The sequence below is a fragment of the Lycium barbarum genome, chromosome 7, assembly GCF_019175385.1.
Source record: "Lycium barbarum isolate Lr01 chromosome 7, ASM1917538v2, whole genome shotgun sequence".
In the NCBI taxonomy this organism is placed as follows: Eukaryota; Viridiplantae; Streptophyta; class Magnoliopsida; order Solanales; family Solanaceae; genus Lycium; species Lycium barbarum.
Window position 1 is genome coordinate 68,784,689 of NC_083343.1, and position 72,089 is coordinate 68,856,777.

The 72,089-nt window shown below is 39.1% G+C and overlaps 1 long non-coding RNA gene across 1 annotated transcript; it reads left to right on the top strand.

The window, feature by feature from the left end:
• Positions 1-36,602: 36,602 nt before the first annotated feature.
• Positions 36,603-44,640, top strand: LOC132602291 (uncharacterized). Its single transcript, XR_009567715.1, has 3 exons — positions 36,603-37,194; positions 42,945-42,995; positions 44,356-44,640. It is a non-coding gene; the product is annotated as an uncharacterized LOC132602291 (long non-coding RNA).
• The last annotated feature ends 27,449 nt before the right edge of the window (positions 44,641-72,089 follow it).

Sequence of the window (72,089 nt, forward strand, 5' to 3'; positions counted from 1 at the left end):
AACTTACGAATAAAACTTGAAAGTAATGAATGTAATTGTCTGGAAATCTTCAAAAGAAATAACAACTCAAAAGTAATTACTACAAGTCTAAAAACTCTAGATGTCTGAAAAATAAAACCTAAACAGGTATTTATACAAGTCAAAACTCGGAATAATCAATCCTAGTCCTGTTCCATCTTGGCTTGCACTACGACGGGTCGTCTTTGCACTTCGACGATCGTCGACATGCTCGACGACCAACTCGACAATCTGAGTATACTTTTATCACTCTGCAGGAACTCCACCGTCGAAGCACTTCGACGGACCGTCGATCATGTCGACGGTGCAAGTCGACGATCTGATGATGATATGATGAATTGTCACTTCGCAGGAACTTATCGACGAGGCAACTCGATGGGCCATCGAGCATGTTGACAATCCGTCCTTATGCTTATCAGAATAGATTGTTTCTTTTCCTCGTTTTTTCGGTTTCCGAGTATTCTAACTTCAAAATACCTTCACAACACACAAAACACATCAAACTAACACAAACATTCTTGAAAACAAGTAAAACTTAGAGTTAAAAAGCATTAGATGTGCCAAAATTCCCAGCACAACAACTGTCTCCTTAGTTTTTCTTGCCTTTGGCCGGTATCTCCACAAAATACTTCTTGGAGTATTTTAATGTTGAAAGAGAAGTCCTGGGATGTGAGAAACATATTTTTGTCTTGTGTCCCAAGTGAATTCCACCAGCCTCTGAGAATTCCGGAGAACCTTGAAGTAAATTCTGACAGGATCATGTACTTTTCACGTTCAACAAGATTCTTTGTCACCATCCAAGTGAAGAAATCTTGGATCCTTTGGGGACATTTTGATACTTTGATATCATCCAGACTGAAAGTATGGAATCCAGTCCCCACGAATTTTGCGGTTGTTGGTTCTGGCCTTCTTTCTGGAATTGGCTCATTTGTCATCCCGTCACGATCATCATCTACTTCAGAGATTTGTAGTTCTCTGGGTTGATTCATGAAAATTGGTGGGTTATCTTCTTCTGAAGATTCAATTGAGGAATCTTCGCTTGTCTCAACACTCTGTTCCGTAGGATCAGTGTCATATGAATCTTGGTCACTGGATCCCAGGGTATCATCCTCTTCTATATCATTTGTGGGTTAGGCCACATAGAGGTTAGGAATCTTTTGGGCCGAGATCATCAAGTCTTCCAGCTCAGGTTCGTTTGAACCTTCCCCAAGTTCTTTCTTTCGTTTGGATTGTTTTTGGGCCGCCATAGAGTCTTTCCTTTCCCAGACCATTTTTGTAATGTCAAACTCAGGTTCATCATTTTTTTTGGGGTAAAAGACATAGGGTCTCATTTTGTGGATGGGAACATAGAGAAAACATGGTCTAGCTTTGGTGGTGAGTATGTTTGTGAGGACATGGGGAAAAAGGTGGGTTTTGATGAGAAGCTTTGTGTCCTTTTCGGTTAAAGGTCACCATATCTGACTTGTTGTATTTGCTCTTTAAGGCAGCCGTTTCCTTTTGTTGTTGGTTAAAGAAGTGGAAAAGGGAAGTGCATGGTGGGAAAATCTCATACTGCATGTTTGTCATTCCCAATTCCAGGGTTTTGATCAGACCAGCATGCTTAGAAGATTCTTGTTCCACTTTTTTCTCAATTGTCTCCACCCTGCTCATCATCTTGTTTTGTGTGTGAGCAACATTTCTAATGGAAGTGCTAATATTAGTTAACACTTTGTTTTGGCAAATGGCATTTTCGGGTTTCCAATTGATTGTTTCTTGCACCATCTTCTTCAAAAGGTTGTTGTGAAGGAAATTCAGGGGTGTGACTGGAGCTTGATGGGTTCATCATGAGAATTTTTGGCTTTGGGATATTTGGATTAGAAGGTTTGTGATATAAATTTTGGTCAGGGAGAGGTGGCAAGTTTTGAGGTTTGTACGAAACAAGGAATTCATATTTTCCTGAATGGCTCAGTGAACCGATAGATTTATCTCCTTCTTCATACCTTGTTCAGTACTCTCTCTCAGAGTTTCTCCCATTTTTCTTTGATTTGGCTCTTCTTGTATGATGTTCATCCCATTCAATTTCATCGTCAAGACATTCTTGACAGTCATATTGGATATCCCATGGGCAGTGTCCCGTGAAAGGACATTTGAACCACCTTACATCATGACCTTCATTATCGAACTCCTTTATCCAGTAATGTTCACTCATGATACTTGGGAGATGGTAACAAAATGTTTCAGGGTCATCTTGGTGTGCTTGGTTGTAAGTGGGTTGCTATATCGAGAAAGAGAAGGTTGTTATGTTGGGTTTTTTAATGTGAGAGTGGTCAAAGCTTAGAGGGCGGGGAAACAGCAAGCATGACGGCCAGACTGCAAGCACAATAGTTTTCTTACATAGTAGGACTGGGCTTCAACATCCCGAAGAACGGCTTGCCACAAACCTGACTTCAACAACCCGAAGGATGGCTTGTCAAGTTAGTCGGACAGTTTGAAAGATCATAGATATGAAGGTTTTTCCTACAAAATGGGCTGGCTTCCTAGCCAAGCCACTCAACTCAGAAAAACTTTCACACTACTACAGGCATACTGTCAAAGCTTCGGAAAACTACTGTACTTGTAGCAAGCTTAACTTGCTAAATATTTCCTAACCCTATACTAACTTAGGATCAGCCTTTCCATACCTCTCAAAGAGAAGAACAAGAGAAACTTAGAAAGCAAACATTTTATTCATATCGGAAAATTTACAGGGAGATTGTTTCATTTCTAACTATTACATAGCCTCCTATTTATAGGAGTTGGATGCTTCCACAAGACTTATCTTACATGACACACGGGCCCCGCTAGGCATGTGAAGGGCCTAATAAAACATGCCTAATAAAATGAGCCTAAGAAGACAGCCTAACAAAACAAGCCTAATAAGACAGCCTAATAAAACACGCCTAATAAAACAAGCCTAATAAAACGAGGGGAACATCATCCAAAGCGTGACAACCATGTGCAAGCATGTGACCATGGGGTCCGCTTTTTTCTTTCTTGTAAGCACGTCAGTATGCCTTATCCGACGGAGCGGTACTTGATGGAGTCGATGACGGAGTTGTGTATCCTTCCTCTATCCTCCATTCTGGTCCATGTTTTTTCTTGAATTTTTCTTTATTTTCCAGGCTTCTTTTTCACAACCTTCTATAGTAGCATTTCCTGTAGGATGGCCCTGTCATATCTGGATCTATTTTTGTTGAATCTTGAAATGGAAAATTCAACCTTATCTTTGTGATAGCATGAGTGACTTCATTTATGATTATTTCATACGGCGCTCGGAACTTCCTTGCTGCTTCTCAAACTCTTTCCCAATAGGGATGGTCATTAGTATAATTCCATCGAGCCCATTCTTTCGGCCATATCTCCATTGGGATGCACTTGGAAAATAATTCTTTTTGCTTCACTGTATTCATCTTCTAAGGACAAGAAAGATACAGGGAATTCCCACCATAGTGAAATATCTGGTTGAGCATAGACCTTCCCACCAATAATCTTTATCGGTCGATGTAACATGAACACTTTTGCTGCATAGGAGTCTTGGAAACATTGAACCCAATATCTTCGTGGTTTGAACCATTGCAGAAACGTTTTTAGAATAGGTTCAATCCTATCAAAACATCGGAACATGTCGCACTTGAATTCCATAAAAATATAATACTTGTGAGATAAGTACCAGAAAACCCATAGTAGCTCCTGTGGAAAATAATTGTGCATTGCTATGAATATGTGACAGAATAGGGTATTCTGGATTGACTCTGAATGTCTTAAAGATAGATCCTCCATATTTTCTGAAAACTAGAAGGTCATAGAAAGTCCTTCTTTCTGTAAGGATAGATGGATCAAACGGGTCCACAAACTTGCTGAAGAATTCCGGCGGATGATCTGCTATTCTGGATGAACTAGCTCCTGGTGAGCTTGCAAGCATGAAAATTTGGCTAGTTATCCTTTTCTGCAGTTAGGTTTGAAATCTCTTTGAAAACTCTTCTGTCTTGGATAGGAATTCCTCTAGAATATTATCCTTCCCTTTGAAGTGCTTTACATGGAATTTGTAAGGGGAGAACCATTGTGCCCATCTGAGAATCTGCGGATTTGGGATAACCTTTGGATTTATCTGGATCATCTTCGGGAAAGCCTTCATATCCATCTCGATAAGAAACTCTATGTGAATTAAAAAGAAATTGAACTTTTTAATCCCATTCTTTACGGCAAGAATTTCTTTGAATGCAGAATGATAGTGTTGTTCAGCATCTTTGAACTTTCCACTGGCATATCCGCATATTTTTCGTTGGCCATCTTTTTCTTCAAAATGTACCGCACTCCAATATTCGTTGCCGGTATTTGTCTGCAATATCTTTTTCCCGTCTGATGGAATATGGAGGGCTTTGACCTCTTTTGAGATTTCTTTTATTCTCTGAACAGCTCCATCTTGTTTTTTTCCCTAACCTGGGGCATTCTTCTTAAAGGGGAGTTTAATGAAAAACTCTTCATTTAGTCATAAAGGCTTTTTGCATTTTCCCATAAACTCCTTGTGAGAATCCGCACATGAATGCTCCACCAACTGTTTTTCTATCTTCTTGATCTGTTCAGCATCAGTTATTTGGAATAATCATAAAACATATGTATATGGCTTTAATTGTTTCTTGAAAGTTATTCCATGGGCTTTGATCTGGAGCTAATCTTTAAGTTGTCTGAAGATTTCAAATCCGACAATGAGATCTTTTCCTGGGACATCTGATCCAATCAGCTTTGTTCGAAACTTCAACCCTGGGAAGAATTCATTTGTGATTGGATGCTTTGTGATGACTGTGGTGATTAGGATTCCCGTCCCAGCAGTGTTGAAATCTTTGAAATGTGGAATCCATTGATCGTCAGGAAGGACGGCTGGGTTCATCAATGAACATGTTGATCCAGTGTCCATAAAAGCAATAACCTAGATTGGTTTATCCCATTTAGATGGATAGAATTTAAGCTGGACCTGTGGGATCACCGTGATGCTGTTGATATCTTCTTGAGCCTTTCCCTCTGGTTCTGAAATCTGATAATAGTCATCTTCATATTCTTCGTACACATCTATGGAAAAAAGGGACTTCTCTGTGGGTTCGTCCTCTAATGAGAGAACAGATTCAAAATCGTCATCTTCATCTAGATGGATACCAGTGTAGTCCTCTATTTCAGTAAGAAGCTTGATCGACCTTCGGGATTAGGGACAATTTTTTGCATAATGCCCAATCTTGTTACAAATGAAGCATCTATCATGTTTCCGGGACTTGCCTAGGCTCCTTCTCCTGAAATATTTTGTGAGACTCCTGAACTGCGATCTTTCTCCTGAAGGCCTTGGCCATTTGAATCACTTGAATCTTCCTTTTCGTATGGGGGCATGGCACGAACAGCTTGACCTAGTAATTAGGTCAGACTTTTCGCAAGCTTTATCAAGGGCTGGATTGTTTTCTATGATCTGCTTCAAAATAGATCTATTTGTGCAGATATCATCCAACACTAGAAATATTGCTTGCCTGATGTAGCCTACCGGTGGGATCGTTATTGATTGAAACTTCTCGTCAATGATTATCATGGTCTGGCTTGCTAACATCCTTGGAAGGATGAAACAAAGGCTTTCATATCGGAAAATTTACAGGGAGATTGTTTCATTTCTAACTATTACATAGCCTCCTATTTATAGGAGTTGGATGCTTCCACAAGACTTATCTTACATGACACACGGGCCCCGCTAGGCATGTGAAGGGCCTAATAAAACATGCCTAATAAAACGAGCCTAAGAAGACAGCCTAACAAAACAAGCCTAATAAGACAGCCTAATAAAACACGCCTAATAAAACAAGCCTAATAAAACGAGGGGAACATCATCCAAAGCATGACAACCATGTGCAAGCATGTGACCATGGGGTCCGCTTTTTTCTTTCTTGTAAGCACGTCAGTATGCCTTATCCGACGGAGCGGTACTTGATGGAGTCGATGACGGAGTTGTGTATCCTTCCTCTATCCGCCATTCTGGTCCATGTTTTTTCTTGAATGTTTCTTTATTTTCCAGGCTTCTTTTCCACAACCTTCTATAGTAGCATTTCCTGTAGGATGGCCCTGTCATATCTGGATCTATTTTTGTTGAATCTTGAAATGGAAAATTCAACCTTATCTTTGTGATAGCATGAGTGACTTCATTTCTGATTATTTCATACGGCGCTCGGAACTTCCTTGCTGCTTCTCGAACTCTTTCCCAATAAGGATGGTCATTAGTATAATTCCATCGAGCCCATTCTTTCGGCCATATCTCTAGTAGGATGCACTTGGAAAATAATTCTTTTTGCTTCACTGTATTCATCTTCTAAGGACAAGAAAGATACAGGGAATTCCCACCATAGTGAAATATCTGGTTGAGCATAGACCTTCCCATCAATAATCTTTATCGGTCGATGTAACATGAACACTTTTGCTGCATAGGAGTCTTGGAAACATTGTACCCAATATCTTCGTGGTTTGAACCATTGCAGAAACGTTTTTAGAACAGGTTCAATCCTATCAAAACATCGGAACATGTCGCACTTGAATTCCATAAAAATATAATACTTGTGAGATAAGTACCAGAAAACCCATAGTAGCTCATGTGGAAAATAATTGTGCATTGCTATGAATATGTGACAGAATAGGGTATTCTGGATTGACTCTGAATGTCTTAATGATAGATCCTCCATATTTTCTGCAAACTAGAAGGTCATAGAAAGTCCTTCTTTCTGTAAGGATAGATGGATCAAACGGGTCCACAAACTTGCTGAAGAATTCCGGGGAATGATCTGCTATTCTGGATGAACTAGCTCCTGGTGAGCTTGCAAGCATGAAAATTTGGCTAGTTATCCTTTTCTGCAGTTAGGTTTGAAATCTCTTTGAAAACTCTTCTGTCTTGGATAGGAATTCCTCTAGAATATTATCCTTCCCTTTGAAGTGCTTTACATGGAATTTGTAAGGGGAGAACCATTGTGCCCATCTGAGAATCTGCGGATTTGGGATAACCTTTGGATTTATCTGGATCATCTTCGGGAAAGCCTTCATATCCATCTCGATAAGAAACTCTATGTGAATTAAAAAGAAATTGAACTTTTTAATCCCATTCTTTACGGCAAGAATTTCTTTGAATGCAGAATGATAGTGTTGTTCAGCATCTTTGAACTTTCCACTGGCATATCCGCATATTTTTCGTTGGCCATCTTTTTCTTCAAAATGTACCGCACTCCAATATTCGTTGCCGGTATTTGTCTGCAATATCTTTTTCCCGTCTGATGGAATATGGAGGGCTTTGACCTCTTTCGAGATTTCTTTTATTCTCTGAACTGCTCCATCTTGTTCTTTTCCCTAACCTGGGGCATTCTTCTTAAAGGGGAGTTTAATGAAAAACTCTTCATTTAGTCATAAAGGCTTTTTGCATTTTCCCATAAACTCCTTGTGAGAATCCGCACATGAATGCTCCACCAACTGTTTTTCTATCTTCTTGATCTATTCAGCATCAGTTATTTGGAATAATCATAAAACATCTGTATATGGCTTTAATTGTTTCTTGAAAGTTATTCCATGGGCTTTGATCTGGAGCTAATCTTTAAGTTGTCTGAAGATTTCAAATCCGACAATGAGATCTTTTCCTGGGACATCTGATCCAATCAGCTTTGTTTGAAACTTCAACCCTGGGAAGAATTCATTTGTGATTGGATGCTTTGTGATGATTGTGGTGATTAGGATTCCCGTCCCAGCAGTGTTGAAATCTTTGAAATGTGGAATCCATTGATCGTCAGGAAGGACGGCTGGGTTCATCAATGAACATGTTGATCCAGTGTCCATAAAAGCAATAACCTGGATTGGTTTATCCCATTTAGATGGATAGAATTTAAGCTGGACCTGTGGGATCACCGTGATGCTGTTGATATCTTCTTGAGCCTTTCCCTCTGGTTCTGAAATCTGATAATAGTCATCTTCATATTCTTCGTACACATCTATGGAAAAAAGGGACTTCTCTGTGGGTTCGTCCTCTAATGAGAGAACAGATTCGAGATCGTCATCTTCATCTAGATGGATACCAGTGTAGTCCTCTATTTCAGTAAGAAGCTTGATCGACCTTCGGGATTAGGGACAATTTTTTGCATAATGCCCAATCTTGTTACAAATGAAGCATCTATCATGTTTCCGGGACTTGCCTAGGCTCCTTCTCCTGAAATATTTTGTGAGACTCCTGAACTGCGATCTTTCTCCTGAAGGCCTTGGCCATTTGAATCACTTGAATCTTCCTTTTCGTATGGGGGCATGGCACGAACAGCTTGACCTAGTAATTAGGTCAGACTTTTCGCAAGCTTTATCAAGGGCTGGATTGTTTTCTATGATCTGCTTCAAAATAGATCTCTTTGTGCAGATATCATCCAACACTAGAAATATTGCTTGCCTGATGTAGCCTACCGGTGGGATCGTTATTGATTGAAACTTCTCGTCAATGATTATCATGGTCTGGCTTGCTAACATCCTTGGAAGGATGAAACAAAGGCTTCCATAAGACTGGCCTCTCCGACTAACTCAAAGAACATTTTAGCCATCTTCTGAAAATAGATATCGATGACATCTCTGTCAAATGCAACGCATTTCATTTCGAAGAACTGTCTCCTTAGATTTTCTTGCCTTTGGCCGGTATCTCCACAAAATACTTCTTGGAGTGTTTTGATGTCAAAAGCAAAGTCTTGGGATGTGAGGAACATGTTTTTGTCCTGTGTCCAAAGTGAATTCCACCAGTCTTTGAGAATTCCGGAGAACCTTGAAGTGAATTCTGATAGGATTGTGTACTTTTCTTGTTCGGCAAGATTCTTTGTCACCATCCATGTGAAGAAATCTTGGATCCTTTGGGGCTGTTTTGATACTTTGATATCATTCGGACTGAAAGTATGGAATCCAGTCCCAACGAATTTTGCTGTTGTTGGTTCTCACCTTTTTTCTGGAATTGGCTCATCTGTCATCCCATCACGATCATCATCTACATCAGAGATTTCTGGTTCTCTGGGTTGATTCATGAATATTGATAGGTTTTCTTCTAATAAAGAATTAATTGAGGAATCTTCGCTTGTCTCTACGCCTTCTTCCGTAGGATCAGTGTCATATGAATCTGGGTCACTGGATCATAGGGTAACACCCTCCTCTATATCAGTTGTGGGTTGGGCCACGTAGAGGTTTGGAATCTTTTTTTCCGAGATCAACATGTTTTCCAGCTCGGGTTCTGTGGAACCTTCCTCGAGTTCTTTCTTTCGTTTGGAATGCTTTTGGGCCACCATAGAGTCTTTCCTTTCAAGACCATTTTTGCAATGTGAAACTCAGGTTCATCGTTTCGTTTTTGGGTAAAAGACAAAGGGTCTCATTTTTTGGATGGAAACATAGTGAAAGAATGGTCAAGCTTTGGTAGTGAGTATGTTTGTGAGGACATGGGGGAAAAGGTGGGTTTTGATGGGCAGCTTTGTGTTTTTGCGGTTCAAGGTGACCATATCTCAGTTATTGTATTTGTTCTTTAAGGTCCGCCATTTCCTTTTGTCGTTGGTTAAAGAAGTGGAAAAGGGAAGTGCCTGGTGGACAAATCTCATATTGCATGTTTGTCATTCGCAATTCTAGGGCTTTGATCAGTCCAGCATGCTGAGAATATGCTTGTTCAACTTTTTTCTCAATTGTCTCCACCCTACTCACTATCTTGTTTTGTGTGTGAGCAACATTTCTGATGGAAGTGCTAATATTAGTTAACACTTTATTTTGGCAAATGGCATTTTCAGATTGCCAATTGATTGTTGCTTCTACTTCACTTGTCGGTGGCTTTTCTCCCGTGGGCAGCACAACATTTTTCCTTGGAATTTTTGGGGCATGGCTTGCACCATCTTTTTCAAAAAGTTGTTGTGAAGGAAATTCGAGGGTGTGACTGGAGCTTGATAGTTTCATCATGAGTATTTTTGGCTTTGGGATATTTGGATTTGAAGGTTTGTGATATAAATTTTGGTTAGGGAGAGGTGGCTAGTTTTAAGGTTTGTACGAAACAAGGAATTCATATTTTCCTGGACGACTCAGTGAACCGATAGATGAATCACTTTCTTCATACCTTGTTCGGAACTCACTCTCTCTCTCAGAGTTTCTCCCATTTTTCATTGATTTTTCTCTTCTTGTATGATGTTCATCCCATTCAATTTCATCGTCAAGACATTCTTGACAGTCACATTAGATATCCCATGGGCAGTGTCCCGTGAAAGGACATTTGAACCACCATACATCATGACCTTCATTATCGAACTGCTGTTTCCAGTAATATTCACTCATGATACTTGGGAGATGGTAAGAGAATGTTTCAGGGTCATCTTGGTGTGCTTGGTTATAAGTGGGTTGGTACATCTGGAAAGAAAAGGTTGTTTTGTTGGGTTTTTTAAGGTGAGAGTGGTCAAAGCTTATGGCAACTATTTTATCGGGTATTTTGGAAAAAATGGGTTCAGAGGATTGGAGAGGTTCAACAGGTTCTCCTCAGCTTTTCATAATTCGTGACCCATGTATCTGGAAGGACTTTGATAAGTTCTTCCCTGGAGAGCTGTTTTGGGATTTGGGTGCACATGGTAGCTCCGTTGGTGGCATCTACTTTCAAGACCAAAGTATGTTTTCCACCTGGAAGGGAGAGATCCATAGCATGATTCTGAACTTGCCAAGCTATTTGGTAATGTAAAATAGCTTGAATAGCATCTTTAGCTTGTGGAGCACCTTGAATTTGGACTTGGAGTTTTAAAGCCTCCGTTAGATATGGATCATACAGGGACATGTTAAAATTCAGGAATATAGTGACAAAAACTGTCCCGGCATTTAGAGTGACTTCTGTGGTACCCGAATTTGTATGTTGGTACTCATTATATCTAGTATCAAAAAGGGCAAGGCGAGCCACAACTGGTTTGCCTTTTCGTCCATGATATGTTAATGCAATTCTAACAGCACCAAAATGGGTGTGGGTGAAACCATGATTTTTCCACTGTCTAGGAAAATCATCCGGAATCTGCAGAGTGATGAATTGTTCCGCTTGAGTTGCCAGAATAGGGTACTGGTCAAGTTTTGAGGCACCAACATATTCTTTAGCTCCTTTGGGCTTTGGTTAGACCAGGGAACGGATTTGTGACCATGGGGAACATGTCTTTTTAGCAAAAGCAGAATATGGGTTAATGAGGAGTAGGTCGATGGGAGATACTTTGTTTTCATCGGGTAGGATACCAACTTCATAAAGGTATTCATATTTACAATAAAGGGTTTTATACAGAGTGTGAGACATATTTATTTGTGGTAAGGACATAAAAGGGTTTGACGCAGATGGTAACGACTCAGATATATTTTTACTAAACTGTTCCTCTCTCCGAAATAGATGGACTGGACGAAAAGGCCAACCAGTGGTGGCTCGCCTTTCCCTTCTTGATACCAGATATAATGAGTACCACATGCGAATTTGGGTGCCACAGAAGTTACTCTAAATGCTGGGACAGTTTTTGTCACTATATTCCCGAATTTTAACATATCCCTGTATGATACATATCTAACAGAGGCTTTAAAACTCCAAGTCCAAATTCAAGGTGCTCCACAAGCTAAAGATGCTATTCAAGCTACTTTACATTACCAAATAGCTTGGCAAGTTCACAATCATGCTATGAGTCTCTCCCTTCCGGGTGGAGAAAATGCTTTGCTCTTGAAAGTAGATGCCACCAACGGAACTACCATGTGCACCCAAATCCCCAAATAGCTCTCCAATCCATGGGTCACGAATTATGAAAAGCTGAGGAGAACCTATTGAACCTCTCCAATCCTCTGAACCCATTTTTTCCAAAATACCCGATAAAATAGTTGCCATAAGCTTTGACCACTCTCACCTTAAAAAACCCAACAAAACAACCTTTTCTTTCCAGATGTACCAACCCACTTATAACCAAGCACACCAAGATGACCCTGAAACATTCTCTTACCATCTCCCAAGTATCATGAGTGAACATGACTGGAAATAGCAGCTCGATAATGAAGGTCATGATGTATGGTGGTTCAAATGTCCTTTCACGGGACACTGCCCATGGGATATCCAATGTGACTGTGAAGAATGTCTTGACAATGAAATTGAATGGGATGAACATCATACAATAAGAGACAAATCAAAGAAAAAAGGGAGAAACTCTGAGAGAGAGTTCTGAACATGGTATGAAGAAGGAGATTCATCTATTGGTTCATTGAGCCATCCTGGAAAATAGGAATTCCTTGTTTCGTACAAACCTCAAAACTGGCCACCTCTCCCGAAAGAAATGGACTGGCTCTGATACCATGGGGGTGTGTAGATGGCGGAAATAGCAAGAAAAGACGGCCAGACTACAAGCACAATAGTTTTCTTACATAGTAGTACTGGGCTTCAACATCCCGAAGGACGGCTTGCCACAAAGCTGACTTCAACAACCCGAAGGATGGCGTGTCAAGTTAGTCGGACAGTTTGAAAGATCATAGACATAAAAGTTTTTCCTACAAAGCTTCACAAAACTATTGTACTTGTAGCAAGCTTAACTTGCTCAATATTTTCTAACCCTATACTAACTGAGGATCAGACTTTCCATACCTCACAAAGAGAAGAACAAGAGAAACTGAGAAAGCAAACATTTTATTGATATCGAAAAATTTACCGGGAGATTGTTTGATGATTTCTAACTATTACATAGCCTCCTATTTATAGGAGTTGGAGGCTTCCACAAGACTAATCTTACATGGCACACGGGACCCGCTAGGCATATGAAGGGCCTAATAAAACAAGCCTAATAAAACGAGCCTAAGAAGAAAGCCTAATAAAACAAGCCTAGTAAAACGAGCCTAATAAGACAGCCTAATAAAATAAGCCTAATAAAATGAGGGGAACATCATCCAAAGCATGACAACCATGTGCAAGCATGTGACCGTGGGGTCCGCTTTTGTCTTTCTTGTAAGCACGTCTGTAAGCCTTATCCGACGGAGCGGTGCTTGATGGAGTCGACGGCGGAGTTGTGTATTCTTCCTCAATCTGCCATTCTGGTCCATGTTTTTTCTTGAATTTTTCTTTGTTTTCCAAGATTCTTTTCCACGACCTTATGTAGCAGCATTTCCTGTTGGATGGCCCTGTCATATCTAGATCTATTTTTGTTGAATCTTGAGATGGAAAATTCAACCTTATCTTTGTGTTAGAATGAGTGACTTCATTTCTGATTATTTCATCCGGCGCTCGGTACTCCTTTGCTGCTTCTCGAACTCTTTCCCAATGGGGATGGTCATCAGTGTAATTCCATCGAGCCCATTCTTTCGACCATATCTCCTTTGGGATGCACTTATTTTGCTGGCAAATAATTCTCTGTGTTTCACTGTATTCATCTTCTAAGGACAAGACAGAGACAGGGAATTCCCACCATAGTGAAATATCTGGTTGAACATAGACCTTCCCATCAATAATCTTTATCGGTCGATGTAACATGAACACTTTTGCTGCATAGGAGTCTTGGAAACATTGAACCCAATATCTTCGTGGTTTGAACCATTGCAGAAAGGTTTTGAGAGCCGGTTCAATCCCGTCAAAACATGAGAACATGTCGCACTTGAATTTCATGAAAATAAAATACTGGTGACATATGTACCAGAAAACCCATAATAGCTCCTGTGGCTGGTAATCTCTTTAAAAACTCATCGGGCCTGGATAGGAAAATGCACTTGAATATTATCCTTCCCTTTGAGGTCCTTTACTTGGAATTTGTAAGGGGAGAACCATTGTGCCCATCTGAAAATCTGCGAATTTGGGATAATCTTTGGATTTATCTGGATCATCTTCCGGAAAGCCTTCATATCCACCTCGATACGAAACTCTGTGTGAATTAAAAAGAAATTAAAATTTTTAATCCCATTCTTTACGGCAAGAATTTCTTTGAATGTGGAATGATAGTGTTGTTCAGCATCTTTGAACTTTCCACTGGCATATTCGCATATTTTTCGTTGGCCATCTTTTTCTACAAAAAGTACCGCACTCCAATATTCATTACTGGCATCTGTCTGCAATATATTTTTCCCGTCTGATGGAATATGGAGGGCTTTGACCTCTTTTGAGATTTATTTTATTCTCTGAACTGCTTCATCCTGTTCCTTTCCCCAACCTGGGGCATTCTTCTTGAAGGGGATTTTAATGAAAAACTCTTCATTTAGCCATAAAGGCTTTTTCAATTTTCCCATAAACTCCTTGTGAGAATCCGCACATGAATGCTCCACCAACTGCTTTTCTATCTCCTTGATCTGTTCAGCATCAGTTATTTGGAATAATCGTAAAACATGTATATATGGCTTGAATTGTTTCTTCAATCTTATTCTGTGAGCTTTGATCTGGAGCTGATCTTTAAGTTGTCTGAAGATGTCAAATCCGACAATGAGATCTTTTCCTGGGACATCTGATCCAATCAGCTTTGTTCGAAACATCAACCTTGGGAAGAATTCAATTGTGATTGGATGCTTTGTGATGACTATGGTGGTTAGCACTCCAGTCCCAGCAATGTTGAAATCTTTGAAATGTGGAATACATTAATTCTCAGGAAGGACGGCTAGGTTCATCAATGAACATGTCGCTCCAGTGTCTATAAAAGCAATAACCTGGATTGGTTTATCCCATTAGATGGATAAACGTTAAGATGGACATCTGGGATCACCATGATATTGTTGAAATCTTTTTAAGCCTTTCCCTCTGGTTCTGAAATCTGATAATAGTCATCTTCATATTCTTTGTACACATCCATGGAAAAGAGGGTCTTCTCTGTGGGTTCGTCCTCTAATGAGAGAACAGATTCGAGATCGTCATCGTCACCTAGATAGATACCAGTTTAGTCCTCTATTTCAGTAAGAAGCTTGATCGACCTTCGGGATTAGAGACAGTTTTTTGCATAATGCCCAATCTTGTTACAGATGAAGCATTTGTCATTTTTTCGGGACTTGCCTGGGCTCCTTCTCCTGAAATATTTGTGCACCTCCTGAACTGCGATCATTCTCCTGAAGGCCTTGGCCATTTGAATTGCTTGAATCTTTTTTTCGTATGGGGGCATGGCACGAACTGCTTGACCCAGTAATTAGGTCAAAATTTCCGCAAGCTTTATCAACGGCTGGATTGTTTCGTATGATCTGCTTCAAAATAGATCTCTTTGTGCAGATATCATCCAACGCTATAAATATTGCTTGCCTCATGTAGACGACAGGTGGGATCGTTATTGATTGAAACTTCTCGTCAATGATCGTCATGGTCCGGCTTGCTAACATCCTTAGAAGTGATGAAACAAAGGCTTGCTTGAGACTAGCTTCTCCGCCTAACTCAAAGAACATTTTAGCCATCTTCTGAAAATGGATATCGATGACATCTCTGTCAAATGCTACGCATTTCATTTCGAAGAACTGTCTCCTTAGTTTTTCTTGCCTTTGGCCGGTATCTCCACAAAATACTTCTTGGAGTGTTTTGACGTCGAAAGCAAAGTCTTGGGATGTGAGAAACATGTTTTTGTTCGGTGTCCAAAGTGAATTCCACTAGTCTCTGAGAATTCCGGAGAACCTTGAAGTGAATTCTGATTGGATCGTGTACTTTTCTCGTTCGACAAGATTCTTTGTCACCATCCAAGTGAAGAAATCTTGGATCCTTTGGGGCCATTTTGATACTTTGATATAATCCGGACTGAAAGTATGGAATCCAGTCCCAACGAATTTTGTTGTTGTTGGTTCTGGCCTTCTTTCTGGAATTGGCTTATCTGTCATCCCGTCACGATCATCATCTACTTCAGTGATTTCTGGTTCTCTGGGTTGATTCATGAAAATTGGTGGGTTATCTTCTTCTGAAGAGTCAACTGAGGAATCTTCACTTGTCTCAATGCCTTCTTCCGTAGGATCAGTATCATATGAATCTGGGTCACTGGATCCTAGGATATCATCCTCCTCTATATCAGTTGTGGGTTGGGCCATGTAGAGGTTAGGAATCTTTTGGGCCGAGATCATCAGGTTTTCCAGCTCGGGTTCTGTGGAACCTTCCCCGAGTTCTTTCTTTCGTCTGGACTGCTTTTGGGCCGCCATAGAGTCTTTCCTTTCCCAGACCATTTTTGCAATGTCAAACTCAGGTTCATCGTTTCGTTTTTGGGTAAAAGACATAGGGTCTCGTTTTGTGGATGGAAACATAGTGAAGGTGTTACACCCCGTATCTTCGAAGAACCACTTATCAAATTTGAAACATAAGTACGTTGACTTACGGTTAAGTAAAACCATTTTGAAATGTAAGGAGCAAGCATTACTAAGTATATTTAATGAGTGAAGGATGTATATAAGGTATACCAGAAGATTTTATAAGGAAATGAATGGATGAAATGGAGTAGTATGACTTTGGAGAAAGGATGGGCGAAGTTTTGTGTGAAAATTTTGGTCCAACTTGGGGGACTAATATCTCTTCACATATGATGTTGTTTGAAGTGAAACAAAATCCTAAAATGATGTTCGTCGTGTGTAGTTTCCAACGCAATAAACCTCTCGTCGATAAGACATCGGAGTAGAGAATTATGGACGTTACAAGTTCGGCTGACAAAGCAGAAACGCGTGCTACACTATTGCTACAGTAACCGACCTGCTGCAATGCTGCTACAGTGAACCCGACCCGAATTTGACCCTATATAAAGGGTAATAACCCCTTTTTTTCATCATATTTTCCTAGAAAATTCCAGAAATTGGAAGAGAGAAAGTGACGGAATCAAAAGTGAGCAATTTTTAAGTCGCGGAGTAGTGGTTTAGGTCCGGGTAACGCATGGTTGTGATTCTAGTATTGTTTTGCGGTGGATTTTAGCATGGATATTGAGTATATTGTTGTCTTAACAAGAAAAAAAGGATGAATCTTTCTCTTTGGGTATTATTTAAGGCTTATTTACGGAGACAAAGTCGTTCAATAATCGTGTAGTAAGTTGGTTAGTTATGGAAGTTAGAAAATAGCGTGTGGGTTGTTTTATGGTACATATTGGTGTTGGAAATGATGTTATTGATGTTGGTATTGTTGTTGTTGTTTTTGGTTGCAGAGTTGGGATTTCGGGCTAGGCTTATAAACAGGGGAAATGCTGCACGATTTTCGGCAGTATATAAAATAGTTTGACTTGAAAGCTTAGCACAAATATACTACGATGAGTCTAACGATTGTGTGAATCCTTTTAAATGTATACTTATGAGCTCGGACGAATAGGTGTAGATAATTGGAGAGTGGGCAGGCATGTTAAGGCTCATCCCTTTCTTTCAAAGGCATAATTCCTATGGTATGATTCCATAAGTGTTTCCATAACCTCCTTGATTTCAAAAGCTAGAAGTTATGACTCTTAAAGCTTCTTATGATGTTAAAAATGAGAATGTTTTTATGAGGATTACGTTGAGGATTATTTTATGCTTAAAGGTCTCAAATATGATTTCAACGATGATATGAAAATGTTAAGGTATTTCATGATTTTCTCAATTTATTTCATTGTTGTTGATCTCACCTTATAAATTGTTCCTCCAAGGTAGGATAGAGCGATAGTTTTCGTTTGAACTCCTATGCATGCCATGAGTATAATATAAGTATATGGCTACTTTGTGACATTACAGAGAGCTATATTATTTCATTTTGATTTTGCACTGCACTCATTTTCATTCTTCATGTATGTGTAAGGCACAGTTGACAGGGGGTAACGCGGTGACCTTTGTTGTGTATTACAAGGCCCAGTTGACAGGCGTGATGCTGTGGCCCTTGTTGTGATGTGTATATATATGGCACAGTTGACAGGGGGTGTGTTGTGGCCTTTGTTGTGATGTGTATATATATGGCACAGTTGACAAGGGGTGTGTTGTGGCCTTTGTTGTGATGTGTATATATATGGCACAGTTGACAAGGGGTGTGTTGTGGCCTTTGTTGTGATGTGTATATATATATTGTTATATCCCGTGTTTTCACACGTTTGGAGAAACTTGAATTATATTGGATTCTTGAGATATAAGGTCAATTTGATATTTTGTTGAACATATGAGTTATGCATGAAAGAATAGAATCATGAAAGTGTGGGACAAGGCTAAGGGTAATTTTGGAATTTTGGAAATTAGTTTCGGGAATTACAAAATGTGATTTATAAGTTATTGGGCTCAAAAATTTAATTGGAGTTGAGGCCCAAAATAGGGGTCATGGCCGGCCATACAAGGCCTTGATCTAAGCCCAATTTTAGTTGGTCATGTGCTTGGTCATGTGACCAAGCACTTCAATTACATATATCATAGAAGACTTAAGGAATTAGAAGATAAGAACAACAAAGAAAAAAAAAAAAAAGAGCAAGAGGTTTCGGGTTTGCCTTGGAAATTTAGGTACCAAAAATATTGTTCTAAAAATTCAATTCTTGTTGTTTTCCTACTAAGTCAAGGTTCCTTTGCATCTTGGTATAGTTGATTTGGAGTGGGAAGCATTAGATTCCTCAAAGTGAACACAAGTTCAAGTGAAGAAGACTTGAAGAAAAGGTAAGAATTTCTACCTTTTTATTGTGTTATGAAGTTTTGATTGTGTTGTAGTTTATAGAAATGTGTTGATTGTATGGAAAAATGGAAGTTTGCAATGTGGGTTTGGTATATGGCTTGTAGCCGTGTGTATATATATGTTGTATAGCCAAGTTGTGTTGAATTTATGTTATATTCTAGTTGTAATTGTGATGAAATGTATATGGGAATTGAAAGTTGGATGAATTTAGTTGATATGGAAAAATAAGCATATGGTCGTGTGGTATATGTGGCTTGGGAATGAAATGGATCAAGTTTGTTTAGTGTATTGGAGTGTTGTTGTAATGCTTGGCATGGAAATGAAGTTAGAATGATATAAGTTTGTATTGAATTGGAATGTAAACACTTATGTCATTTTAGTATGATTTTTCGACATTAAGGAAATGAAGTTGTTTGGTTGTGAATTAAGATGATCATTGATGAATTTGGAAGTTGGAAACTTGTTATGAAGTTGTATGCCAAAGATTTGGTGTTTTGCATAAGTTATGATTTTGGCGGAAAGTTGTATATTATGAATATCGAGTGTATATCTTAAGGAAAATGATATGAAATGTCTCTAAATCTATATTGTGATGATCTTGAGTGATAATGGATGTGAAATCATGATGTTAGTTCGAAAGTTTGGGTTGAATTGAAGATTATGTCAACTTGTGAGAAAAATGACTAGTTGAAGGATAATTGTGTTTTTAATGTTTATTGTTGATATTGATGTTGTCGTTTGGGTTGTTGTTGATGAATTATAGCCGAGTTGAATTCTCGGGGTGCTATATGTATAGGGGAAGTGCTGCCGAAATTTTGGTAGCCAAATATGCATTAAGTTGGAACTTTGGTATTCATAGCTTACAATTGGTAAACTTGACCAATTGCAGTTTTTCGACGAAACGGGAAGTGAGTTTGGAAAGGCTTAAGGAGCGTGAAAGGTATGTAAAGCAAACCCAATTCTTCCCTTGGCATGCCCCTAGTGTATTAGGGTCGGATCCGGGCCTCGAAGGACCTCTTGGCCCTCGGAATCCGCAAGACAAAATTTCAGTTTTTCCTTCAGTAGAATTGAACCATTTTGATACGCTTTTTTCTGAAATTATGCAATTTTGCTCTAAATTATTCGGAAAGCCATAGAATGTCTGTATAACCTTTTTAGGTGATACTATATGCTTAGAGGGCACAATTTGAGCCCGCCGCCTTGTTTGTCCCAAGGCGGGCCCGCTATTTACGGTTTTGCCCCTAATATGCTAAAGCTTCCTTTTTAAGCGATTTTTGAAAGAAATATTTTAATTACCCTACTAATCACTTAACGAATATTATTTTAAATATTCTGTTAAATATTATAAATTACTTTGACACTCGGAATGACTTCGGGAAAGTTATACTTCTGTAATTTATTATGATATCCGGAATACATTTAATATGATTCCGTCCGACTCCATTTGATTTGTTTGTCTTTGCTACGCTTCATCGAGTCTTTGAAAACACTTATGACATTTTTAAATTTCATTAGTCTCGCACTACTCCATTCGTGGATGTCCCAATATTTCCCACACTGAGCCCGGGCCAGGATATGTTGTCAAGCGTAATTCTCTGCATTGTTCTCCGCGTCCCGAAGTGAGGGGGCAGGTATACGCGTACATGGGTCTGTGGAGTATGATGTGCCATGTCCGCCTATTCTGATCTGATCTGTTATGGCCATTTTGATATGACATTATATGATACGGGGCCACGCCCCTTTTTCTGATTCCTCTGTATAGTGGCACCAGCGTCGGGAGGGTGGCCACATTCTGTGTGCCGAGTCCCGTGGCAGGGACCGGATATGATATGATATGACATATGTTTCTGTACGCATTCTGTCTGTTTTGGAAATATGCATTTGACACTCTGGATTCTGTACTCATTTTCTGTAACCATTATGATTTGACTTCTGTGATTCCGCTTTACATATTCAGTACATATTTCGTACTGACCCCCTTTCTTCGGGGGCTGCGTTTTCATGCCGCGCAGGTACAGACGACAGGTTTGCTGATCCACACGTTTAGGATCCCATTTCTGCTATTTTGGGGCGCTCCCTTCTTCAGAGCCCATCTTTTGGTACAGTCTGTCACTGCTATCTGGATATGTACTTTGTTCTGGGTATGACGGGGCCCTGTCCCGTCTTATGATTATGATATGTTCTGTAGAGGTCTGTGGATACATCTGTGTGGGTTCTGTACATATGTTTGGGATGTTTGGTTTTATGATAGCCTTATCGGCTTTTGTGTGCCAAGTCTGCTCTTCTGCTAAATTCTGTAGCATCCACTAATGTTATTATTATATTATTATTCTGATAATATGCTAATTTGGGTATCGGGTACGTATAGGTGCCCAGCTAGGGCACTGGTCGCGGCCCACGGGGTTGGGTCGTGACATATATGGCACAGTTGACAGGGGGCGTGTTTTGGCCTTTGTTGTGATGTGTATACATATGGCACAATTGACAGGGGTGCGCGGTGGCCTTTGTTATGATGTGTATATATATGGTACAGTTGACAGGGGGTGACGTTGTGGCCTTTGTTGTAATATTTTTATGGATATATGTGTTTCTTTGATATAGCTATACTGATGCATTTATTTTACCCATTCATTGACACGCCTCAAATGTGTTCCAGGATTTTATATATGTTGATTTCATGCCATACATACTCAGTATACTATTCGTACTGACCCCATTTCTTTGGGGGTTATGTTTCGTGCCCGCAGGTACAGGCACTCAGTTTTGTGATCCTCCGGCTTAGGACTTCTGCCCAGCCGCTTGGAGAGCTCCATTGTTCCGGAGCTTGAGTTATTTTTGTACTGATCCTTTTGACGTAGACTTTGTTATACTATTAGAGGTTTGTAGACATATGTGGGTTGTGTATATACGGTCTGGTCAGCTATATCGGTGTAGTTCATCTTAGATGTCCCCGTGTATAGTGGCAGCCTTGTCGGCTCGCATATTTGTTATTTTTTGGTTAACTGTGACTTCTCATGAGACAGGTTCTTTCTGATGTATGACATGATGAGTTCACAACATGCTTTTACAGAGTGCCATATTGTTTTCAGTTTTAGTCGGATTATATCTAGCGGGTCATATACGGGAGCCCAGCTCAGGCACTAGTCATGGCCCATCGGTTTGGGTCGTGACAGAAAGAATGGTCAAGCTTTGGTGGTGAGTATATTTGTGAGGACATGGGGAAAATGGTGGGTTTTGATGGGCAACTTTGTGTTTTTTGCGGTTCAAGGTGACCATATCTCAGTTGTTGTATTTGTTCTTTAATGTCAACCATTTCCTTTTGTTGTTGGTTAAAGAAGTAGAAAAGGGAAGTGCCTGGTGGACAAATCACATACTGCATGTTTGTCAGTCGCAATTCCAGGGCTTTGATCACTATATTCCCGAATTTTAACATGTCCCTGTATGATCTATATCTAACGGAGGCTTTAAAACTCCAAATCCAAATTCAAGGTGCTCCACAAGCGAAAGATGCTATTCAAGCTACTTTACATTACCAAATAGTTTGGCGAGTTCAGAATCATGCTATGGATCTCTCCCTTCCAGGTGGAGAAAATACTTTGGTCTTGAAAGTAGTGCCACCAACGGAACTACCATGTGCACCCAAATCCCAAAATAGCTCTCCAGGGAAGAACTTATCAAAGTCCTTCCAGATACATGGGTCATGAATTATGAAAAGCTGAGGAGAACCTGTTGAACCTCTCCAATCGTCTGAACCCACTTTTTCCAAAATACCCGATAAAATAGTTGCCATAAGCTTTGACCACTCTCACCTTAAAAAACCCAACAAAACAACCTTTTCTTTCTAGATGTACCAACCCACTTATAACCAAGCACACCAAGATGACCCTGAAACATTCTCTTACCATCTCCCAAGTATCATGAGTGAACATGACTGGAAACAGCAGTTCGATAATGAAGGTCATGATGTATGGTGGTTCAAATGTCCTTTCACGGGACACTGCCCATGGGATATCCAATGTGACTGTCAAGAATGTCTTGATGATGAAATTGAATAGGATGAACATCATATCACGAACCTTCAAATCCAAATATCCCAAAGCCTGAAATACTCATGATGAACCCATCAAGCTCCAGTCATACCCCTGAATTTTCTTCACAACAACCTTTTGAAGAAGATGGTGCAAGCCATGCCCTAAAAAATTCCAAGGCAAAATGTTGTGCTGCCCACGGGAGAAAAGCCGCTGACAAGTGAAGTAGAAGCAACAATCAATTGGCAATCTGAAAATGCCATTTGCCAAAACAAAGTGTTAACTAATATTAGCACTTCCATCAGAAATGTTGCTCACACACAAAATATGATAATGAGCAGGGTGGAGACAATTGAGAAAAAAGTGGAACAAGCATATTCTCAGAATGCTGGACTGATCAAAGCCCTAGAATTGCGAATGACAAACATGCAGTATGAGATTTGTCCACTAGGCACTTCCCTTTTCCACTTCTTTAACCAACAACAAAAGGAAATGACGGACCTTAAAGAACAAATACAACAACTGAGATATGGTCACCTTGAACCGCAAAAAACACAAAGTTGCCCATCAAAACCCACCTTTTTCCCCATGTCCTCACTAACATACTCACCACCAAAGCTTGACCATTATTTCACTATGTTTCCATCCACAAAACGAGACCCTATATCTTTTACCCAAAAACGAAACGATCAACCTGAGTTTGACATTGCAAAAATGGTCTGGGAAAGAAAAGACTCTATAGCGGCCCAAAAGCAGTCCAAACGAAAGAAAGAACTCGCGGAAGGTTCTACAGAACCCGAGCTGGAAAAGTTGATGATCTCCGCCCAAAAGATTCCTAACCTCTACGTGGACGAACCCACAACTGATATAGAGGAGGATGATACCCTAGGATCCAGTGACCCAGATTCATATGATACTGATCCTACAGAAGAAGGCGTTGAGACAAGCGAAGATTCCTCAATTGACTCTTCAAAAGAAGATAACCCACCAATATTCATGAATCAACCCAGAGAACCAGAAATCTCTGAAGTAGATGATGATCGTGATGGGATGACAGATGAACCAATTCCAGAAAAAAGGCCAGAACCAACAACAGCAAAATTCGTTAGGACTAGATTCTATACTTTCAGTCTGGATGATATCAATGTATCATAATGGCCCCAAAGGATCCACTATTTCTTCACTTAGATGGTGACAAAGAATCTTGTCGAACTGGAAAAGTACATAATCTTGTCAAAATTCACTTCAAGGTTCTCCGGAATTCTCAGAGACTGGTGGAATTCACTTGGGACAGAGGACAAAAATATGTTTCTCATATCCTAAGACTTTGCTTTCAGCATCAAAATACTCCAAGAAGTATTTTGTGGAGATGTCGGCCAAAGGCAAGAAAAACTAAGGAGACAGTTCTTCGAAATGAAATGCGTAGCATTTGACAGAGATGTCATCGATATCCATTTTCAGAAGATCGCTAAAATGTTCTTTGAGTTGGGCGGAGAAGCTAGTCTCAAGCATGCCTTTGTTTCATCACTTCCAAAGATGTTAGCAAGCCTAACCATGACGATCATTGACGAGAAGTTTCAATCAATAATGATTTTTTTTTGTTGGTAAATAAATGATTTATTAATACCAAAAGTAATTGTTACAGACCTAGACAGGGCTGACCACCTGTCTCTCAACAGTAAAGACAATGACTCACAGTTACAGAGAGCCTAATTACAATCTATTCCATTCTAGTTACCATCACGAACCAAACTATTAAGCTATCTATTACACAGCTAAAGAAGTCTAGCAGCATCATGGAATGGAGTCTAAAAGTGCCAAAGGAGCTTGCCATTTAGTGAGCTCTCTGCCTTGGATATGTATATGTACTGCAATCTCCTTGCACATCTTGTCACGTTGAAAGGTGGTTCTTTGAAATCTGATGTCGTTTCTCACATTCCAAATTGATTCCACAACCAGACCAAACACACAACTGATGATCTCACCTCTACCAGTTTTTTTTTTTTTGCCCAGCTGCACACCCATTATAATTCATCTTGCCAATTCCCTATGACTCCACATGAGCTATTATGGTTTTTCTCGTACTTATGTCACCTGTATTATATTTTTATGGAATTCAAGTGCGACATGTTCCGATGTTTTGACAGGATTGAACTTGCTCTCAAAAGGTTTCTGCAATGGTTCAAACCACGAAGATATTGGGTTCAATGTTTCCAAGATTCCTATGCAGCAAAAGTGTTCATGTTAGATCGACCGATAAAGATTATTGATGGGAAGGTCTATGCTCAACCAGATATTTCACTATAGTGCGAATTCCCCGTCTCTGTCTAGTCCTTAGAAGATGAATACAGCCAAGCACAGAGAATTATTTTCTAACAAAATAAGTGCATCCCGAACGAGATATGGCCGAAAGAATGGGCTCGATGGAATTACACTGATGACCATCCCCATTAGGAAAGAGTTCGAAAAGCAGCAAAGGAGTACCGAGCGCCGTATGAAATAATCAGAAATAAAGTCACTCATGCTATCACAAAGATAAGGTTGAAGATTCAAGATTCAACAAAAATAGATCCAGATACAACAGGGCCATCCAACAGGAAATGCTACTACACAAGGTCGCGAAAAAGAAGTCTGGAAAACAAAAAAAAATTCAAGCAAAAACATGGACCACAATGGTGGATAGAAGAAGGATACACAACTCTGCTGTCGACTCCAGCAAGTACCGCTCCATCGGATAAGGCTTACTGACGTGCTTACATGAAAGACAAAAGTGGACCCCACTGTCACATGCTTGCATATGGTTGTCATGCTTCGGATAATGTTCCCCTCGTTTTATTAGGCTTGTTTTATTAGGCATGTTTTATGAGGCTTGCTGTTTCCCCGCCCTCTACACACTGATACTATGAGGTGTGCAGAGGGCGGGGAAACAGCAAGCAAGACGGCCAGACTGCAAGCACAATAGTTTTCTTACATAGTAGGACTGTGCTTCAACATCCCGAAGGACGGCTTGCCATAAACCTTACTTCAACAACCCGAAGGATGGCTTGTCAAGTTAGTAGGTCAGTTTGAAAGATCATAGACATGAACGTTTTTCCTACAAAATGGGCTAGCTCCCTAGCCAAGCTACTCAACTCGGAAAAACTTTCACACTACTACAGACATACCGTCAAAGCTTCAGAAAACTATTGTTCTTGCAGTAAGCTTAACTTGCTCAATATTTCCTAACCCTATACTAACTTAGGATCAACCTTTCCATGCCTTTCAAAGAGAAAAACAAGAGAAATTTAGAAAGCAAACATTTTATTGATAACGGAAAATTTACAGGGAGATTGTTTGATGATTTCTAACTGTTACATAGTCTCCTATGTATAGGAGTTGGAGGCTTCCACAAGAATTATCTTACATGGCACACGGGCCCCGCTAGGCATGTGAAGGGAGTAATAAAACAAGCCTAACAAAACGAGCCTAAAAAGACAGCCTAATGAAACACGCCTAATAAAACAAGCCTCATAAGACAGCCTAATAAACCACGCCTAACAAAACAAGCCTGATAAAACGAGGGGAACATCATCCAAAGCATGAAAACCATGTGATCGTGGGATCCACTTTTGTCTTTCTTGTAAGCACATCCGTAAGCCTCATCCAACCGAGCGGTGCTTGATGGAGTCGATGGCAGAGTTGTGTATCCTTCCTCAACCCGCCATTCTGGTCCATGTTTTTTCTTGAACTTTTCTTTGTTTCCCAGGCTTTTTTTTCGCGACCTTGTGTAGTAGCATTTCCTATTGGATGGCCCTGTCATAGCTGGATCTATTTTTGTTGAATCTTGAGATGGAAAATTCAACCTTATCTTTGTAATAGCATGAGTGACTTCATTTCTGATTATTTCATCCAGCGTTCGGTACTCCTTTGCTGCTTCTCGAACTCTTTCCCAATGGGGATGGTCATCAGTGTAATTCCATCGAGCCCATTCTTTCGGCCATATCTCCTTTGGGATGCACTTATTTTGCTGGAAAATTATTCTCTGTGCTTGGCTGTATTCATCTTCTAAGGACAAGACAGAGACGGGGAATTCCCACAATAGTGAAATATCTGGTTGAGCATAGACCTTCCCATCGGTCGATGTAACATGAACACTTTTGTTACATAGGAGTCTTAGAAACATTGAACCCCATATCTTCATGGTTTGAACCATTGCAAAAACTTTTTGAGAGCAGGTTCAATCCTGGCAAAACATCGGAACATGTCGCACTTGAATTCCATGAAAATATAATACTGGTGACATAAGTACTAGAAAAACCATAATAGCTCCTGTGGAAAATCATTGTGCATTGCTATGAATATGTGACAGAATGAGTATTCTGGATTGACTCTGAATGTCTTAAGGATGGACCCTCCATATTTTCTGAATACTAGAAGCTCATAGAAAGTCCTTCTTTCTGTAAGGATGGATGGATCAAACGGGTCCACAGACTTGCTGAAGAATTCCGACGGATGCTCTGCTATTCTGGATGAACTAGCTCCTGGTGAGCTTGCAAGCATGAAAAATTGGCTAGTTAGCCTGTTCTGCAGCTAGGCTTGAAATCTCTTTGAAAACTCATCTGGCCTGGATAGGAAATCCGCTAGAATATTATCCTTCCCTTTGAGGTGCTTTACTTGGAATTTGTAAGGGGAGAACCATTGTGCCCATCTGAGAATCTGCGGATTTGTGATAATCTTTGGATTTATCTGGATCATCTTCGGGAAAGCCTTCATATCCATCTCAATAAGAAACTCTGTATGAATTAAAAAGAAATTAAACTTTTTAATCCCATTCTTTACGGCAAGAATTTCTTTGAATGTGCAATGATAGTGTTGTTCAGCATCTTTGGCCATATTTTTCTTCAAAAAGTACCGCACTCCAATATTCGTTGCTGGCATCTGTCGGCAATATCTTTTTCCTGTCTGACGAAATATGGAGGGCTTTGACCTCTTTTGATATTTCTTTTATTCTTTGAACTACTTCATCCTGTTCCTTTCCCCAACCTGGGGCATTCTTCTTGAGCATTTTTGTAAGTGGAGCAATGTATGTAGAGACATTAGGGATAAAATCTCTAACATAATTAATCACGCCTAAAAACTATTGGAGTTGCTTCGTCGTAAAATTGGTGTTTGGGAATTTGAGCAGTTCTTGACAAATATGTAGCCGTGGGATATATGATCCATGAACACAATGCATCCCCAGAAAATCAATTTCCTTTCTAGCAAGAATCATCTTTTTCTGTGTCAGCTTGATTCTATTTTTCTCTACTAGGTCATGGAACTGTTGCAACAAAATGAGGTGTTCTTCCATATTATCACAAAAGAGTAAGATTCCATCAATGTAGACTAGTGATGTATGGAGGATGGGATGAAATAATTTTATCATGGCTTTCTGGAACAATGAGGGTGCCATTTTAAACCCAAAGGGCATGACCTTCTATTGAAAGTGGTGATCGAGTATACAAAACCCTATTTTTGGTCGATCTTCTAGGTGTATTCCGAATTGCCAAAACCCCGATTTAAGGTCAAACTTGAAAAAGTATTTAGTTTTGGCTAAGTGTGAAAAAAAGGGTGAGTTTATTTGAGATATGGAATTTATTATCTTGGAGGAAATAGTTAAGAGGTTGATAGTTTATGACTAATCTGAGTTTACCTCTTGTCTGTTCCGCCCGTTTATTGACATAGAACGCCTCGCATGCCCATTGCGAATTAGAGGGATCGATAAGTCCAAACTCCAAGAGCTCTTCGCATTCCCTTTTGGCAAGCTGTAGATGATCTGGATTCATGCCAGAGTAACTTTCTTTCGTTGGATTAATGCTTTCCCTCTTCTTGAAGGGGAGTTTAATGAAATACTCTTCATTTAGCCATAAAAGGCTATTTGCATTTTCCCATAAACCCCTTGTGAGAATCTGCACATGAGTGCTCCACCAACTGCTTTTGTATCTCCTTGATCTGTTCAGCATCAGTTATTTGGAATAATCGTAAAACATCTATATATGGCTTGAATTATTTCTTGAATGTTATTCCATGGGCTTTGATCTGGAGTTGATCTTTAAGTTGTTTGAAGATGTCAAATCCGACAATGAGATCTTTTCCTGGGACATCTGATCCAACCAACTTTGTTCGAAACTTCAACCTTGGGAAGAATTCAATTGTGATAGGATGCGTTGTGATGACTGTGGTGGTTAGGATTCTAGTCCCAACAGTGTTGAAATCTTTGAAATGTGGAATCCATTGATCCTCAGGAAGGACGGCTGGGTTCATCAATGAACATGCCGCTACAGTGTCCATAAAAGCAATAACCTGGATTAGTTTATCCCACTTAGTTGGATAGACTTTAAGCTGGACCTGTGGGATCACCATGATGCTGTTCATATCTTCTTGAGCCTTTCCCTCCGGTTCTGAAATCTGATAATAGTCATGTTCATATTCTTCGTACATATCCATGGAAAAGAGGGTCTTCTCTGTGGGTGCGTCCTCTAATGAGAGAACAGATTCAAGATCGTCATCTTCACCTAGATAGATACCAGTGTAGTCCTCTATTTGAATAAGAAGCTTGATCGACCTTCTGGATTGGGGATAGTTTTTTGCATAATGCCCAATCTTGTTGCAGATGAAGCATCTATCATTTTTTGGGACTTGCCTGGGCTCCTTCTCTTGAAATATTTTCTGCGCCTTCTGAACTGCGATCTTTCTCCTGCTGGCCTTGGCCTTTTGAATCGCTTGAATCTTCCTTTTCGTCTGGGGGCATGGCACGAACAGCTTGACCCAGTAATTAGGTTAGACTTCCCGCAAGATTTATCAGGGGCTGGATTGTTTCGTATGATCTGCTTCAAAACAGATCTCTTTGTGCAGATATCATCCAATGCTAGAAATATTGCTTGCCCGATTACTGTGGAAAATAATTGTGCATTGCTATGAATATGTGATAGAATGGGTATTCTGGATTGACTCCGAATGGCTTAAGGATGGATCCTCCATATTTTCTGAAAACTAGAAGCTCATAGAAAGTCCTTCTTTCTGTAAGGATGGATGGATCAAATGGGTCCACAAACTTGCTGAAGAATTTCGGCGGATGATTTGCTATTCTGGATGAACTAGCTCCTGGTGAGCTTGCAAGCATAAAAATTTGGCTAGTTAGCCTTTTTGTTAGCTTGGCTAACATCTTTGGAAAATATTCTGGAAAATAATTGTGCATTGCTATGAATTGTCCGTAGTAGCTCCTATGGAAAATAATTGTGCATTGCTATGAATATGTGACAGAATGGGTATTCTGGATTGACTCCGACTGGCTTAAGGATGGATCTTCCATATTTTCTAAAAACTAGAAGCTCATAGAAAGTCCTTCTTTCTGTAAGGATGGATGGATCAAATGGGTCCACAAAGTTGCTTAAGAATTTCGGCGGATGATTTGCTATTCTGGATGAACTAGCTCCTAGTGAGCTTGCAAGCATAAAAATTTGGCTAGTTAGCCTTTTTGTTAGCTTGGCTTGAAATCTCTTTGAAAACTCATCTGGCCTGGATAGGAAATCCGCTAGAATATTATCCTTCCCTTTGAGGTGCTTTACTTGGAATTTGTAAGGGGAGAACCATTGTGCCTATCTAAGAATTTGTGGATTTGGGATAATCTTTGGATTTATCTGGATCATCTTCGGGAAAGCCTTCATATCAATCTTGATATGAAACTCTGTGTGAATTAAAAAGAAATTAAACTTTTTAATCCCATTCTTTACAGCAACAATTTCTTTGAAAGTGGAATGATAGTGTTGCTCAGCATCTTTGAACATTCCATTGGCATATCCGCATATTTTCTGTTGGCCATCCTTTTCTTCAAAAAGTACCGCACTCCATTATTCGTTGTTGTCATCCGTCTACAATATCTTTTTTCCGTCTAACGGAATATGGGGGCCTTTGACTTCTTTGGAGATTTCTTTTATTCTCCGAACTGCTTCATCCTGTTCCATTCCCCAACCTTGGTCATTCTTCTTCAGCATTTTTGTAAGTGGAGCAATGTATGTAGAGACATTAGGGATAAAATCTCTAACATAATTAATCACACCTAAAAACTGTTGGAGCTGCTTCGTCGTAAAATTGGTGTCTGGGAATTTGAGCAGCTCTTGAAAAATATGTGGCTCTGGGCTGTATGCTCCATGAACAAAATGCATCCCCAGAAAATCAATTTCCTTTTTTGCAAGAATCATCTTTTTCTATGAGAGCATGATCCCATTTTTCTTCACCAGGTCATGGAATTATTGGAGCAAAGTGAGGTGTTCTTCCATAGTATCACTAAAGAGTAATATGTCATCAATGTAGACTAGTGATGTATGGAGGATGGGTTGAAATAATTTTATCATGGCTTTTTAGAACATGGAGGGTGCCGTTTTCAACCCAAAGGGCATGACCTTCCATTGAAAGTGGTGGTCGAGTACACAAAACCCTGTTTTTGGTCTATGTTCTGGGTGTATTCCCAATTGCCAAAACCCCGATTTAAGGTCAAACTTGGAAAATTATTTAGCTTTTGCTAAGTGTGAAAAAAGGGTGAGTTTATTTGGGATAGGGAATTTATAATCTTGGAGGAAATCGTTTAGAGGTTGATAGTTTATGACTAATCTGAGTTTACCTCTTGTCTGTTCCGCCCGTTTATTGACATAGAACACCTCGCATGCCCATTGCGTATTAGATGGCTCGATAAGTCCAAACTCCAAGAGCTCTTCGCATTGCCTTTTGGCAAGCTGAAGATGATCTGGATTCATACCGGAGTGACTTGCCTTCGTTGGATTAATGCTTTCATTCTTCTTGAAGGGGAGTTTGATGAAAAACTCCTCATTTAGCCATAGAGGCTTTTTACATTTTCCCATAAACACCTTGTGAGAATTCGCACATGAATCCTCCACCAACGGTTTTTCTATCTCCTTGATCTGTTCAGCATCAGTTATTTGGAATAATCGTAAAATATCTGTATTTGGCTTGAATTGTTTCTTGAACGTTATTCCATGGGCTTTGATGTGGAGCTGATCTTTAAGTTGCCTGAAGATGTGAAATCCGACAATAAGATCTTTTCCTGAGACATCTGATCCAATCAGTTTTGTTCGAAACTTCAACCCTGGGAAGAATTCAATTGTGATTGGATGCTTTGTGATGACTGTGGTGGTTAGGACTCCAATCCCAGCAGTGTTGAAATCTTTGAAATGTGGAATCCATTGATCCTCAGGAAGGACAGCCGGGTTCATCAGTGAACATGCCGCTCCGGTGTCCATGAAAGCAATAACCTGGATTGGTTTATCCCATTTGGATGGATAAATTTTAAGCTGGACCTGCGTGACCACCATGATGTTGTTGATATCTTCTTGAGCCTTTCCTTCTGGTTCTGAATTCTGGTAATATTCATCGCCATATTCTTCGTAGACATCCATATAAACGAGGGTCTTCTCCTTGGGTTCGTCCTCTAATGAGAGAACAGATTCAAGATCGTCATCTTCACCTAGATAGGTACCAGTGTAGTCCTCTATTTCAGTAAGAAGGTTGATCGACCTTATGGATTGGGGACAATTTTTTTCATAATGCCCAATCTTGTTGCAGATAAAGCATTTGTCATTTTTTCGGGACTTGCTTTGGCTCCTTCTCCTGAATTATTTTTTGCTCCTACTGAATTGCGATATGTCTCCCTGCTGGCCTTAGCCATTTGAATCGCTTAAATCTTCCTTTTCCTTTGGGGGCATGGCACGAACAGCTTGACCCAGTAATTAGGTCAGACTTCCCGCAAGCTTTATCAAGGGCTGGATTGTTTCGTATGATCTGCTTCAAAACAAATCTCTATGTGCAGATATCATCCAACGCTAGATATATTGCTTGCCTGATGTAGCTGACCGGTGGGATCGTTATTGATTGAACCTTCTCCTCAATGATCGTCATGGTCCAGCGTGCTAACATCATTGGAAGTGATGAAACAAAGGATTGGTTGAGACATCTCCGCCTAACTCAAAGAACATTTTAGCCATCTTCTGAAAATGGATATAGATGATATCTCTGTCAAAGGTTATGCATTTCATTTCGAAGAACTGTCCCTTTAGTTTTTCTTGCCTTTGGCCGGTATCTCCACAAAATACTTATTGGAGTATTTTAATGTTGAAAGCCAAGTCTTGGGATGAGAGAAACATATTTTTGTCTTGTGTCCCAGTGAATTCCACAAGTCTTTGGGAATTCCGGAGAACCTTGAAGTGAATTCTGATAGGATCATGTACTTTTCCCGTTCGACAAGATTCTCTGTCACCATCTAAGTGAAGAAATCTTGGATCCTTTGGGGCCATTTTGATACTTTGATATCATCCAGACTGAAAGTATGGAATACAGTCCCCACGAATTTTGCGGTTGTTGGTTCTGGCCTTCTTTCTGGAATTGGCTGATCTGTCATCCCGTCACGATCATCATCTACTTCAGAGATTTCTAGTTCTGTGGGTTGATTCATGAAAATTGGTGGGTTATCTTCTTCTGAAGATTCAATTGAGGAATCTTCGCTTGTCTCAACGCTTTCTTCCGTAGGATTAGTGTCATACGAATCTTGGTCACTGGATCCCAGGGTATCATCCTCCTCTATTTCATTTGTGGGTTGGGCCACGTAGAGGTTAAGAATATTTTGGGCCGAGATCATCAAGTTTTCCAGCTCTGGTTCTTTTGAACCTTCCCCAGGTTCTTTCTTTAGTTTGGATTGCTTTTAGGCCGCCATAGAGTCTTTCTTTTCCCAGACCATTTTCGCAATATCAAACTCTGGTTCATCGTTTTGTTTTTGGGTAAAAGACATAGGGTCTCGTTTTGTGGATGGGAACATAGTGAAAGAATGGTCTAGCTTTGGTGGTGAGTATGTTTGTGAGGACATGGGGAAAAAGGTGGGTTTTGATGGGCAGCTTTGTGTCTTTTGCGGTTCAAGGTTACTGTATCTCAGTTGTTGTATTTGTTCTTTAAGGTCAGCCATTTCCTTTTGTTGTTGGTTAAAGAAATGGAAAAGGGAAGTGCCTGGTGAACAAATCTCATACTGCACGTTTTTCATTCGCAATTCCAGGGCTTTGATCGGACTAGCTTGCTGAGAAGATGCTTGTTCCACTTTATTCTCAATTGTCTCCACCCTGCTCATCTTCTTCTTTTGTGTGCGAGCAACATTTCTGATGGAAGTGCTAATATTAGTTAACACTTTGTTTTGGCATATGGCAATTTCGGATTGCCAATTGATTGTTGCTTCTACTTGACTTGTCGGTGGCTTTTCTCCAGTGGGCAGTACACCATTTTGCCCTGGAATTTTTAGGGCATGGCTTGCACCATCTTTTTCAAAAGGATATTGTGAAGGAAATTCAGGGGTGTGACTGAAGCTTGATGGGTTCATCATGAGTATTTCTGGCATTGTGATATTTGGATTTGAAGGCTTGTGATATAAATTTTGGTTAGGGAAAGGTGGCCAGTTTTGAGGTTTGTACGAAACAAGGAATTCATATTTTCTTGGATGGCTCAGTGAACCGATAGATGAATCTCCTTCTTCATACCTTGTTCAGAACTCTCTCTCAGAGTTTATCCCTTTTTTCTATGATTTGTCTCTTCTTAAATGATGTTCATCCCATTTAATTTAATCGTCAAGACATTCTTGACAGTCACATTGGATATCCCATGGGCAGTGTCCCGTGAAAGGACATTTGAGCCACCGCACATCATGACCTTTTTTTATCGAAATGCGTTATCCAGTCATGTTCACTCATTATACTTGGGAGATGGTAAGATAATGTTTCAGGGTCATCTTGGTGTGCTTGGTTATAAGTGGGTTGGTACATCTGGAAAGAAAAGGTTGGTTTGTTGGGTTTTTTAAAGTGAGAGTGGTCAACGCTTATGGCAACTATTTTATCGGGTTTTTTTTAGAAAAAATAGGTTCAGAGGATTGGAGAGGTTCAAAGGTTCTCTAAGCTTTTCATAATTCGTGACCCATGTATCTGGAAGGACTTTGATAAGTTCTTCCCTAGAGAGCTGTTTTGGGATTTGGGTGCACATGGTAGTTCCGTTAGTGGCATCTCCTTTCAAGAGCAAAGCATTTTCTCCACCTGGAAGGGAGAGATCCATAGCATGATTCTGAACTCGCCAAGCTATTTGGTAATGTAAAGTAGCTTGAACAACATCTTTAGCTTGTAGAGCACCTTGAATTTGGACTTGGAGTTTTAAAGCCTCCGTTAGATATGGATCATACAGGGACATATTAAAATTTGGGAATATAGTGACAAAAATTGTCCCAGCATTTAGAGTGACTTCTGTGGTACCTAAATTCGCATGTTGGTGCTCATTACGTCTGGTATCAAGAAGGGCAAGGCGAGCCACAACTGGTTGGCCTTTTCTTCCATAATATGTTAATGCAATTCTAACAGCTGTAAAATGGATATGGGTGAAACCATGATTTTTCCACTGTTTAGGAAAATCATCTGGAATCTACAGAGTGATGAATTGTTCCTCTTGAGTTGCCAGAATAGGGTGTTGGTCAAGTTTTGAGGCACCAACATATTCTTTAGATCCTTTGGGCTTTGGTTGGATCAGGGAACAGATTTCTTACCACAGGGAACATGTCTTTTTAGCAAAATTAGATTATGGGTTTATGAGGGGTAGGTCGGTGGGATACACTTTGTTTTCATCGGGTGGGATATCAGCTTCATAAAGGTAGTCATATTTGCAAAAAAGGGTTTTATACAGAATGGGAGACATATTTATTTTTGCTAAGGACTTACAAGGGTTGGACGCAGATGGTAACGACTCAGACATATTTTTACTAAAACTTCTTTCTGGAATTGGCTCATCTGTCATCCCGTCACGATCATCGTCTACTTATGTTTGCTTTCTAAATTTCTCTTGTTCTTCTCTTTGAAAGGCATCGAAAGGCTGATCTTAAGTTAGTATAGGGTTAGGAAATATTGAGCAAGTTAAGCTTGCTACAAGTACAATAGTTTTCCGAAGCTTTGAGAGTATGTCCGTAGTAGTGTGAAAGTTTTTCCGAGTTGAGTAGCTTGGCTAGGAAGCCAGCCCATTTTGTAGGAAAAACCTTCATGTCTATGATCTATCAAACTGTCCGACTAACTTGACAAGTCATCCTTCGGGTTGTTGAAGTCAGATTTGTGGCAAGCCGTCCTTCGGGATGTTGAAGCCCAGTCCTCCTATGTAAGAAAACTATTGTGCTTGCAGTCTAGCCGTCTTTCTTGCTCTTTCCGCCCTCTACACACTTCATGGATGCGTGGACGAGAAGAGTATTGACACCTGATTTTTGGCCTCCAATAATTTTATTTAATTATTTAGAGTTCTTGAGTCACAAACTGAGTGAAATATACATTTTTACAAGTTGAAAATGATTTTACAAAATTATTCTGATGACATTTTGCCATTTCATTTGGCAAAATATCATCAAGTATACTAATGTATATCATCCGGTATATTGGGTATATTTTCAAGAATTCCAAATGCATTTATCAAGAATTTAATTCAAAATAGTGAGAATTATTCAACTTATTGTTTTAAAGCTATCAATGCCAAATATGTTATTCCATTTAATCAAGAAATTCGATTAATTGAATAGATAATCAAATACGTCTCAATTTTACAATTTGCTTAGCTATAATTGCATTTTCTTTCAAATGGCTAAAATTGAAATTATTGATTTTATTTATGTGATTAATTGAGGTCATGATTTAAATGATTAATTGGTCTACACTTTTACTTGACTACAATTGAAATAGATTAGAGTTTTAATTATGGCCAGAGTTGCAAAAATGGCCAATTTCTACTCTTAATTTCATTAAAAACGTTTGGGCCATATGCCCTTTTAAAAATTAGCCAGGCCCGGTCCAAGAGGACCACACCCAGCCCAATACCCATTTCGTACTTATATACACAAATAGACCACTCAAGGTCTCATTTGTTTGAAGGGTTTCAACCTTAATTGCAGCCTCTCTCTCTCTCTCTCTCTCTCTCTCTCTCTTGCCAAAAATGGCAAAATTGCCATCCGTTTCTGCTGTCCACAGACCATGCATGGTCTTTTTGGATAAAACAATTAAAGTTTACCCTCTCTCAACCGCGTCACCAACAGAGAAAGGTAAAATGTCACCCTCTCTCTTACTTTTCTGCGAATTACGGTCAAGCAGGGATGTTTTCTTAATTATTTTTGTTTGCTTATGCTCGATTCTTATTGGTTTTCATCAAAACACAAACATTCAAGAAGAACCCTTTTTTAATTTTGATAGTCCCACATCGAATGCAAATCAGAAATTTAGGGTTTTAGGGTTCTATATAAAGAATACCACCCTTCTCATTTTGAAAAAGAGGTCAAAATTTCAATACACACACAAGTTTCGACCTAGAGCAAAAAATACTCAAATTACCTAGGGATTTAGCATTTGCTGAAACCTTTAACTATTTGAGTTTTTCCTAGTTTAAAATTTGATTACTTTGCTTTTGTGGTTGAGTCTTGGGTACTGAGGAGTGCAAGGATCTCCAATTCCAAACTCTAGACAAGTGTTGCACATAAGAAAGGTAAAATCCATTCCTTCTCTTTTATTTTAGTTCTGTTTAGTTTCGGGATATGCTCATATGTTTATGGGTTTTTTCCTGTTTTAGTTATTAGATTAATTTAGCTTAGTTATTAGTATATTTATGTGAGTTTTAAATACTGTTTAATTGTATGTTTGTTAGTTTGAGCTTATTAATAGTAGATTTTATATTCTTTGGGTGTTTTATTTTTGGTTAATTAGGTTTTAGTTTTTGCTACGATAGTTTAACTGTTGGCATGCCTACTTTGTGTAGTATGGATTAGTTTAGTTTAAGTGTTGTTTGACTAAAATATTAAGTTAAACTATGAAGAGAAGTTGTACTTTATCTATTTTGGTTAACCTGTGAACAACTGGTTTTCAAGCATGTGTATTAGCTGTTTGGTTGGCCCAAGCCTTAGTTAATTGAAATACTCATAATGTGGATGTGCTCTTGGGTGAATTAATCGATTTCAGTACACCGGATTATTTTGAATGATAGCAAATGTTATCTTTGCCTAGTTCAACATGTTTCAATTCCTGAATGATCATGTATGTGGTGTATACAAATGGGTTTGAGTGTCTTAATTGATTCTATTTAAACCATTATATAGAGCAAAGGACCTTGTTCCCGTGAGTTGATTTCAACATGAGATAGTAATAGTTGCGCTTTTAGTATGTGCTCAAGTAGTTGGTAATCTTCTTATGCCATTGGATAGTACATTGAGATCATGTCTTTGAGACTGTTTGATAGATGGAAAATGTGACAGAAATTGGGATTGCTTAGTAAACTGGAAGGGTCCAGTTATTGCTTCAAATAACCATCTTCGATAATTAAAATTGATTGGATTTACTGCATAGTTACACCTAGTTGGTTCCAATATAGACATACAAATTGTATATGTTAGGATTTGGCTGAGAGTGATCAATGTTGGGTATTGTCCTGTTATCTGAGAGGAAATTATTATTTGAAACAGTTAGGAGTTTAAGAGGTTAATTGTTTTCCCTTGTCATGACAAAATTAAACTAGTATGGTCCACTTAAGAATAAAGATGGACTATCTAAGGTCACCTATGCAAAAGGAACTCATAAGGTTGTCACTTGTCTTGTAAGGAAGTGAGAAGTGACTTATCTAGGGCTAGGGAGGGTTTAGGAAAGGCTTTGAGTTCCCACTCTGCCTAGTACTACCTATCCCAAGCTGCTGGGGTTCCTTCCTATTGAATTACAATTCCATGAGACCCTCTAAGGTCTTAGTAAGCTTAAAAAAGGAAAAAATTATGTGTTGCATGCTAAAAACTAGAATTTGAAAATCTGAATGCAAGATTAATAAGTGTGCTTGTGTAGTTTGCCTCTTTTTAGTGCTTTGCACTGTACTCTGTCCTGAATTTTCAGAGCAAACCTAAATGCCATTGTGTCTTCCTCTTATTTCACAGTTCGTGTCATGCTCGAAAAACTCTATTGGCCTTGATATCTCAAAATCTCATTTTATTAAGTTCAAGTTTACAGATCCCCTCATATCGAACATTCCTTTTTTTTTTCTTAAGATGGGATCTTCCTGCCAAAATTTCCTTTTCCTAATACTGTCCTTATTTTCTGAGTATCTTCGACGGATTCCCAAATTTCCACCTTCAGTTCTACGCTCAATGACTCTTGTAATTTCTGAGATGCTTTATTCTATACCTTATATTTCATTACTTCTGTTCCATTTGCAATCGTACATCCACTAAATTAAATCTTTATGCACTTGGGTTATTCCTCAATACGTGGTTCTTTTATCATCCAATGATTTATCTTACGATCCTTGGCTGACCCTCCCTAGGACTTGTATAGGTTAGTCGTTTACTGTCTAAACCGATTCATCTGGTTCGTTTTCTTGTCGATCACTTGCAGCTTTACGAGTAAATGTATTTGCTATGACATTAGCTTCATTTCCTCCACCTTAGTTTAATATGATCATCTTATATGAAATGAAACATTTTTTCTTGCTCTCATTGCTATCGTCAAGCCAAAAATTATTTATTTAGACTTATCCATTCACGTATGCTTGCCACTTGACGCTTGTCTCTTTACATACCGTCACCCTTTTGCTTCTGTCTTCATCGCATCACACATATTTATCATATTCTATTGTAGCTTATACTGAACTTCATAAGAACTATTCTCGTGTATCAATTTAATCCTTTTCTACTTCCATCCTTTCCTTATTGTTCATTCCAAATCTTATCTTTAGTGTCGATTCTATTTTCTCCATTTGATGGCTTTCTTCTTTAAGCCTTTCTTGAATATTGTGCTACTCCCTTTATCATTGTTGTAGTTTCAATTAACTATCCCTCAGAGTTGTAGTTTCATGACGAAAAAACTAATTCAAATCAACTACCCTATTTGGATATCCTCATGGTCTGTCTTTAACATCGAGTGTAATTATAGTCGGGTTCTTCCTGTACTTTGGTTGTTAATGCGTCATCCTCTCCTTACTTTTCAGTCTTAAGCAATATTCTTTTGGATTAGTGTCTCCCGACTTAACTAACTACTCAAGTCGATATTCCTGTGTATAAAGTATCTAGCCACCCCTATCGTCGGTTCATTTTTCTTTCTTATCGCTTAAACTCATGTGTAACTTTAAAGTTGCTTCTAATCCTCTCTATTACTGTCACTCTATTTATTGCCGTAGGCAAGATGCATTTGAGTTGGTACTTTATCATTACATATTTCCTCCTTAGGGAAGTAGTTCCATGTTCCATTCTCAATATCTTACTTATCTTCCCATTTTCCGTGGATCTGTATTCTTAGTAGTTTACGCTTGACTTCCCTTTCTTCTGAGGCCAATCATTGGTGTTCATTTACATTAAGATTCTTATATTCTTACTGGTACTTTAGTACTCAACGAGTTTAACTTTGAGGGATCTTTATAAGTTACTTCCAGGGTCCTCCCCCTACTAATCATTTTCCTTTTTTCTACTTCTTAATTTCTCGAACAACTACAATATTAGCTAATGCAAGAGTCCTTCAACCTTCCTAGTCGGTATCTTAGCTCAAGCTCATCCTAAGTCATCTTTTGATGTCGGTGTCTCTCAGTCACATTGTTAAATTGATCTTTTTAATGGTTCTTATTAAAATAATTAGTTCACTCTTGATGAAAAACGTAGCTTTACGTTACTTCGAAGCCTCAAGCTTACTTATTTATTTCCTCCATACCTTATCGTACTCCCATACACTGACTTACGTTTCTTATTGATTTCCCCATTTTATATTTACCATTTTACTCGGTTTCATCTTAACCCTTGACAACCCTTTGTTCCCTTTCTGCTCCAGAATTAATTTCAGCAAAACATCTTCTTGTTCTTATCTTCCTTTACTTTAATCGGTTTGCCCCTTTCTGATATTGCATTATGTATTTGTTAACTCCATAGTCGTAAAACTCCCTTGAAGATATCTTCCACATCCTAGTCTTACTACCTGCCTTCAATACATTAACATATACTACAACCCATTCGTTTGGACTGGCAACTGTGCATTTGAACTTTCGTGCACATTCAACTGACATTTTCTAACTAACGCAAACATCATAAAGGGAAATTCTGGGCTGCATATCCATTGCAACATTGATAAGGGTTCATATCTCATTAACTTAATGGAACATAAGTATAGCCCTGCTTATCGTTCAAACATAAGAATTCTACCTTTACCTTCATATCGTATTCATTATTTACTTCCATTGGAATGCCTTAACTCCTCAATAACGTAATAAAATTCAAACTCTCCAATCTAGATACCAGTAGTATAGAACATGCAGTACTTTCCCACCAACTACTAAAAATGGGATCTCACAAAAATAAAGTTTATATACCTGTACTCAGAACGTAACTTCACATGGCACCGGAGCTCGACGCTCCACCCTCACTCCTATCCTAGTCTTTAAGTTTAAGCGTTGGACATGCTCGTATCTTGTGGCTCTTACTTCCAGACCAAAAACAAACACCTATTCCTACATGACATTAGCCGACATGCGGCCGACCACACTAATGACAAAGTGGCCGGGGTGGCTCCACTGTTCCTGTACTAACATGATCCTGACATACTGACTGTTATATCCCGTATTTTTGAACGTCGGATTATTTGTAAGCTGAGGTGGGGCCCACACATCAAGATGTTTTTTTGGAACATGTGACAAGCTATATGAATCACATATGTAAAGTTAAACACAACTCATAAAGGACCCTTGGGCCAAATCAAAGTGGAAGCCCTCCAAACGAATATTTTTAAGAAAACATTTCCGGGTGACCTGACTTGGAGGGGCACAAACGGTATTATAAGTTTGGAATTTGGAAAATTACCAAGAGATATAGGTTATAGATAATTGAATTAGCTTTCCAACCATAGGTCGTGGGTTCCAAGGTGAAGTCGGTACAAGGAGATATGGACGTTTTAAGGTCGAAAGGTCAGTGGGTTATGCCCAACTCGGGACCAACCGGTTTGGCCCAAGAAAAATGAAAAGAAAAAAAAAATGAGGCCCAAGTTTAAGAGGGTGGCCGGCCAAATCCATGGCCCAAACCCACAAAAAAATTAATGAATTTTCCATGTGTTAAAATAGATGAAAGGGACCATATATTATCACTTATCCATTAGAATTTTCAAGAAACACAAAAGATGAAGAACAAAAACAAAGGGCCATTTCGGCCAAGATCCATGGAAATTGAGTACCTTAAATCTTGTTCCAAAAATTGTTTTCTTGTAGTATTCCTACCAATTCAAGTACCCTCTACAACGTGGTATGATTATTTCGGAAGATGGTTCATCCGTTTCATCGTTTCCGCATTTTGGTTAAGTGAAGAAGATTGGAGAAAAAGGTAAGAATTCATTCCATGTTATTATGTTATGAAGGTTTGTTTGTGTTGTAGTATGTAGAAATGAGTAGAAAGTATGGAAATATGGAAGTTTGCAAAGTGGGTATGTAAGTTGGCATGTAGCCGTGTGTGTATGTATGTTATATACGTATGGTGAGTTAAATTTATGCTGTATTCTAGTTGTGAGCATGATGGAATTCATATTGAGAATGAAAGTAGAATGAATTTGGTTGAAGTTGGAAATATAGGTATTGGCCGTGTGGTATATGGAGATTAGAATGGGAATGAATTAATTTTGTTTAATATGTTGGTTGTGTTGTTGTGATCCTTATAATGTAAAGGAAGGTAATATGATTTAAGTTGGCATTGAAATGGAATGTAAAAGGTTATGTCATTCTAATATGATTTTATGATATTGTGGAAATGAAGTCGTAAGGTGTAAAGTATGATGATTGTTGATGAAGTTGGAAGATAGAAACATGTTATGAAAACGTTTGTTAAAGATTAGAAGTTTTGGTGGAATTATGACTTTGGTGGAAAGCTTGTATATTGTGTATATCTTGTGAATATTTTGTGGAATTGATATGAAATGCTTCCAAATTATATTGTGATGATCTTGATTAATGATGAATGTGAAACCCTTGAGATTTGTTTGGAAATTTGAAGTTGAAATGGAAGTATCGCACTATGTTAGAAAGGGAACTAGTTGTGTCATATTGTGTCTTGTAGTTATTGTTGTTGTTGTTGTTAGTGTTGTTATTGGGTTGTTGTTGATTGTTTTGGCCGAGTTGAATTCTCGGGGATGCTATATGTATAGGGGAAATGCTGCCCAAATTTCTGTAGAAAAGTGTTGATTTGATATTTAAGTCCTAAAGTCTTAGGGTTAACATTTGGTAAATGTGACTATTTGTAGATTTTGGACGAAACGGGAAGTGAACTTGGAAAGGCGTAAAAAGCATAAAAGGTATGTAAAGCTATCCCAATTCTTCTTTTGGCATGTCCTAGATGTACTAGGATCGAATTCGAGCCAAGGAAATATTATGTCTTTCGGAATCCGCGTTTCAAATTGTCCCTTTTTCATTCACTGGAATTGAACCCTATAAGTATGCTTTGTTAAAGAATTGTGTAAACTTCCGCAAATTGTCTAGAAAGTTATGAAATGTCCCTAGGACCTCCGTAGGTGACTCCATAAGCTTAATATACGTAATTTGAGCCCACCGCTTCGGTTGTCCCGAGGTGGGCCCACTATTTCCGACTTTACCCTTTTTGTGTTATAACTTAATTTCAAGCGGTTCTAAAGGAATCGCCTTAACTACTCTTCTAACTACCAATGATATTTATTCTAAATACTTTATTGAATCTCTGTAAAGGTATGATATTTTGTGTCTCGTTTAGTCTCCCACTATTCCCGCTTTGCCTTTTAGTGTACTATTGCCTTATTTTCGAACAATATAAAATGAAACGTTTTAACTATCCTTTTAACTACTAAGGAAAATTGTTTTAATGATTCCCTCGAGTCTGGTAAACTATTTTGGAATATGAAAATGATCCCTGAAGGATTATTCTTCCGTAACTCATTATGACATACGACATACACTTACTATGACTCTGTCCGATTTCATTGGTTTGATTTGTCATCCGATATGCCTCATTGAGTGTCTGGAAATATATGGTATTTTTATTGCATTTAGTTTCTCACTACTCCATTCGTGGATGCCTCAATGTTTCCCCCACTGAGCCCGGGCCAGGATATGTTGTCAAGCGTATTCCACTGCATTGTTCGCCGTGCCTCGATGTGAGGGGGCAGGTATATAGGTACATGGGTTGTGGAGTATGCTGTGCCATGTACACACATTCTGATATGATATGATCTGATATGGCCATCTCATATGATATGATATGTTATGTTACGGGGTTATCCCCTATTCTGCTCCTTATGTGTGGTGGCACCAGCGTCGGGGGGTGGCCACGTTCTGTTTGCCGAGTCCCTTGGTAGGGGTCGGATATGATATGGTATATGTTTCTGTACACACTCCTCGTGTTTTGAAAATATGCATTTGATACTTCGAATGTTACACTCACTTCTCTGTAAGTTCTGTTTCGGTTATGATCTTGTTCCGTAATGGGACCAGGTATGACATATGTTTTCAGCGAATACTATTTATGCTATATGATCAGCATTTTGCTAATCTGGATATTCAGTTCATTTTCTGTATCTTCTGCTTCGATTATGACTTTGTTTACTACGTTTCGTGCTTTACATACTCAGTACATATTTCGTACTGACCCCCTTCCTTCGGGGGCTGCGTTTTCATGCCGCGCAGGTACAGACGACGGATTTGCTGAGCCGCCTGCCTAGGACATCTATTCTGCTATTTTGGGAGTGCTCTTTTGTCCAGAGCCTATATGTTGGTACAGTCTGCTGCTATTGTATATATGTATGCTATTCAGGGGTATGACGGGGCCCTGTCCCGTCTTATGATTCTGTTATAATCTGTAGAGGTCTGTAGACATACTTGTGTGGGTTTTGTATATGTTTTGGGATGATATGATCTGTGACATCCTTATCGGCTCCCATGTACTATGTCGGTTCATTTATGATGATTACTAACGCCAATTGACTTTTACATTTAAAAATATTCTGCTGATATGCTAGTCTGGGTTATTGGGTACGTTTGGGTGTCCAGCACGGACACTAGTCGCGGCCTACGGAGTTGGGTCGTTACACTGACGTCTATGAATCCTTCATTAGCCTTACCTGAAAGCTTTGATCATGTGCAAGTGGATGCACAAACCCAGTCTGCTGCAACCTACCACCACTGGGCAAATCTCTGAAGTCACCAACTGTCTTAGCCCTCTTAGTCCATCCCCTAGTCTTATCAGAATCATTTCCTGAAAATATAAACAGCTCTCGCTCCCTGGATTCCCTGGGCTATGAACTCCCTAATCCTTCAACGACTCTATCACCATCAAGGGCAACCGGGTGATGCCAAGCCTGAGAGGAAACTAACTGCATCAGTACATGTACTGCTTGCCTAACATCTCGATCAGACGGAGTAGGTGGTGGAACTGGCAGAGCTAATGACATTGAAGCTTCCCTCAGCTCTTCTAGTACTGGTGGAACCGGGGCTATATGAGGAAATGACTCACTCTGGGCTACAGATGGATCTATCTTAATAGAGGGCATATATCTCATATCCTCTTCCAATCCTTCCTTTACGTTCCAGTTAACTGCTATTTTTCTGGATGATGACATTTTTGTACTACCTACATCTGCGCATACGTCAGACATGATTCCATACAACTCAGCTCTATCGCACGATCTAGGACATGAAAGTAAGGCAACAATCCTAAATGCCTCGCAGCCTCCTGTTTATAAGTGTGGCGCACAACATACCCATAAACAAGACTCTACTAGATACGACTAGTAGACATCTCTAGGACAAAAATGCTCTGATACTAAGTTTGTCATGGCCAAAACTGGAGGGCCGCAACGGGTACCCGAGCCTTACTTGCCAGGCACCACCATAATGTATATTCCTAACCGTACTAATGTATATAAGTGGACTAGGAGGACTGGCATGAAAGAATCTAAATAAAACAGAAGGAATACTCGACAAGGAGTGATCCCAACATATACATGAGATATACGGGCCTACAAGGCCAACATAATCATACATATCCCAAACCATAGGCTGACAAGTCCCTACAAAACATCTATGTACGTGATATATGTATTCAAGCCTCTAAGGAATAGATGAACATCATAATGTCGGTACAGGACCCCGCCATACCCATAAACATGTGTACATACTCATACTGACCCAAAAAGGCTACTCCGGAGCAAGTAGAGTGTGACGACACTTTCTGCTGAGCTGGGAGGACCGTCAAACTGTATATCAGGACCTGTGGGCAAGAAACACAGCATCCCCAGGAAAACGAACATCACTACGAATAAAGTACCGAGTATGTAAGACAGATAACAACATAAGAAAAGACATCATTGTAATAGAGGAACAAGAAACACAACCTTGGCTCTGTATTGCCACTGTGGGCCATGATATGCATAAATACTGTATATATGCGCTTATAGCACCATCATCATACAATATATATACGTGCATATAGCCCCGTCAAGCCTCTAAGGGCATCATCATGATCAACATAATGTCCACCTGATCAGGGGTGCGTCAATAGCACAATCGTAACATATATAAGAGTATATAATGGCATCAAGCCACAGTGGGCATCATCATAATATATATGCATGTGCAAGAGTCATAAAGGAACATGTTGAACTTATCAGAGTGATCAAGGGTCGTTGCACTTCCGATTAACATTATGGAGCTAATATCATCAGCATGTCTTGCATTCAATGATAAATATGACAAGAATCAGCACCACTATACAGTGGACAAGAACATAAGCTTCTAGCTTTTCTAAGAATGGAGCCATAACGAATATCACTCGTTTACGTTTCGTTTCACTTGGAATCATGCTGTCACGACCCAATTTCACTAAGTCATGCGGGCACCTACCTTTCCCACCTCGGTAGGCGAACCCTTAACTCAACATTCACAATTAATAGAAAATAGCGGAAGAAGTAAAATAGCGAAAGTCTCACAATTATAATATAAATAAAAAAATACAGAAGTAAATGAAATTCGCCCCAGTAACTGGTCTGGTAATACAAGAGGATCTAACTAAAATCTACAAGTCTGGAATATCAATAATATATCAAGTCCGAATATGTCTCGGAACAGGAAATAAGACATAAATAAGAAGAATCTTCAAGGCGGCGGACATCTCGTGCTCACCCCGTAGACTCTAAGCAAATCTCAGAGTGACTTTTAGCCACGAGAAACAGAAGTAGATCCAACCTAGAATTCTGCATTCATAAAGGAATGCAACAAGTGCAGGTCAGTACAAAACCACAGTACTGGCGGCTAATATAATTCAGACAATAAAGCAAGATAGGCAAATAAATCAACAAGTATAAGTCAAACATAATCAGAACCAAGTACATTTCATCGCCTATGTATAGTATCTAAACCCAAATGTGCCAAGTCTCAATATGTCCAATCTGAAACCAAAATCACAAGTTAAACACCAGGGCATCACAGTATAAACCATAATGCAATGCAATGCAATATTGTGTACACATGTACTCCGGACGGAAATATCGATATCTCGGTAGCACAACCCAAGGTGACTCACGAAGTCTAAGTGCCACACATCCCGGATCTTTGCCCAAAGACATATGAGTCCTCAAATCTTTGCCCACGGGGGTTCTCACCGACACCACCATGGGGGACCCGCGGAGTCCATGTACTTCACGACTCCGACACAAACCTTGGCAACCACTACTCAATCCACGATTCTAGTACTAACATCGGATATCGAACTCTCACGTCACTCAAATAAATATCGAGCCCAGCTCAGCACAGTGTTTCATCTAGTATCATCAAGGTATCAACAGTGTATCATGAATGGATGAAAATACGTTCAATGCATGTGTTAACATCACTAATCAGATCTATATCATGGGTATGCCAACAACATATCAATGTCACAAGTACCAACATGGGTACGCCAATAATATATCAGTGTCACAAGTACCAATATGGGTACGCCAATAATATATCAGTGTCACAAGTACCAACATGGGTATGCCAACAATGTCAGTATCACAAGGACCAACATGGGTAAGCTAACAATATCAGTGTCACAAGTACTAACATGGATACGCCAACAATATCATGAAAGACTACACAAGTCATATAGAGTTCTATCCTCATATCAACATCAACCCGTAAGATACTACAGTATCACAATCAAGATGGAATAGCAGATTCCAATATCGACTAACAACGCGTGGCATCAAGCCAACACAATAGAACAATCAAGTCACAACACAACGAGGTGGCTAGTCCCAATCACGCAACAGGGCCCAACCTAAGACAATATCCAGCCCAACTTCATAACGGAAGGTTTACATGCTTTCTCCTACAATATAATCTAAATATATGCTTCGCTATATGAAGTCTCACCAAGGGTAAGCCATAACCTGCCTGGATGGCCGAACAGCAACACCAACAATCACTCTATAGCCTTACCCTTCCGCTGAGCCTCAATATCAAGGAAATCTAGGCATATTTGAAATTTGGATTAGAAATCATGAAGAATGATACAAATATTGCTATCATTCAATTTGGGTCAAAACCAACCCTAAAATTTGTGGAAACAGGGCCCACAAGGTCAAAACGGGAAATTCGGGAGTAAAATATCCAATTAAACACTCGGTGATCAAAACCCATCAAATAGTTGCTAAATTAACTCAAGGATTCATCCAATTTCAAAATTCAAGCAAAACCCTCCATTTTGGGTATAAACCCTAACTCTTAAATTCTAGAATTCAACACTAATAATGGAAGGAATATGATTATCATCCTTAGATACATCATAATCTAGTATAAACCCAATCAATTTCATAAATTAAAGCAACTTAGGAAGTCTAACTAATTTTATGAACTTCTCAAGAAAGACCAATTAAACCTTCTTCATGAAAAACCCCAATTTCCTACTTTGGAAATCATGAATTAAAGCTTAAACCAAGGGAATGGATCAAAGGAAAATACTTAGATTATGGTTTCGACCTTACCCCATGGAAGAAACTTGTAGAACATCCTTGAATTCTCCCAAACCCAAACTTTCATGATGCGAAAAACTCCAACAACATTAATAGCCAAAAACGCCCAGCTGTTCTGGCTCTTTTCTTGTGCCAAACGATCTCGAAACTCTCTTTTGATGCCTCCAATGGATTCCTTGTGAAATTCCAGTCAAGTTAGGTTTTTTAATCACTCCATTTAACCATATAGTGAAGGAGATATGGAAGTTTCAATATTTGGAATAGTGCAGATTTTTAAATACGAATTCAGTAGCAATTTCGTTATTAAACAGAAAAATCTGGCAACCCAATTCATAGTAATATGACCATAATCCCCTCATACGATGTCGAAACTTGATGATTTCAGTTGGTATGTTTCAAAATTACGATACAGATATAATGGTTCAGTTGAAACACGAATCAAAGGCCATTTGCTCAATATGGTACCCTTTATGCTCAAATCGACATCGAAACCGAAAACAATCATCATATAACCCAAACTTATCCAAAACTCATCAGAATCTAACTAAACATTGTGGACATGTCCGAAATCATCATACAAAATTATTGGAACTTTCAAAACATCGACAAGGGATCATCTCGACCCGATGTTGACCGTGGTCAACTCCAATTCCAACTTAATCAGTTTCTCAACCAATGACCCAAATCACACTCGAACCCTTCGGGAATATCACAACCCAAATCTGTTGTGTCATGACTAGCACTCGATGCCAAACTAGGCCCGAGCGAACCAATCTAAATCTAAAACTTTGAAGAGTAACCCCTGACTTAAACCGGTAAGGCCTCCCTGCACACAAACAACACCAACAAGCCGGCGACGCCGCAATCTGGACATATATATATGAATACTGAATTGGGCATACACGCCCAAAATACATATACACAACTGAGCAAGCCGACGAGGCTGCCATGATCTTACAAAGCCAACAGTATCCACAGACATACACATATCGACAAGGCTATCACACAGACACACTATATACGGGACTCTTCTACAAGCCTCTAGAAAATGTGCGACTGTACCATACAATCTATAATCAAAAGGAAAGACTCTAAAGGAACTAGCAACTCCGAACATAAAGAGAGCTAACCAATCAGCTGATGCTAGATCCTGCCTACTGGGGAGGTCGATCAATCTGTCGATATGTACCTGTAGGCATGAATCCAGCACCCCCAACAAAAGGGACGTTAGTACGAAATAATGTACTGTGTATGTAAGGCAACGATAACTGAAACTGAACTGAAACAATACAATCTGAAGGCCAAAGAATACCCTAAATATCTCTCCAAACCTGTCTCATATGAAATGCAATATAATACCATTATATATATCTCACTGACCAAGTGCCCAGACAACTGTAAAATCTCACTGGCCAAGTAGCTAGACAATATGTCTCACTGACCCGGCGGCCAGGCAATCTGTCTCACAGACCCATAGGCCAAGCATATCTGTCTCACTGACCCGTAGGCCAGGCATGTCTGTCTCACTGACCAAGTGGCCAGGCTAGACAAAATGTATATATATATATATATATATATATATATATATATATATATATATATATATATATATATATATATATATATATATATCATGCAATATATCATGCATATGCTGAAAAATACTTATACTATAACATGCCTCTTCCGTCTCTCTATGTACTCGAGGACATAGGGAGGGGATATGCCCCCTTAGAAAGATTAACATAACCCTCTAAAACTACACAACAATAGTACTAGCTCTACTTTGAGAAATCCCTAGTCACAACGTCCATTACGCTCTTACCATATATGGAATCATGCCAAGAAAAGAAGGAACAACCTTAACATACCTAAAGCTTACTTCCCGACTTTCCAACCTACTTCTGGCTATAGTCAAATAGCTATTGCACAAGAAGCTCAAGAGAATATGTCATACCCCAAATCCTGGGAGGCGATACCGATACCCATTGCCTTACTTGACCGACCGTACCAACCTATAACTCATGAAATCTGAACACATAAAGAAATATCTAGGACGACATGGCCAAACGATATAAAAATATGTAAATGGACAAGTAACTCAATTGAATACTAAGCAAACCAACAGAAATACATACAAGGGTTGATAAGGCCACCATGGCGTAAACATAACATATACAGGACATGTCTACAAGCCTCTACAAGATGACAATTGTGCCTACCCCGACCTACCCATCATATACAACATATATTTCCAAAACTCTAGACCTGACGACTCCGGATGATGTGGAAATTACTAGCTGAACTTTGGCAACGCCTACTGAGGAGGCCTATCTGTCTATCTATCGGGACCTGCAGGCATGAAATGCAGTGTCCCCTATAAAAGAGAAGTCAGTACGAAATAATGTACCTAGTATATAACAAAACTTAATAATTGTAAACTAAAACTTAACTGATACACATGAACAACTGAATGTAACTAAGACTCGAATATAATTTAAGGGTATACTCACCTCCTTCTGACTCATATCATGTAAATAATACAATAGTATATCTACCCGGCCGTATAGGGCTCGGTGTGAATGGACATTAGTGCCTACCCGACCGATTATCGCTTAGTGGTCTGTAATAATATTGTACAACTATATACATACACTCTCTGCTTTCTCAACTAACATGGAACAAGTACTATACTGGGTATCAACTCCCGACAAGGGATAACTATGATACAAATGTGATAGGATAATATGAATAGAGTATTCTATGAACAACTCTTGTTTCGAATGTTTCTTTCCGAAGTCATTTTTTATATTGATTCATGCCATAAAGAGGTAAGGAATAGCCATTACATACCTTCCATCGACTTACTCGACAACGACGACGTATTCAATCCGAACAGCACTTCAATCTAAAACAAACGGCAATTGAACCAACGTCAAACTAAAGGAAAAGTAGTATACGATATGTCGAACAACAAGCTCGTCTTATAGCTAAGAAATGGTACTTATCCATGCCTCTTTATTATTGAAAAACACAAAACAACAACAACAACAACAGGAAGATAACCAAGTCCTTTCCGTCAATTTCCAGCAGCAAGACATTATAGACAACTTCCAAACAGTCAAACAAGATACAACAACCTATAGACTATTTTCGATTGTCGATTCTTAAATTCTCATTCAAACAACCTAGCCATGACTTGATTATACTGAAATACATATAGAAGAAGAAAAATATCACCTTTAACAACAAGAACAACCCATATCTTGAGCTTACTTCAACTTGAGGAAACCTCCAAGTCAACCATAACAAAGAGAAACCAAATTCTACTAGCTCCGTGGGATTCTCAACACCTGATTATGTTATCTACCTTAGGTTTTGCTCTGGGATCATGCATGTATGATCTCTTGAAGAGTATCTTGGGAGTGTTTAGGAATTGTATAGGTCGAATATGAAGTTAAAATGACAAGCCGCCATATCAAATACATTTAAGTAGAAATGTACTGCTTAACTTCTTCAGTAGAAATATGGGCCTAAAACTTTTATATGGTTCGTATTTTGTACCGTATTTCTACGAAAATTCTGCCCCACTCTCTAAATCTTTCTATGATCTTTCAAAAAAAACACGGTCTATAAAACAATTCTACGGTCCATACATTGGAACATCGAACTCCCAAACTTGATGAACTTCGACGAAACTTATCTTCTTTGACACGTTTAACCTTAACCCTTCTGTTCTATTGCACGACCAGTTATCTATCCTAATGTATTCCAGTGTTTTGCTTATAGGATAGAACACATTACTCTACCTGTTCCAAGTTAGCGTAAGTCAATAATAAGAACATAAAAGTAAGGATATATCAATTTTTATGTGAAAACCACCTGACTCACTAAGAGTGAAAAAACCACAACCTACACCTCTATATGATTTTTCCCAAACTCCCCTACAACGGTATCCTTTGCAACTTCAAGTTACAAACTCTGTAACCTAGGAACTAAACTCTAATTCCTATCTCACTAGACTAATGAGTCCACTTCATGTTATCCCAACTTGAAGTTGAATTTGACTAATGTTTTATACCTATGAATATTGGTTCTATAAAAGCTAATAAAGGTACATCTCGATAAACAATCCTAATACACGAATATAGACTCAAGACTATAAAACATAAACTCTGTAGAATAGGTTCTTCAATCTTCTTCTTTATATTAGGACACACTTCAGTAATAAAAACTCTCAATTGCTTGCATTGATAGTGTTTGCTCAATCTCTGATTTTCTCTCTATGTGAGTGCGTAAGTTTCTTCACGGCTGGACTTGGATATATATAGCACTAGCTTTGCATCAAGTCAGTTGAACTCAATTCCTACCCGGTAAGGCCTATAATGAGAGTTAGGGTTTGAGTTGACTTGGGACTTTTTCTTTCAACATGGCTTCAGTGTCCTTGTAGGAGTCTGAATTATCTTGATAATTATGACAAGAAATCCTACAACTTGTCCGCCATGTCTTTACCATAAATCACAAATCCTACTCGCAGTAGGACTTTGAGCTGGAACACGTTCTTAGACCTGGTTCAAGCACTTGGTTCATTCAACTCTGAATCATCTCAGTCTCTGAGATGGACCATGTCCATAAACCTATTTCTTTCACCTTTGTCTCGCAACTATCTCTGATCTATTCACACTTGCCTCATTTAGTGCACCTGTCTTTAAGGTATAACATGTTGACAGACCTGGTTCATCTACCTTGTTCAGTTACTTTTATAATCATCTTTCTGTGTGTAGTTCATTCGCTTTATCTCAAGCATCTGTCTCTAAACCTGGTTTACTTGCCTTGCTCACTTTGTTAATCATCAAAACTCACACGTGCGTATGCCAACAAATTCTCCCTTTTTGATGATGACAAACCCATGTTATTTTAAGCCTCTCTATAACCTATTCCAGACATCTCAAAGCCTAGAAAATGAACACCAACAACTAAGATTGAACTAGGTTAGCATATATGGGTCATAAGCATTACACAATACTTCTTCCCCTTTTTGGCATTATTAAAAAGTTATTTCAGATTACTTATGCTTCAAGTGAACTTTGTTATTGAACTGATGGCCAGTAGGGCTATCGCATATACACAGAGTAACATAATTAGTGGCTCAAATTAAGTCTATGAAAGAATTCAAATCATATAATATGGCACAGATTTGTAAGATATGCAAATATTTTTCATTAACTTTATCAAGTATAATTCTAGTCCCATGGTTAACAGAATACAAAACAGATCATTTCCACAAAACGTAGGACCTAGACACACTAAGGTAATTACTTTGGGGAGATTACAGAGAACCTGGTCACTTTGCTAAGGATTATGACCAAGGTGGTTTTAAGTGGGAGGTAAAAGTGGGTTGAATATAAAGGAACTATATATCTTTCTCTATTTTTCCCCCACGAACCACCATCTTTGTCAACCTTTTGCCCCTAAGAAGAACCACCATATTCATCCACGTTTTTCCCCCAAGAGGACCCACCATCTTTTTCCATTGATTTCTCCCAAGAAGATCCAGCATCCTTTCCAACGATTTTGCTCTTAAGGACCCACCACCCTTTTCAATTATGTTCCTTTTCCTTAGATGATGGATAATTCCTCTCACTTTCCATTTTTTCCCCCATGAGCCATCATGTCTCTATCAAGCAGAGTTTCCCCTAACCTAGTGTCACGACCCGACTCGGGGCCGCGACAAGCACTCGGTGCTAGCCCACCCAGGCACCCTCTTAGCTTACTCTTATGCTTACATCTAGGTGAGCCACATAATTATACATGCATTTCCATTCATTCGTCAACTAGTCCCATTTGGACAACAGCACATTTATATCATCATAGGCATCTATGCCACATCAATGTACATGGGCCAACGTGGCCGACAAAATGATATACAAAACATAGGCCGACAAGGCCAAACACATCTACCCACACACACATATGTCTACGAGCCTCTAAGAGTATAACATATCAGCGGGACAGGACCCCGCTATGCCCATAATTATATACACAAAAGAATGAGTACCCAAAAGATATGGGTCCGAAGGAAATGGAGCTCTCTATGTAATCTCCGAATAGGCAGCTATGGATCAAGTCTGTCTCCCTGTGCACCTGCGGGCATGACGCAGCGTCCACAAACAAAAGGACGTCAGTACGAAGAATGTACTGAGTATGTAAAGCATGAGAAACATCAATAAATAAGCATCATGAACAACATATGAAATAGCATATGAGGGGGAGACAATAATATCATCGTCATAGCACTTACCTGCCTTTCGTAGGACTTTCCATTTTTCATACGTATTTGTACACCTACGTCATCATCCGTATTCCATAATAGTACTCATACCATACTTGTGCTCGTATTCGTATACATGTCCTTATTCGTATTCTTATACGTAGTCTTATCACATTTATATTCATATTATATACATAGTCATTTCATAAACATAGCATTTACATAGCATACCCGACCTCATAGGATCGGTGTTTCATACATACTTGGCCAACCAAGGCTCAAGGTTACTCATACCTGGCCCTACCAAGGCTTCAGGGTTATCTGTACTATCTGCAGAGGTGTGCACGCATTTCGTAATCGTATACATACTTTATACATATTCATATACATATATCCTACCCGGCGTTATAAGGTCGGGGTGTCATTATAGCCCTTCATAGGCACATGTAAGTATAATAGCCCGTAGGCACCTTTAGCATCATTATTATTATCATCGTCATCACTATCATCATCATTTTCGCTACATCTATATCTTATGCTTACTCGTCATATGGGGTGCGTAGTACAATTGTAGCACATATCGAGGATCGTGAGCTTATGAGCTCGGAGTGTCAATCATTTGGATACAACATACTCATATAGAGGATTTAAGAATTTGGACAAGGACCCATGCCTTATGAAAGAAGGGTTAGCCTTACATACCTTTTCGTCGGACTATTCTACACTTGCACGCTTCCTTCCAATGCTAGTGTCTATACCTTCATTAATATCGTAACAATGGCCATTAGGCATTCACATTATCTAGATTCCTTAATTTGCCTCTAATTCACCCATATTCATGGTCATAACATCCAACTTCGTCCATTCGTCTAAAGTGTCTAGTTTATGATCTTAGTACCATTTATAATACATTCATATCAGAACACAACAACATTCATGATTCAATTCAAACTATTCCTCAAAATGTCACTATTCATCATTCATGACCTACTTGACCATATTTTCTACAATCCATGTATTTCAACTATTTAATACCTTAAACATCATGTAAAAATCATGAATCTTACCTTAGAAGTTGTAGGAACAAGCTTTGGTTAATAATACTCCACTTTGGTTAGTATGATGATCCTTCTTGAGTACAAACTGAAGATTCAAGATTTTGGATTGCTCCTGCTGCCTTTTTATTGTCCATGTTTCCACCTTCTTAAACCATTGCTTGCTTTCATTTGTACGACAATTTCCTTGGGATATATCCTCTTCTTTTCGCCCCGATTTTGTATTCCACATCACTCATGCATTTGAGACTTGTCTGACCCTTTAGAGAATTTGTATATAGCGTGATCATGAATTTCATCATCCTTAGCACCCATACAGAGATATTGTTCTTCATCCATCTGAGGAACTGTAAGATCTCTTCATCACCAATTGTCCCTTATTACTTGCACTTGTTTCACTCTTACAGCTTCATTGAATTTATTTGACTCTAAGATACTAAAGGAAGTATTAAAGCATGAGTATCTTTTTAGACAAGAACAGGTTGTCATGTTATTTGTTGGCATAACACTTTTCAACGAAAGGCATTCCTTGACATTCATCTCTCTTTCAAGGGCTAGATCTTGATTCCTTCACTTGAGATTGATTTTCCCTAGCATAGGGGTGATTGCATCAAATGTTCCCCCTACCTTGGTGTTGTATTTTCTCTTTAGAATGAGGTGTTGGGTTTCTTCATCCAAGAGAATCATAGGAAGTCCAGTTTTGAAGTTTTATTGAATTTCTTATGGTGGACCAGGTTCATCTACATGTTTCATCCAAAGTTCCCCTATCTGAGAGCCAACTAGTTCAGTATTGAATGAGCATGCTCCTTTGCTACATTTACCTTTTTCTCATCCTTGGAGTCACCTTTCCTCTTTCCACGGTTGAGAGTGAGCAGAGTTACTGTTTTAAGCTCCTGATATGATTTGAGGAGGCACTATTCATATATAAGTTTTTCATGCCTTCTGTCACTCTTTCCTGCAAGAACAATCAAAGGTCAATTATAGGTACCTAGGCAAGCTTGGATCCTTTTCCTTTAACAATGGGATGAAGTATATCATTCTTTGTCCATTCTGGCAGAGCCTAAGAGAACCTGTTGCAACCTTCTTGATTAGCTTGGAGTTTGTATTTGCAATTTTCAAATTTCTTTCCTAGTAGTTTATGTCTAGAGGACACTTTATCTTGCAATGTCTAGTCTTACCACAGAGAGTGCATAAAGCCTCTTCTAAAGGATAACTTTTAGCAGTTCTATCAAATCCGAAACCTATAGTTATATTCTGTGTTTGACAGGTGAGGTTTGAGAGAAATTGAGATGCTTAGGTCCAGCGACTAGCACTTTCAAGATCATGTTCTGTTCTAAAGAGTTTTGAACTAATTTATCTGGATTATTCCTTTTCAAGGATCAATTCCCTATTTATTCTTTTCAGTTCAGACTCAACCCTAAGTTTTTCACAGCTCATCTCAGATTTTCGAGTTTTAATAGTCAGCTTTAGGACTTCAGATTGGAGAGTCAGGACAGATGAATCAGGTTGAGTTACCTGTTCTTTCAAAGAGTAATTTTCCTTATTTGTCTTTACAAGATTCAATATTTATGAGTTCATCTTTTAAGCTAGTAAATTAACTAAGTAACTCAACTGCTTTTGTACTTATCTCCTAATATTATTCAATTAAGGTGATTATCAACGTCATCGGTCTTTTGTTGGAGAAAATCTAGCTTGTCTTTGAGATCAAGAACACTTGCCTTGATGTCATTCTCAGTGTTTGAGCCTAAATCATCTACAGTCATAGAAGCAGAGTGGTTAGCTTCATCTTCAGAGTAATCATTAGAACCGCATGTTTCCACCATAGCTTTTGTGGTCTCCTTATTCTTCCTGCCATTGACCTGCTCCTTCTTTCTTTTTTTCTTCGCTCTTTCTCTTTTCCACTCTATTTTCCATGGTGGACAATCTTTGATCATATGATCTGTCTTCTCACACTTAAAGCACCCTCCTATATGTGGCCTGTAAAAACTTCTTCCCTTTTTAGATGCATTATTTTTTCCATATTTATTTTCCTTTTTAAGGAACTTTCAGACGTTTCTGGTAATCAGGGCCATTTCATCTTCCTCTTCCATTTCATCCTACCAATTCATTTAGAGACATGACTTCTATGTCTTTAGCCTCCCTTATGGTTGTGATATTCTGTTTCAGCTCAGATTTTTTTTTCCGCGTCATTCGTATCGGACGTTAATTAATGTGAGCCTGGAGGAGTCATGAAACCCCTACAAGTCTAAGGATGATATTACACAAATGTTAAGCATGTGCCATAAAGTTTCCGGGTTAAACGCATCAAAGATGTTATAACCCTTACTTTCGGGGTTAAACTAAGAGTGCTTAATATGCTAAGGAGATCTTGTTTTCGAAAGTTATCGGAAGTTATGTTCACAATTTTGCTAATATTTGGGTCTAATGTCACTAATCTTTTCTCCCAATATACTTGGAGTTATGGGATGGTCCACCCACCAAGTTGAAGTTCTACGAGTCTAGTTTTTAACGCATTAGACCATTCATCGATGCAACGTTGGATTAGAGAGATATTCATATTTTCGCAAGACTGTGCAGGCAGCCCCTTTCTGGGACCCATTATGGCGGTGGCCGACCTTACCTTTTATAAAACGATTTGGGGACTCATTTATCATCATTTTTTGAGAACATTTCATCCCCACACTCCACATAAACCCTTCTAACAAATTATTAAGGCTTCAAGGTAAATCTAAGGTTATTTAACTTAGAACCAACATCAAAGTTAGCCAAAGGTGAAGAATAGCCGCTCTATGGTGTTGTGATGTGAATAAGGATGATGGTGAGCTAAGTTAAGCTTCGGGTTTGAATTGTATCTACTTCCTAAGGTATGGTCAACATCATTTTGGTTGTGTTTAAGTTTAATTACATGTTGGTTGTGGTTTTGGGTGGAAAATTACAAGATAGCACTTGAAAGAGAAAGAGATATTGTTATCTTTTTGTTAGACCACTTTAAGGCTATATATATAACTTGTTATGGTTGGAAATTATGGAAACAACTTGATTATGATATGGCTTCTATTTTATGCATATATACATGTTTATCAAGTGAATTGATGAAAGAAACATATGAAGCTTTAGATTGAAAGTGAAGGTTAAGGTGCTAGGCGTGTGGACTATTTTTGAAGATTATTCTTATGGTGTTTTTGGCTGAAAATAATATGGTAATCATAAGTATGATGTTATAGATGTTGTATGTAGATTCATGGAAAAGGAATTGGATTCAAATTATATTTTGTGAATCATAAATCAAGCTTACCGCTCAAAATGGTTGTTGAAGTAATCGGTAAGCTTATTGTGAATTGTATTGTTGTTGTTTGGGATATTTGGTGACTTTTAGTGGGATGTAGTATAAACAGGGGAGGTGTTGTCCATTTTCTTGTAGAATATTGCTATCGAAATATGAGTGTTACGATGCTTATATGATGACGACGAAGTAGTTTTATTCATTGTAAACATAAGAGGATCATATTAAGCTTGGTTGATGATTGGAGACAAGATTGCAACGGTATGTTAAGCCTAACTCTCTTTCTTTTGGAATGTTCCGAAGTGATACGAAACGTTATTCCATAATGGTTCTACTCTCAGTAGTTAGGGATGTCCATGTTGTTCATTCCCTTATGATACTGTTTTCAAGCATGTTCATATGTATGATTCCTAAGTCACATTAAGGCACTTAATAATGATGTTGATGTTCATAATGTATTCGGAGGGTTATCGACTACAAGTCACTCCGAAAGATGTTCTAATGTTCCATAAGAGTCTTTATACATTATATATGTGTGTGTGTGTGTGTTTTTGTGTGTGTGTGTACTATGATCAATGGTGTTATATACGCATATATGACATTTATATGGGTTATGGGGAAGGAAATGGTGTTATATACGCACCACCACCTGATCAGTTGGTTACATGATGATGATTATGCCCACAGAGGCTGTTACGGTAAGGAAGATGCCCAATGAGGCCAATGGCGCTATATATATTTATACATATACATGTGTATATATATATATATACATATACATGTGTATATATATATATATACATATATATATTTATATATATATATATATATGTACTATGATCAATGGTGTTATATCCGCATATATGACATTTATATGGGTTATGGGGAAGGAAATGGCGTTATATACGCACAACCACCTTATCAGTTGGTTACATGATGATCATTATGCCCACAAAGGCTGTTACGGTAAGGAAGATGCCCAATGAGGCCAATGGCGTTATATATGTATATATATATATATACATACATATACATGTGTATATATATATATATATACATATACATGTATATATATACATAGACATGTATATATATATCTATATATATATATATATATATATATGCATGTTCATAGCCCACAGTGGCAGCCCGAAGGTATAGGTTGATGCGTATGTCCCTCTTATGGATGTTGTCTTATTGTTATGTTTCTTTCCTGCGTTACATATTCAGTACATTATTCGTACTGACATCCCTTTTCCTGGGGACACTATGTTTCATATCGTGCTGGTGCAGATAGATAGATAGAGGATTCCTCATAGTAGGTTGTCCCTAGATATAAACTTGATTGGTGAGCTCCACTTTCATCTGGAGTACTACCGAGTCAGAGTATATATATGTACATGTCATTTTGCATATTGGGTATGTCGGGGGCCCTGTCCCAACTTATGGATGAGTATGATATTCAATGTTAAAAGCCTTGCAGATAGTGTCCTGTGTATAGTATGTATATAATGGTGTCGGTCTATCTTGGGGACCTTGACAGCCCATGTATGTATGTATGTATATTTCCTTTTGACAGTTCATCATGTCTAAAGTTATGTTTTTATAAGGTTAAATACTAATGTGGCCTCCTTGGTCGATATTGAGCTAATGATTAAAAGATGTAGTGAATGTCGACACTCGGTCGAATAAGGCGCCGGGTGCCACTCGTGGCCCTTCGATTTGTGTCGTGACAAACTTTGTATCAGAGCAGGTCTATCTTAGGGAGTCTGCAAAGTCCTGTCTAGTAAAGTCTCACTTATGGATGTGTTGCGCGCCACATTTGGAATTGGGAGGCTACATGACATTTAGGATAGTTGCCTTTCTTTCATGTCCTTGATCGCACGACAGAGCTGAATTGTAGGGAATCATGTCTAACGTATTCGTTGATGTAGGTTGTGCAGAAATGTCTTCAACCAGAAAGGTTGTAGTTAACAGGAACATTAAGAAAGGATTGGGAGAGGGTATGAGATATACGCCCTCTATTGAGACAGATCCGTCTGAGGACCATAGTGAGTCACTTTCTCAGACAACCCCGATTCAACCAGTACTAGAGGATCTGAGGGAAGCTCTAGCATCATTAGCTCTACCAATTCCACAATTGGCTCCGTCTGATCGGGATGTGAGAATAGCGGTACAGGTATTGGTGCAGTTAGTTGCCTCCTAGGCTTGGCATCACCCGAAAGTCCATAATAGTGATAGAGCCCTTGAAAGGTAAGGAAGTTCATAACCTAAGGAGTTTAGAAAGCGAGAGCCATCTATATTTTCAGGAGATGATTCTAATGAAGCTATGGGATGGACTAAGAAGGCCAGGACAGTTGATGATTATAAGGGATTGTTGGGTGGTGGTAGGTTGCAGCAGACTAGGTTTGTGCAACCACTTACGCGTGATCAAAGCTCTCAGGTAAGGCCAATGTAGGATTCACAAATGTCAGTATGTCAGGATCATGTTACTACATGTAGAGTAGAGCCGCCCAGGTCATTGTGTCATCAGTGCGGTCGGCCACATGCCGGCCAATGTCGTGTAGGAATGGGAGTTTATTTTTGGTGTGGAAGTAAGATCCATAAGATACGGGCATGTCACAAGGTTAAATATAAAGACCAGGATAGGAATAAGGGTGAAGCATCGAGCTACGATGCTGTGTGATGTTACCTTCTCAGTACAGGTATATAAGCTATATTTTTGTGAGGTCCCATCTTTATTAGTTGGTGGCAAAGTACTGCATGCTCTATAATACTAGTGTCTAGATTGGAGAGTTTGAATTTTATTGCATTATGAGGAGTTAAGGCATTCCAATGGAAGTAAAAAATGAATATAATATGAAGGTAAAGGTAGAATTCTTATGTTTGAATGATAAGCAGGGTTATACTTATGTTTCGTTCAGTTAATGAGATATAAACCCTTATTAACATTGAAATGGGTATGCGGCTCAATCTCCTCTTTGTGATGTTTCCCCTAGTTAGTAAAATGTTAGCCGAATAAGTCAGAAAGCTCAAAAGGACAGTTACCGGTCCTTATGAATAAGTTATAGTATATGTCAATATATTAAAGGTAAGACACTAAGACCAGGATGTGAAGGATATCTTTAAGGAAGATTTACTACTATGGGGTTAACAAATAAGTAACGTAATATCAAGTGATTAAGGAATAAGGCCGATTAAAGTAAAGAAAGTTAAAAACAATAAGAGGTTTTGCTGAAATAAACTTCGAACAAGGTAAGGAGCAAAGGTTTAGATGAAACCGAGTAAGGCGGTAAGTATGAAATGGGAAGATTATTAGAAGATGTAAGTTGACGTATGGAAGTGCGATAAGATTTCATGGCAAGAAGCGGAATCCAAAGGAAAATTTTCTGAGATTGAAAGATGAAGATAGAATGACGGATCAATAGTAAGGGATTGGACAGGGACCCGATAACGATTGCACTTGAAGTTAAAGATAGAACATGGGATATCGAAATGTTGTAGTCATTCTAAATTAGTCGTACCGCAATGAAGTTGCAACCTCGAGGGATAGTCGAGATGGCAACAATGATAATGGAGTTAGTACAATAGTTCAAGGAAATCCTAAAGAAGGGAAATGTTCAAAAATGAAAACAACAACGTCGAAATTGAAGATAAGATTTGGAATTGACAATAAGAGAAGGATAAAAGTAGGAAGAGTTAGTATAAAAGTAAGCTGGTATACGACAACAATTCTTCTATATTTGGAGTAACCACGACGGAATATGATAAACATGTATGGTAACATAGAGGCAGAAGCCAATAGATGATATCCAGAATTTCATGTACAAGAAATCCAGAACATGAGGGAAACTAGAGTCGAGTTGCAAGCGAAATGTAATAGAATGAGCCTACACGAGAAACTATTAGCTATTGATGGTAGTAAAAGGATGAGGAGAAGTAATTTCATATGAGATGGCATGTTTAAATTAAGGTGAATAGAGATAGAGCTAATTTCGCAGCGAATACGTTTACTTGTAAAGCCGCAAGTGATTGACAAATGAGCGAGCCCAGAGGGGGAAAAGGATTGCAGAAGATCATTCAAAATAATATAGTAAAATTACCTTATAACTAAGGAGAAAAGAATATTGATAAGAAGATTCTGTTTTAGAAAAATCAAAAAGAGTGCTCGATAAAAGGAGAGCCACAAACTGGAATTTAATAAGAAGAGATTTTGAGACTGAGGCTAATGGCGTGTTCAAGTGTGACAGAAATTGTGAGGTGAGAGTAGGAAAAAGGTCCATTATTCACTATATTCCATTCATTGCGGAATGTCAAAGATATACAATGATATCTAATAATTACACTGACAAGATGATATAAAGAAGAGAGTTGTAGAACGTCAAGGACATGGCAGATTGATTTGTAATGTGATAATCAATACGGAGACGAGGAATGATTAATATGAAAATTGGTACAAATGTGGCAAGTCTGATCCTACATGGGTGACTACAGATAGCTTAACAAGAACCAGCCCACTTTTACTGGACGAGTTACCAAAAGTTATGCAAAGTAATAAGGCACAGAAAGTAGTCCGGACCTATAATATCTCCACCCTAATTCCATTCACTAAAGGTGCCCAACTACAGAAAATTTATGCAAACCCTCTCAAGAAAAACTTAGATATCTAAGTTACTCCCAATACAGCTTCATAGATAGATTCTTAAGAAAGGCATACAAGTTAAACGATCAAATAAGGTTTGCGGAAAGTAAAGGTCTTAAGCTTCATGAAGATATGGGGAAGTCAACTACCATCTAATGAGCGCACAATGATAACTATCCTATTAGTTACATGCAAGAGGATCATGAGGATCATGGCGCTCCGTATAAGCAATTTTATGGGAGGAAATGTGAATTCACCACAAGTGAAAGGTGGAATTGTCCGACCTGATTTAATGAATTAAGTTATAGAAGGGCAGACATTATTCAAGAATATCTATACTTAAGAGCATTACGACTCAAATGCCAACACACGACGACGAGGCTTAGAAATATTTGACTTAATAATAATTTCTTCCTGGAAATCTTGCGCGTGAAGTTCATAATGGTATAAGCATGACAAGTAAATCAAGACATATATAAGCCATGTCAAACTACCTAGGGGAGAGATTAAAGGAATATGGCCTTGGAAGTAGGATCCGTTCACCCGATTATAATGTTTTAATATTGAAAAGAGGCACTAGAAAATGTACAAGTAATCGAGGATCGATCGAATGAGAAGAAACCTTTAGTTTTAAAAAAGAAATGAAATAAAGTCTAGAATGTTACACCTCGGATTTTTTTTTTGCATCGTTCGTATCGTAAGTTAACTAATGTGAGCCTAGAGAACTCACGAAACCCCTACAAAGGTAAGGATAGTATTGAACAAATGTTAAGCATGTGCCATAAGGTTTCGGGGTTAAACGAATCAAAGATGTTTTAACCCGTGCTTTCGGGATTATACTGGGAGTGCTTAATATGCTAAAGAGGTCATGTTTTAAGTTACTTGAGTCATAATATTTGTATGTTAAGTTTTGAAGTAAAGCAAGTTGTAAAATAAAAGTCGGCGAAAGTTATTGTAACACCTTGAAAAATTCCCCGTTAGCGTACAGTGAATAGGCTAGCGAAGAGTACGAGGTATACGATGAATTGGATAAGTAAGAAATAGCATTTGATGATCTTAATCGAGATTCAAATACATTTGACCAAAAGGAAGAAGTTTGGTAAAGAAAGTAAAGGATATGTTATGTGTCGGGTAGGAATTATGGACGACGAGTTAATGATGGCATAATGATGTCTTAGAGATGAGTAATGACGTCCCTTTTATTGGTATTGAGGTTTTAAACAAGTGTCAAGAAGGTTCCATAAGGATCGGAGATCAAACGAGTCGACGAGAACGAAAACGGAACAACCGGGCACTATACGGCCCAACATACGGACCGTATAAATTATACTGGCCGTATGTTAGGCCGTATAATTAGCCAACAGGAACACATTCTCTGGACCAAACATACAGACACAATACGGTCCAAATAAAATGTACGGACCGTATGTTGGTCCGTATAAGTTGGTCGGGACAACTTTCATGGTTTAATATAAAGGACCCATTCTCATTTCATTTCATTTCATTTTCACTCCACAAGTCAAGAAACCTATAGAACACTCTCTAACATTCATCCACAAGAAAATCAAAGGAAATCCATGATCAACTACTTCAATCCATGAAAACAAGTGTATGAAACCTAGTGAAAGTAATCCAAGCCAAGAAATCCCAAGAGAAGTGAAATAGGGTTTTGGTGCTAGAAGAGTATTTCCATTCAAGGCTTGTTCATCCATCATCTAAGGTAAGTTTCATGACCATACCATGTTTTTTAAGTTATTGGAAGGCTAAGACACTTGAATTGTAGAAAGAAATAGAAAATGGGTCATAAATGAGTGAATAGTGTCATTGTTGAATAGTGGTTGGGATGAATCATGAATGTTGGTATGTTGTGATTGTGAATATGTTATAAGTGACATTTATACCATGGAATAAGTATTATATATGATAAAACACGATAATGAGCTATAACCATAATTGTGGAGAAATTGAAGAGAAATGGTAAATTGTGGTAAATGTAGATAAATGATGATTGATGATTGTTGTTTGCAATATTGTGAATGTTGTTGTGAGCGTTTGGGAGTTGATATAGAATGTTGTGAAAGTATTAGAAACAAAGGAAATTTTGACCAAATTTTCCCTAAGAAATAGTAACGCGTTCTTATAGTCGATTAACTAACACTAATGTGAATTCTCTTGAAGGTAGAAACGTGGGAATCGAAGGAGAACGAGCGAGCAATAGATTAGTTAAACTTAAAAGGTATGTGGGGATATTCCTTTATTTCCATGGAATGAATCCAATGGTATGATTCTCCTTTCTCTCCATGAATTCTCTATATATCCCGGAAAGTCAAGAGTCTATGATCATGAAAAACTATATGAGATAAGAGATATGTTATGAGTCCAATGATGATAATGATAAGTTTGAGTCTAAAGACTCTAGAGTTCATGATATGACGTTCCTATAACGCTAATGATGTCGTATTTTGTACACACTCACCTCATACATTATTCCCTCCGAAGTGAGGCAGAACACCATTAAGTTAAGTATGTCATGTATTGTATACACTCACCTCATGTATTGTCCCTTCAAGGTGAGGCAGAGTACCATAAAGTCGATGATGTTATGCATTGTAAACACTCACCTTATATACTACTTCCTTCAAGGTGAAGCAGAATGCTTGTGAATGCTTCATAATGAAATCGAGGGATCACGACCTTACATCACCCCGATAAAGATAGTTGTCCTGGAGTCTTCATGCATGTATTATGATGAGCATATTATGATAAGCATACTATGATGAGCATACTATGATGAGCATATTATAATGAGCATATGATGATGATATTACACAGTACCTATATGGTCGGGCAGATATACACACCACTATAGTGGGCAGCCTATACCCCGGACGCGGGAGGCCTGGATGCAGGATAATTATTATCACACCGTACCTATATGGACGGGCAGCTTATACATTATCACACCGTACCTATATGGACGGGCAGCTTATACATTATCACACCGTACCTATATGGACGGGCAACTTATGCTTATACTTTTACATTTATGCATATATGATATGATGACGAGTATGAGTAAGACAACATGATTTATTTCTTTTAGGATTCACAGTCAGTTACAGATTGCTCCTCATTTGATGCCTCCTCATTTCATTGATGTTTCATTATTGTTTATGCCTCTCATAATCTGTACAATGTTCGTACTGACGTCCGTTTTCTTTGGACGCTGTGTTCATGCCCACGGGTAGACTGTGAGGTGAGCTTGATCCGGACTCGTAGGAGCCAGTAGCTGATTAGAGAGCACTCCATTGTTCCGGAGGTGCTTATGATTATTTTTTTGTGTATATTCATGTATGTATTTTGGGCATGATGGGGTCATGTCCCATCCTTATGTCTAGCACTCTAGTAGATGCTCGTAGATACGCAGTGTGGGTTATATGGTCTCACAAGATCACTACTGTATATAAGTATATATGTGTATATAAATATTTTGATGGCCGAGAGGCATATGTATATGAAAGTATTTATGTTTTCAACTGAAAGATGATTTTCTTATAATTTGAGTGTGAATTTGATAAAAGAGCATTTAATGAGCATGATAAGTAGTATAACGAGTGGTGCTCTGTGGTTAACCCCGGGTACCCGTCGAGGCCCCTAGTCGGGTCGTGACAAAAGTGGTATCAGAGCAGTTCAGTCCTTGGAAGTGTCTACGAGCCGTGTCTAGTAGAGTCTTGTTTATGGTGTGTTGCGCGCCACACTAATAAATAGGAGGCTACAGGGCATTTAGGAAAAATGACCATCATTCATCTTAAGAAATCGTGCGATAGAGCTGTGTTATAAGATTTTCCCCTCTTAATAGTGTGTTATGATTTCAGAAATGCCGCCAAAGGGAAAGGCTAAAGCCACCCAGAAGGGCAAGACTACGATGAAAAGGCGGGCAGAAAGAGAGCCGCAAATGAATGTAGATGAGGGTGAATCACATAACGAGGCTCCATCTAATGCTTCTTCTACTCCGCCTATTACCGAAGAACAAGAAGGGACTTCAACTCCAGCTTCTATGCCTCCAGTTCCTCCACCGGCTACTTTGGGTCAACAAATGACCGAAGCTATTCACTTATTGACACAGTTGGTTGCCGCCCAGGCACAGCGGCAGAATGCGGGCCCAAGTGATCGGTCTGCTAGTACCAGAGCCTGTGATTTTATGAGTCCAAATCCTCCGGAGTTTTTCGGGTCAAAGCCGGATGAAGACCCACAAGGTTTCATTGAAGAGATGTTGAGGACGTTAAAGATTATTCATGCCTCCAAGACTGAATCCGTGGAGTTGGTGTCTTATAGACTCCGAGATGTGGCGGTATTGTGCTATAATAATTAGATAGCATCGAGAGAAGAGAATGTGCCTCCTCCCGTGTGGCAAGAATTTGTAGATGCTTTCATCCGTCACTATTTGCCACCCGAGGTCCGCCGAGCTAGAGCGAATAGATTTTTAAATCTTAAGCAAGGAAACATGAGTGCCCGCGAATATAGCCTTCAATTTAATTCATTGGCTAGATATGCCCCGACTATGGTGGCCAATATGGGAGATAGGGTACACAGGTATGTGAGTGGCTTAGGGCCACATCTATTCAATGATTGCTTGACGGCTTCGTTACAAGATGGGATGGATATTTCCCGAATATAAGCCCATGGCCAGAACTTAGAGGGACGACAGCAACCACAAAGAGGTGATCGTGACAGCGATAGAAGGCAAAGCAAGAGGGCCAGATCTATGGGGGCAGGCAATAATTATAGAGGGGGAACGAGGCAGACTTATTCTAGACACTCCGGCCAGTCAGTGACCAGTGCACCTCCTCGATGTACGGGAAAGAGATTTGATCGCTCCTTTCGTTCAGGACAGGGCCAAAGTTCGAGGACCCCAGATTCTCAGTTTGGGGGAGATTATAGCCAGAGGAGACCCCCGGTACCGCCATGCAGCCAGTGCGGTAGATTACATTCCGGATGGTGTCGCCAGGGTTCGGATGCTTGCTATGCCTGTGGCCGGGTTGGGCATATGATGAGAGATTTCCCGTCGATGAGTGGTAAAGTAGGGATTCAGCCCACTGGAGCAGCGGCCGGTTCTTCTTTAGTGCGCCCGGTAGGGCAGATTTCTCAGATTCCAGCAGGTCGAGGTAGAGGCAGAGGGGGAGCATCTACTTCAGGTGCCAGTCAGCCTCGCGTATATGCTTTAGCCGGACGACAGGATCTTGAGTCCTCCCTAGATGTGGTTACAGGTACATTGTTCGTATTTTCTCATGATGTATATGCCTTCGTAGATCCGGGTTCTACTTTTTCTTATATTACTCCATATGTTGCTGGTTGTATTGGGGTGAAACCCGAGCCAATTAAACCTTTTGAGGTATCTACTCCGGTTGGTGATCCAGTGATAGCTAGGCAAGTGTATAAAAATTGTGTGCTTGTGATATGCAATCGCCGGACCAAAGCTGATTTAATTGAGCTGGAAATGTTAGATTTCGATGTGATTATGGGTATGGATTGGTTGGCATCATGCTATGCTAATGTCGATTGCCGAATGAAAGTGGTTCGATTTCAATTTTCGGGAGAGCCTGTGCTTGAATGGAAGGGTAATACAGCGTCTCCAAAGGGTAGGTTTATTTCCTACCTTAAGGCAAGGAAGATGATAGCCAAGGGCTATATTTATCATCTAGTCCGAGTTATTGCATATGCTTCGAGACAGCTGCGGAAACATGAAAAGAACTATCCAACTCATGATCTCGAATTGGCTGCGGTTATTCATGCACTGAAAATGTGGAGACATTACTTGTATGGAGTGCATTTCGATGTTTATGCAGATCACAAGAGTCTTCAGTACATTTTCAAGCAGAAGGAGTTAAATCTGCGGCAGAGGCGGTGGTTAGAATTGTTAAAAGATTATGATGTGAACATTTTATACCACCCCGGAAAAGTGAATGTAGTAGCTGATGCGCTCAGCCGCCGATCAATGGGCAGTTTATGTGAAGTTCCCCTGGAAAAGAAAGAGATGGTTTGTGAGCTCCATCAATTAGCTAATCTGGGAGTACATGTAATTGATTCGGGTAGTGCAGGGATTGGTATTAATGATCCCACAGTTTCATCTTTGAATGTAGAAGTGAAAGAGCATCAATATGAAGACCCTCAATTGGGTCATTACAGAGACATATCTTATGAAAAAGAGAAGTCTCCATTTGATGTTTCCACAGATGGAATTCTTAGATACCGAGGCAGGCTATGTGTGCCGAATGTCGCAGAATTGCGCCGATGAATTCTAGAAGAAGCCCATTATTCTCGGTATTCTATTCACCCAGGTGCAACCAAGATGTATCACGATCTTAAGCTAATATATTGGTGGGATGGCATGAAGAGAGACATAACAGAATTTGTAGCTCAGTGTCCAAATTGCCAACATGTAAAGATCGAACATCAAAAGCCAGGAGGATTATTACAAGCAATGGAAATTCCTACTTGGAAATGGGAAGTAATCAACATGGATTTTATTGTGGGGTTACCTCGTTCTCGAGGTAAGTATGATTCTATATGGGTGAACGTGGATAGACTCACGAAAGCAGCTCATTTTCTTCCAGTCAGAACCACATACTCAGCAGAAGATTATGCGAGACTGTATCTCAAAGAAATTGTGCGACTTCATGGTATTCCACTATCCATTATCACAGATAGAGGAGCGCAGTTTACAGGCAAGTTCTGGATGTCCTTCCAAGAAGGTCTAGGTACCCAAGTGAAGCTTAGCACGACATTTCATCCGCAAACCGATAGACAGACCGAACGTACTATTCAGACTTTGGAAGATATGCTGCCGGCATGTATACTAGATTTTGGTGGTAGCTGGGATGATCATTTGCCTCTAATCGAATTTGCATACAACAATAGTTATCATTCCAGTATCCAAATGGCTCCGTGTGAGGAATTATATGGAAGGAAGTGCAGATCTCCAATTGGATGGTTTGAAATAGGAGAAGTACAGCTAATAGGCCCTGAATTGATTCAGCAAGCGGTAGAAAAAGTCAAGGTGATCCGAGATCGATTGTTGACGGCCCAAAGTCGCCAAAAGTCTTATGCAGACAATCGCCGACGAGACTTGGAATTTCAAGTTGATGATTGGGTATTTTTGAAAGTGTCGCCAATGAAAGGGGTGATGAGATTTGGCAAGAAAGGGAAGTTAAGTCCTAGATACATTGGACCCTATAAAATTATCTGCAAGGTGGGTCGTGTAGCCTATGAATTGGACTTGCCTTCAGAGCTTGAATCAGTCCATCCAGTCTTTCATGTCTCGATGCTCCGCAAGTGTGTTGGAGAACCTGTGAGGATTGTTCCGATTGATGATGTCCAAGTGACAAAAAAGCTATCATATGAAGAAGTGCCTATTGCCATCTTAGACAGGCAAGTACGAAGACTTCGAAATAAAGAAGTAGCCTCAGTCAAGGTCTTGTGGCGAAATAACAACTGGGAAGAAATGACTTGGGAAGCGGAAGAGAAAATTAAATCCACATATCCACACTTATTCCAACCCTCAGAAGAGATTCAGGTTGAAGCCCCAACATTATGAGGTATGTGCGCTTACTTTTCATGCTTTTGGTCGTGTGTGGCCATAGATATGTTTCTATTATGTTGTGGCCCTGTGACGCAGTGATATTATGGGTTGTTGTGATAGGATAGTAGTGCTATATTATAGGGGAAACTCTGGCGAATTTTTCGCAGAATTCCCGAGTGTTTAACATTCGAGGACGAATGTTCCAAAAGGGGGGAAGAATGTTACACCTTGGAAAATTCCCCGTTAGCGTACAGTGAATAGGCTAGCAAAGAGTACAAGGTATACGATGATTTGGATAAGTAAGGAAATAGCATTTGATGATCTTAATCGAGATTCAAAGACATTTGACCAAAAGGAAGAAGTTTGGTAAAGAAAGTAAATGATATGTTATGTGTCGGGTAGGAATTATGGACGACGAGTTAATGATGGAATAATGATGTCTTAGAGACAAGTAATGACGTCCCTTAGATTGGTATTGAGGTGTTAAACAAGTGTCAAGAAGGTTCCATAGGGATCGAAGATCAAACGAGTCGACGAGAACGAAAACGGAACAACTGGGCACTATACGGCCCAACATAC